The 51490-nt window shown below is 51.9% G+C and overlaps 1 protein-coding gene across 1 annotated transcript; it reads right to left on the bottom strand.

The window, feature by feature from the left end:
• Positions 1–7667: 7667 nt before the first annotated feature.
• EPHA2 (EPH receptor A2) lies at positions 7668–36413 on the bottom strand. The gene is made up of 17 exons (XM_006883614.1): positions 36179–36413; positions 31543–31610; positions 29107–29776; positions 20371–20526; positions 19944–20276; positions 18452–18567; positions 17780–17933; positions 16361–16460; positions 15825–15880; positions 15441–15566; positions 15140–15325; positions 14690–14751; positions 14378–14587; positions 14043–14192; positions 13049–13242; positions 12350–12505; positions 7668–7773 (listed from the first exon to the last, which is right to left on the bottom strand). The coding sequence occupies exons 1-17, from the start codon at positions 36267–36269 to the stop codon at positions 7668–7670; spliced, it is 2934 nt and encodes a 977-aa protein (XP_006883676.1). The 5' UTR covers positions 36270–36413.
• Positions 36414–51490: the final 15077 nt, after the last annotated feature.

The following is a 51490-nucleotide window of genomic DNA, read 5'->3' as shown; positions in this document are numbered from 1 at the left end:
AACAATTGTAGAGCAGGGCTCAGGGGCACAGAGCTGGGTTCAAAAACTGCCACGTTCTCTTGCTAGCTGTAGGGCCTTGGGCAAGACCTCCACTCCTCTGTGTCTCTTGGTTGAATGGCCGAACAAATTACTGTCCAAACAGGGACTGAGAGGGAAAAATGGTGTTATTACACCAGGACAAACAAGCCTAAACCAGCCCTGTCCTGGGCAAATGGGGATCCACAACTCTCCACCCTTGGGGTAAAAACAGTGCCAATTCCCAGAGTTATTGGAGCATTAAGTGACCGAATCCATGGGAAGCACTTTGATCAATGCCAGGCACGTGCTCAGTGCTCAATAATTGTTAGCTATTATCATTTTATGACACACACACAGAAAGAAACAAGTGGGGCTACTCAGAGTAGAGGGCCTGGGACAGACAGACTGGCCCCGGAGCCTCCTTTGCTCTGTGCAGGATCCTCTGGTTGGAATGAGGGGTGGGGAGGTGGGTGTCTTGAAGGATGAGATTTGGGTTGGGCCTGGAAGGGTAGTACAGTACCCTGAGGCAGGAGTAAGAGGGGCAGAGAGCTAGGGGTCTGAGTGGCACACAGAATAAAATGGGTGGGTGGAGAATTTGAGGAAGTCATAGCTGACATAGCAGACATGCGTTTGGGGGAGTTACTTGGGGTACACCTCTCTGGCCTGTTCTGTCTGGTCCCTGGAGGGAAGTCCCCTCCTCCCAGCAGGGTACCTGGTCACGCAGCTGCCAGGCTTTGCCAGACCAGTGTGGAAATGGCATCCGTCGATTCGGGCTGCTGAGGCCACTGGGAATGTGATGAGGCTGCTGAAATAGGGCCCGGGCCTGGCGGGAGAGAGGGGCCTCCACCCCAACAGGGGCGGGATGTGGCTGCTGTTTCCCAGAAACCTGGGTCTGGTTCTACTGACAGAAACCGACTGCCAGGGGTTGGATTGGAAAGCCAGACTCAGAGGGGCTGGAGAAGGGCCTGGGCCTGGACTGCCTGGGGTGAGGGCGCCAGGAGCCAGGAGTGGGCAAGTCTGTGGTGGGAGGTGGGCAGAGACCACTCATCCCAGCCAACATGCACTTCCCTGAACCCTCCACACTGGACAAAGCAGACCCAGAGGCGCTAAGACGGCCAAACAGGAGATGCTCAACGGAAGTCCTGTGTTCGTTGTCAAAGGTTCTTCTGTTTGTCCTTTCCTTAAAGGCTCCAGAGCCCCCAGATTTCACTTGGTGCCAGGGAGTAGAATGAGATGACCTTCCTTTCCCAGTCTGCTCTGTTACCTCCTGGCTGTGGGATCTTAGTTTGATTACTGTAACCTCAGGAGCCTCAGTGGACCCATCTCTAAAATGGGGATGAATCCATGCCTTGCATGTACATTTGATCCTTCAGTTAAACAGTGTGGGTCTCAAATTCGGCATGGTGACTGGCACATAGTTGTTGTTGTTGTTGTTGTTATGTGCTCTCAAGTCGCCTGAGATCCATAATGACCCTACGTACAGCAGCTCTGAACCCTGCCCTGTCCTGAGCCAGTCTCTAATTCCAACACACTAACCCCCATCACCCCAGTTACTGTATCAATCCATCTCATCCAAGGTCTTCCTCTCCTGTGCTGCCCTCCACCCTTCTGAGTATGATGCCCTTCTCCAAGGATCAGTCTCTCCTGGCCACGTGTCCAAAGTGAGACAGAGCTTCAAAATCCTAGCCTCCAATGAGAAACTTAGTTTCACCCTCTCCAAGACAGACCTATTTGTTTTCTTGGTGGCCCATGATATATTCAAGACTCTTCTCCAGCACCACAATGCAAAGGAATAGATTCTTCTTCTGTCATTCTTGGTTATTGTACAGCTCTCTGATGTATAACAAGTAATTACAAAGACCATGGCCTGCATTAGGTGCACCTTAGTCTCTAGACTGACATCGTTGCTGCTGTTGTTATGTGCTGTCGAGTCACATGCAACTCCTAGTGACCCTATGTACAACAGCCCTAAACTTTGCCCTATCCTGTACCAATCTCACCATCTCTGACACAACTACTCTCATTACCCCAGTCACTGAATCAATCCGTCTCATCTAGGGTCTTCCTCTCCTGCTCTGTCCCTGCACCCTCCCAAGCATTACATCCTTCTCCAAGGACTGGTCCCTCCTTGCAGCATGTCCAAAGTATGTCAGACGAAGCTTCAGAATCCTTGCCTCCAAGGAACAGCCCGTCTTTACCCTCTCCAGGACAAATCTCGTTACTAGGTGTTTAGAAATACTTGATCCCTGCTCCTTCACTGTTTATATGGTCCCTGCTTGCCAACAGGGAGTTGGAACAATTGATGTGACACTTACTCCACACACAAGGTCCCTGGGTGGCACAAACTGTCTGTGCTCCACTATTTAATGGGAGGTCGGTGCTCCAGACACAACCTGCAAAAAGGTCTGGCAATCCACTGCGGTCAAACTTACAGCCAAGAAAACCTTACAAAGCAGCTCTACTCTGCAACACTCGGGTTGACCATGAGTCGGAATTAATGCAATGGCAATGGATCTTTTACCCCAGCACAGCCAGGTCTGGAGACAGGGTATATCCATCTGGCTCCTGGGGAGAGATCTGTGTGACTCCTCTGGACCCTTTGGGTCTTAAAAATTCAAGCAAATCTCTTCCTTTCATTCATTTGGGTATTGAACAAATATTTACTGGGGGCCAACTAGGTACCCCCCACTGATCTGGGTGGAGGGTGGTCTTGCATAGGGCACAGCCTGGGCAAGGTGCGGAGGATGGAGCTGAGGCCTCACCAGCATCCTGTTGGAGCTCATTAACCTCTCTTCTAGCAGAGCAGACCTTACTGCCCTAGACCCTGGGCAACAGCGGGAGCTGAGAGGGTGTGGACAGGAGCAGGCTGAGGGCTTGCCCGTTCCTTCAGGATTTGCTAATTAATTAGACAACCTGAGGCAGGAACCTGACGACAGTTTTAATTTGCCGCCCAGACTGGGAGCCGTGGAGAGGACCAAGACTCCCCCACTTGCACCCTGTAATTACTGCCTTTGCATCCTGCAAGGCTTTGTTGAGAGTATCAAAGGCTGACAAGGATCCTGTGGCTGGGAGCCCACTTCCCAGATGAAATGACTGAGGTGGGATGATTCTGAGGGGCTGGGGGGTCAGGAGTGTGAGCAGCAGCTGGGCCCTGGGGCTGCAGGTGTCAATACAGCCATGAAGGGGGTGCGCAATGAAGGCAGAATGGGGCCCAGGGACTGGTGAGAGGACTCAGAACCCCCTACCACAGAGGCCTGGAGCATAGTGGGAGAGAGTATCGGCAGAGGCAGGTACTTCTGAGCACGGCCACTTGTCCTTTGCCCCCTCCAGGAAGTCTGCCTGGATCTTCAATCTGAGCTGGGCTCCCTTTCTGGATTCCATGACATCCAGCTCCTCTCCTTCTTGTTGGAGATCCCATTCTAGCACCTTTGGGAGCTGCCAAACCAAAGGCAGTCCGTTCGAATCTACCAACTGCTCCTGGGAAGAAAGGTGGGCACTCTTCCCACACAACTACTCACAGTTTCTAAAAGCCCGCGGAAAAGTCAGCTACGAGTTGGTTCCGACTCAACAGCACATAACAACTAGTATCCTTACCTCCCTTACCTGATTCGAATCCCTTTGAGGGCAGGGCAGACCTGACCCACCTCTGTGACCACAGGGCCCAGTGCTGACCTGGCACAGCACTGGACATGTCCATGGGGAGAGGGAATAAAATAGAAAACCCCGCTCTTCTTCCCGCTTGGGTGCCGGGCATAGGGCATTGTGGTGTGCTAGGACCTTGGACAGCTTATGGGACCTCAATTTCCCTAGAACCAGTGCCTCTCAGACCTTGTCTGAGGAAGTTTTCATTATACAGCAGAGAGGAAAATGTTCTTTCTTGGAAGCTGAGGGCAACGGGAAAACAATCCTTGTATCAGGTACCCCATGGCATAACAGGGCAGGAGGCTAAGGACACAGATGGCTGGACTTGCCTCCTGTCCCAGCCATTCATGAGTTAACTGGCCTTGCCAATTACCCTGTGCCTCACTGCTCAAATCTATAAAATGGGGATAATGATAGTACCCACCTCACAGGTTGCAGGGATTAAACAAGCAAACACATGCAAAAACATTCAGCCCAGCAAGTGACACAGTAAACCTTGCATAAGTCGATGATACCTGATCTTAAATGCAAGCAAAAAATGTCCTTCTGTTCGGGCTTGGTGTGTTTGTTTCACACCAGTGATGTTAACTTTGATCACTTGGTTATGGTAGTGCTTGCCAGGTTTCTCCACTGTCAAGTTCCTTTTTGTTAACCCTTTCCATACTTCCAGGCTCCTTTGTATTCTTCCAGGACACCTTGGAAGTTAAATCTCTTTGGCCTTAAATCTGGTCTACACTCAAGGCTGCAGGGGAATTAAGCCCCTCCTATTGGAGAAGGAAGCAGCTACATGAATCATCTGAAATTCTGCAAGAACGATTTGTTTAGTTTCCCCTGTGTATTTATTTGCTCAATCCTTTCATTTTATCAGCACGAACTCGTGCGTTGTTGATGTTGTACTGTGGGCTGTCATGTAATACTATGTTATTTTTGTTGCTCCACTTGTCCCTCTTTCCGGGTGGCGCCCCGGTTTGTCTGGCGTGCCCCCATCTGCTTGCGTCCTGAGCGCTTCCTTGTGTCCCAGCACTTGGGCTTGCCCGGAGCTCACCTTGCCATTTCTCTGCGTGCTGGAGAGTGGCTTGTAGTATCCAAGAGCAGGGCACTTAGTGTGCTCACCGGTGCTGGGATGTCGCTGTCCTCAGACCCTCTCAGTGGACAGATCCAAGCTGGCTTTAATTTGAACTTTCCCTTCCTTCCAATTGTCTCTCTGGCCTGTGTATCCATCCTATGTACCCTTAAACCAAACGCCCTCAGCCTGGGAGTCGGTTCCACCTCACAGTAACCCTCTATCGGGTTTCCAAAGATGGAATTTTTTATGCAGAGAGACTGCTCATCCTTCTCCTGCAGAGCAGCTGGTGGACTTGAACTGTCAGAGGGTCCTGGCCTTTGGGTTAGAAGAAACCCCCCGCCTCCATGGACTATTCCACCAGAGCTTTTGCTCATATACTCTTGTTATTTTGTGCTGTGGAATCGGAACCAACTCATAGCTGATCCTCCAGCAGGTTTTTGGAGACTGTCAGTCTCACAGGAGATGGTTTATCTTTCTCCCGTGATGCAGTTGGTGGATTCAAAGCACCTATCTTTAGGTTGGCAGGACAAATCCTTACTCACTAGGTCACCAAAGCTCCCTTACATACTCTCAGGAGGGCCTATGTGTCCATCAGGACTCCCAGGGACAGAGCATACACCAGGTCCACTTCCTGTATCCAGTCATCTCTGGTCCAGTGGGGCTCCAGGTGGCTGAGGCTCAGGACTGGCCTCCACTTGTGCTAACAACTACTTTCCAGTGAGTTTTGAAAGCTGCAGGTTCGCTCTCTTCTGGACTGACAGTAACTTCACTTCTGTTAGTGAAGGTAGCGGTGGCTGGGGGCTCAGCGCTAATAAGACCAAGTCTCAGGAACTGTGCCTCTGCTCCCTTCCTGGCCCCAACAGTCCCACCTGACACCATGGGGGCCTTGGACCTTCTGGAGGCAGGTCTCAAGCAGAACCAGGGAGCCAGGGCAGAGCAGGCCAGTCCCAGGACCCTTGGGCTGGCCAAGCATTGTCACAGCTATCTCCCCACAGCTCAAGGCTAGGAGTCAGGAGCTGGAATGCTGGGCCTGTCTCTACCAGTGACTTCTATTTGGAGCACAGTCATCACACCACACCCTGCTTAAAACCTTCTGTGGCTCCCCATTTCCCACTCCTGGACTTTCCTTACAAGGTACAAGGCCCCAGAGACCTCTCCAGCACCTATCACACCCTAATCACATCAAATTGCTTGTGGTTTCCTTGCACAACCATGGCTTCATGCCTCTGAACCTTACTCTGCCTGCATCATTTATTCTTATGCCTGGGTCTCAGCTCTAGGGTCACCTCCTCCAGGAAGCCTTCCACCTTTGTGCCAGATCACCTCTGTTCACTTGATCATGTTCCCGGTGCCTATGCACCTTGTTAAACCCCACTGCAAACAATCTCTTGCATTCCAAGCAGCAGCCTGGTATAGCACAGAATGCTTGGGGTTTGAATTTAGCAATCTGGTGCCCTCAAGGCCTCAGCTACTTCCTGCTGTGTGACTTTGCACAAATCACTGCACACCTCTGTGCCTTCAGACCCTTCATGTGTAAGTCAAGGTCTAATAGGGCTTCCTGGCTCTGCTTTCAATTCTGCCATCCAACCCTTACTTATTGTCTAAATTTGGACAAGTCCAATGGTTGGGCCTAACCTCAGTTTTCCTCTTCTGTAAAATGGGGCTGCCCACAAAACCCATAACAGAGAGCGGAGGCGCCAACAAGCCAAAACCCGTGTGTACCTTCTGTAAACCTCAGAGCCCCACACAAATGGTCAAGGAATCTATTTAAACAGTTCCATGGAGATGTGTAGGAGGGAGGCCGGCAGCTGCTCTCACCACTCTCCTGCCCCCAACTTCTCCAGAAGCTTCCAGATCAAAGGTGATGTTTCCTGCTGGCACACTGGCTGGGCTCGGTGGGGCCTGCTCTACGGGCACCCTGCCCACCCCCGCCTCCAGGGTTACCTGAAATGTCTGTCTACATTACGCAAGACACTGTTCAAACACTCGAGGTGGGAGTGGGCCCTTCACCCCCTCAAGTCTGGGTGCGGAAGGAGGCACCTCAGACCCTACTGCTGCTCCGAAGACACAAAGCCAAGACCAGTTTGAATCATCTGCAATTTTATTCCAGAGCAGAAATAAGTCATTTTCTAACAATAAATATAAAAAAAAATAATAAATTAAGGTTCAGAAAAAAAATACCCAACAAAACCATTAACACTGACAGATAGTGAATGTTGTCTAAAGGGGTGAGAGGTTGGTGGGGTGGGGAACGGGCAGGAGCCCCTGCCGGCACCAGCCCCCCAGCCCTGGGAATGTCTGACGCAGGACCTCCTTTGCCCTCAGCCCTGGTGGGGCCCTCTGCCACACACACATTCTCGCCACAAAGTACAAAATATATATTTTTAAAAACCTCCACACTGCCAAACATCCTGTGAGGGCCCCGGAAAGCATGTATGGCCCTTTGGGGCTGAGGATGGGGCCTCGGGGTCTGAGGAAGGCACTGAGGGGGCAGGAGAACCTTTTGGGGTCTTCGCGCCCAGTAGAGCTTGCCATCTGTCCTCTTATAAAGAATGATGAGGTGCCCTGTTCACACGTTAAGGGCTAACACTCCATCTCCCAGAACCATCTCCTGGGAGTAGACAAAGAGGTCATTTGGGAAATGGCCTATGTTTTGCCCAAAAGTCTTAGGGGGCGCCTGCTCCAGGGGTTCCAGAAACACGGCGGCCATGCCTACTAAGTGCTTGGCTTCCTCCGAGAAGAAGAGGTCCCAGCAGGGGATCCCTGGGCGACTCTTCAGTTCAGCCGGGTCATTGTCCAAGACCCTCCCTGCCCCCAGCAAAGGCCTCGAGGAGCAAGTGGAAATAAATAAGATCTCTGGGGCCCAGCGGGAACCAGCAGGAAGGCCACGCTGTTTCTTCAAGTATTCTTGGCCAAGTGGGGCAAGTGGCCCTGTTGGGGTTTAGATGGGAATCCCCACTGTGTTCACCTGGTCCTTGAGGCTCAGCAGGCTATAGGCTATGCGCTTCTGGTGGCCAGGGAGCCGCACCCCAATCCTCTTGATGTCGCTGTGGGCAGGGAGGGAGAGAGGGAGAATTAGGGCCAGAGTCAGGAAAAGGCTGGGCTGCTGCAGGGGTAGTGGGCAGCTGTGGGAGGGAAGCAGAGGTGGGGAGAGGCGGGGGACAGGTAAGAGGCCGTGGAGACTTAAGAACAAGAAAGAGTCAATAAGGTTGAGGTCTCAAGAGGACCCACTGCCCAGTAATTTGCAAAGAAGTCTTCCATCCAAGTTAGAAAAACAATGTTTTCCATCAAATCTTAGCAGCAACCTTGTAAGTTAAGTGATTTTCATTCCCATTTTGCAGATTTGAAAACTGAGGCTCAGAGAAGTGAACTGACTCATCCAAATTCACTCAGCAAGAAGACAGAACTCAGACCAGTTGTGAGATAACATCTCCACCCCTTTAGGAAGGTCTACACCAGTACTCCCACCAAGACCTCCTTCCCAGAAGCTCTTACGCCACCACCAGGTGCCTGGAAGCCAAGGACTCCCAAAGGTCTTTGCTTAAGGTCTCCATTGGCTACCTGCTTACCTCACCCAAATCAAGTCCCAAGAACTAAGGAAGGACTCCTGAAACACTTGCTGAAGAATCATCAGTTCTGGCCTCTACAGGGAGGGGCTTACAGTCACCGGATATGGTGACTGGATCACCTGAGGCAGGCTTCTGGCTTTAAGATAAACTCAATTTTCTCACCTGCAAAACGGGATCTTGGTGCACTAAAGCATGGGCACCTCCAGAAGTTAGGAGTAGAGGGGGAGGGCAGCAGTGGGACCAGCTGGAAAGATGTGTCTGCATCCTAGACCCCACAGCCTTTCCTTCCCCACCTCCCACGAGGAGCAAACTCCCCTGGGCCCCCCTTCCTGTGCCCCTCATCTCCTCGTAAAACTACTTATGCTCCCAGGAGGCCGGGAGCAGGACATTTATTGCTCACTTTGGGAGTTTTCTCCTCCACCGTCCTCACCCACCAGCTCAAACCCATGAAAACACCCCAGTTTTTATAGGCCTTCTTTTGGCTGTAAATGGGGCTAATTATATGGTGCAAGCTCCTATTTGTAATTCCGGAGACATGACTTTCCCACAGGCTTGGGGAGTCTCTGGAGAAGTGCTGAGCAGGGAAGGGCTGATCCAGGTGCGTGGGGAGGGTGAGTTTTGGGACCTCTAGTAGAGCCAGCTTCCTGCTGCAGGAAGACTAGAGGTCAGACCTTCGCAGGGACTTCCTAACCTACCACCTGAATTTGGAGGTGATGAAAAAGGGGTGTTTTCTCCACACCTGTAGGTCACAAGGTGAGGCTCCCAGACCACTATCCCGACCACCAGGGAAAGGACAAGATCCTGGGCCCAACTGAAGACAGTTTGAACTTCAGAAGATGGAGCAAAGCTTGCATTTTCATGTGGCCCCAGAAGGTTCTGGTGTGTTGTTTAAGAGCCCATGGGCCACGTGAGCTTCATCAGGACAAGAGCTCTCCATGGATCCACCCTCCACCCCGACCTCACAGGGGCCAATACGGGTCTGGTTCATGGCAGATAAAAAGGGAGGAGATGAATGATTGTTTTAGCAGGATTGAGCGCCCCTGACTAGTGTTGCTAATCTGGCACCGTTGAAGCTGAGGTTGTTGCTGAGGCCCATTTGGAAAGCCAGAGTCCTAGCTGGCCATCAGGAAGGGAATTCTAGTCCTAGCTCTGCCCTGGACTGACATCAATGCTTCGGGCAGGTCTAGTCTGTCTTAGGAGGCTTGGTGGTATGATGGTTACACTGTCAGGTGCTCACTGACATGCCTACAGTTCAAACCCACCTCTACAGGAGAGACAAACCAAACCTGACAGTATCCTGTAACACGTCTCACAGCCTAGAAGCCAATGGAGCGGCTATGCTCCTCACACACGGTGTCTGTTGAGTCGAAACTGAACTCAACAGCTTATGACCACCCTGTCTTTGGGCCTCAGTTTCTTCATATGTAAAATGAGGGGCTTCAATGACAGGCTCTCGAGTGCCTTCCTCAGCCCCCTCCTCTTTCAATGCAAAAACTCTTCCTTCCTTTCTCTACTTCACTTCCTACCCACGATCAGAGACAGACCAGAATGTGGTTCACAAACAGGCCAAACGCCTGTGGGCTATCGAAGACCATCTCAAATGTGTTCCCGCCCCAGCCTTGGTTTTCCCTGAGGGACTCATGGTGGTCATCTCCGTCAACTTCCCTCAGTAAAATGTGGTCTTTAACCTGAGTTCACACAATAACAGCTCTGACCCTGGACACTGAAAGACTGTGCACACAGTAGACACCTTCTGTGTACCAGCCCTGGGTACAAGAAGAAAAGAGCAAGCTACAACTCCCAGAGACTCAGACTTCTGCTCATTCCCTCAGCCAGCAAACGCTCCCTCAACGAGCAGGCTGTGCTGAGGACACGTAGAGACCATAAAATCTGCTGGCCTGTGCTCTCAACACACAGAGAATGCTGTTTAGATCTTATTGCTGGGTGGGGCATTCTTCTGGGGCGTGCAATAGGTACCATTGTGACTGGCTTCTTAAAAAATGGTTACAACCACCCAACTGACTCCCAACTGCGTGGAACATTCAAACTAACAACAAGATGGCGGTCGTAAGACCACAGAGAAGCAGGCAGCCAGCCCCACGGGGGCGGAAGGACAAGGAGAGAGAGGGTGGGCTATGTGAGCCTCAAGCATTGCTCAATGAAGGCACTCTGGGAAAGGCGCTGAATTATCCTGAGACCATCTCATCAGGATCCAAGGCATGTGTGGACACAGCCTTCTGCGGTCAAAAGTGCTTGGAGATCCCCACTTATTTGAAAAGCGTTGGAGGTGAAGGAAGAGGCCAGGGTGGCTGTGAGTCACGCAGGCCCCAGCTCCGAGCACTGTCAGGCCAGTGGGAGGAGGAGGGAGCGATGAATGACTTCCTGCGTTTATCCAGGCCTTTTCAAAACAAAACACACACGCGCACACATACAGCCTCCATCAATCCAAGATAGCCCCATTCCTGCTCGTGGGAAAGGAATCAGCCATGGACTACCCTGGGCTATTTCAAGAAGCTTCTAAGAATATGTGTTTCCTGTAGGCACTGCTCCTTGTCCTCTGCTTCGGTCACCCCAAAGAGAAGAGCGTTGTCCTTGTGAGAGTCCCTAGAGCGGTGAAGGGCACGGTTCCAGATTCCCAGGAAAAAGGAGGGGGCCGGGGACCCTAGCATCTGCCCATTGGTGGTGGACAAAAAGAATGTGGAAGAAGGCAGTGGGGTGGATCATGCCTGACCATAGCAGGTGTACTGTTTGCACCGCGGCCAGGTAAAAAGCCCGGACTCAAAGAGGGAGCCTACTTTGATCAAGATCATCAGCTAGGAGTCTCAGACATAAGAACCCAAGTATGAACGCAACTGGGTGGCACCAAGAGAGGCTGGGGCCTGTCCCCTTGCTCAGTGCACATCCGACCCCACCTCCACCTCCCTCTGTCTCTGTCTCCTGCCTGATTCTCATCCTCGGCCATTCCCTAGGGCGGGCCAGGGCCTGGTCCCTGAAGCCACGGCCAGAAAGTCTAAGGCTTGGACTGCTTCCAGAGTCCCTAGAGAATATTCATGTACCGGCCCAAATCCCTGAACTTCTGTGACTCAAAACCGAGGGGTCGCCGGGCCACCCCCTTTATGTGGTTCCCAAAACCTCCTGGCCCCAGGGCTCATTCCTGCCATGACCTCAGACCCTGCACAAGCTGAGCTATTGTGACCTACCACTATTTTTAGAGGCATAAGGACTGAGCAGATAATGTCTTCTCCCTCCTGGGGCAGGAGGAGGTGTCTGCGCCAAGGCTGTGCGGGAAGGGTCCTGATGGCGGACTGGAGGCCAGCAGCACGCTCCCATGGGGCAGCCCGACCAAGGCCAAAACCAGGGCCTGCTTGGCACTGTTTTCAGGCAAGGCTGAGGGCCGACACGTAGGGAGCGGGACGGAGTGGGGAGGGTGTAGTTTGGCCCAGGGCTCTCTCTCCTGGGTGGCAGCCAGGAAGTCCCAGGACTCTGCCTATTCTCCTTAGCATCCTGGAGAAGAATTCTGGTCCCTACTGGCTGGGTGGCCTCAGATAAGCTATGCAACCTCCCTCTGCTTCAGTTTCCCCATTTGTTAAATGAAGCGATAACAATCACACCTGTTCACATGGCTAACAGGGGACTCAAGCAGATGATGATTCCCTTTAACTACCATCTGCGTTACCCAGGGTCGGTCACATGACCTCTCTGAGCCTCAGTTTCTCCACTAATGATCTCTAAAGTGCCAGAGCTCTGGTTCCTCCTATCCAGGGCTGGATTCTTCCGTCTGCCTTTGTGGCTGCATGGCCCTGGACACGTAACCACACCTCTCTGTGTCACTTAAACGTGTGGACAGCAACAGAAGTCACCTGGTTCATGAGGCTGATTCACAGGGAAAACAGCAAGCCAGCACAGTCAGGCCTCAACCAGGGGCAGAAAAAGCCTCGCTCCAAGACAGAAAGAGAAATAGGAAGGGGGCAATGTTGGGAGGACGGAGAAGAGCTGGCGGACAGCCGGAGGCAGGGGGCGCGGGGCGAGCGGGCACAGGGTCAGGCTGACTCACTCGTTGGTCATCTGCACCACCTTCTCGATGGCAGTGTAGCCAGCTGCCATGAAGTGCTCCGTGTACTGCTGCATCTTGATGGACTCGAGCCACTCGGCCACTGTGCGGAAGGGCACGCCCTCAGAGCCACTGGTGCTGGGCAGCCGGATGGACACTCTGTAACAAAAGCCAGCCACCCATGAATGAGGGACTGCAGTGACCAGTGACCTGGGCCCCGGGCCTCAGTTTCCTCATCTGAGCATTTGGGAAGTCAAGGTGGGGAGAGTTTAGTGAGACAACCTGACATACTCAGAGTGGTCATGGGACTTTATACTATTACTGCCACCTCTGCACCCACTAATACTACTACCACTATGAAGTACAAAACAGCAAATTAGTAAGAACAAGTCTCAGGTCTTGCAGGTACACAATCCAGCTGCATGAAATACTTATTCATCCTATGCCTCAGTTTCCTTGTCTACAAGATGGGACTCATTTATAAGACATCTCAGAGCTGTCTAAATGAGTTAGATCATGCTCAGGGCGGAGCACAGTGTAGGGATATTCACACAGGTACCGTTGGTTCTATTAGTGTGACATTGGCACGGCAGTCTAGTCAAAGTCAAGTCCATGTGTAACTTCTGGGTCTCCCTAACTGGCTGCCATCCTGACCTGACTCATGAGCTTGTGGGGGAGTGAAGTTAGGGGCTTGGAACTCACCGAGGGTCAAAATCAGCCAGCGTCTTGAGGGACTCGGGCGCTCGGATGAGCTTGTCGAGGATACTGACGATGTCTGCGAACTTAGGGCGCCGGGCACGCTCCTGCTGCCAGCACTGCATCATGAGCTGGTAGATGGCCGAGGGACAGTCCATGGGCGTGGGGAGCCGGAAGCCCTCATTGATGGCTTTCATCACCTGGAGGGGTGGGATGCTCAGTGGGGCCACAGCAGGTAGTCACAAAACTATGGGGCAGCCTCGCAGTCCCTAAACCCATACAGGACCCTTAGGGCCCCAGCGCACAGAGGTGGGCAGGCGACGGAAGCTCAGAAACAGATAGAAAGGGCTTTGTCTTGAGACCAACACACAAGCTTCAGAGGTTTACAAGGGCAGTGCTAGAGGGCAATTTCTAGAGTTCCAAGAAAAAAGGGGACTTTGGACCCTACTTCCTCACAAAACACACAAATGACGCTGTCTAACATACAGACAGGCCTCCCCACAGATTAGATTTCACCATACAGCACATTTTTCCTTTCCTCCCTTCACCTGGCTGCTCGAGCTCTGGTCTCAGCGGAGATGGAATCTTCTCTACAGTGTTGCAGGCATCTCAAAACACACACACACACCCCCCCATGAATAAATACACGTAAATGAACACATGTAGACACAGGCACACGTACACACACACACTCATTCATGCACCTGAACGGACACACACATGAGCACAAGCCCAGGCATACAGACGCACTCACATGCACCCCACTAGTTGTTTCCATTTGATTTCACCTTCTGTACTATAAGCAAGGACTAAGGTCCTGGAACCCAGCACAAGGCTGGCACATAACAGGCCCTCAGTAAACAGTGACTCAGTGAAGGAATGTATGGACTCTAGCAGATGAGGACAAGCCCCCGTCCCTCTTCTCTGCCCAGCTTGGGGTTCAGTAATGAGTAAAGGGTTTCTTTGACGTCTAGGGCTGCCTAGCAGGCAGGGGTCCTACCTCGTGGTTCGACAGCTCCCAGTAGGGCCGCTCGCCATACGTCATCACCTCCCACATGACAATGCCGTAGCTCCACACGTCGCTGGCCGAGGTGAACTTGCGGTAGGAAATGGCCTCTGGGGCTGTCCAGCGGATCGGGATCTTGCCACCCTGCAGGGAACCCAGGCTCGGTCACCACTATCTCCTTGGGGCAGCCCCAGAGCCTCAGGGCCTCTCCTCTGTGTTTCCAGAGGTGTCCTTGCCTCTGAGGTCCAGACCCCTGGTGTGTAGTGGGGAGGAGCCTGGAGCAGGTCCCTCACAGCTGCCACTCCCCAGCACGTCAGTGCTCCACTCACACTGGTGGTGTAGGTAGCCTCGGGATCGTCCTCCAGCACTCGGGACAGGCCGAAGTCGGACACCTTGCAGACCAAGTTGCTGTTGACGAGGATGTTGCGGGCGGCCAGGTCGCGGTGCACGTAGTTCATGTTGGCCAGGTACTTCATGCCTGCTGCAATGCCCCGCAGCATGCCCACCAGCTGGAGCACGCAGAACTCCCCATCCTTCTCCTGTTAGAGCACAGCCCTCTCGTCAGTCCCAGCTGGCAACAGGCCTGCCTGGCGCCCCTGCACGCCGGCCCCCTCTCCCTGCCCACTCAGCTAAGCACTTACCCGGAGGAACTTGTCCAGGGCCCCGTTCTCCATGTACTCAGTGATGATCATCATGGGCTTGTCTGTAAGGAGGACAGAGGTGTGAGGGGACGGCGAGAGTAGTGGGAACGTGGATACAACTTCCAGGGAAAATGAGGACAGGAGCTGGGGGTACAGGGACACAGGCATGTGGGAAGAGGTATGGAAGAAGTAGACATGGGCATAAGGAAAGGTGGGCACAGGTGGACACAGGTGTGGGAAAATATGGGTACAAATGTAAGGGGAGGTGGACACAGGAATGGGGGAAACGGGCACAGGTGTGCAAATACGGAATAAAGTGGACACAAGTATGGGGGAAGTTAGCACAGGTGTGGGTGTGGTCACAGCTATCAGTAGCCCTCTGCACCCCGCCTCTGGTGAGACCCTGGGGCTCTCCCCTCACCCTCATAGCTCCCCTCCTGCCAGGCTCACATTTGGAGATGACACCCTCCAGGCGAATGATGTTGTGGTGACTGAACTGGCCCATGATGCTGGCCTCACTGAGGAAGTCCACGCGCTGCTTCTCCGTGTAGCCAGCTTTCAGCGTCTTGATGGCCACAGGTACCTCCTTCTTCCCTGATGCCTTCAGTGTCCCCTTGTACACCTCCCCAAACTCTCCTGCGGGCAGGCAGAGGGGCGGGGAGCCCCAGTCAGCCCTGTGTCAGGGGCCCTTCCAGCCGGCACTGCCCACTACCCGCCTCCTCGGGCCCACAGTAACGCAAGCCAGCCTCACCTGCTCCAATCACCTTCTGCCGAGTGACGCAGGAGGGATGGATCTCAGTGGTGAACTTGAGCACAGCCTGGTTGGGATCCTCATATGTGTGGGGGTCCACGTATGTCTTCAAGGGCTTCAGTTGTTCTGGAAGGGGAGAGAAGGGGCGTGGTCACAAGTAGCCTGGGAAGGAGTGTAGGGTATGAGCCAGGGAAGGAGATGCCAACATCATGGAAACCTTCAGAGACTTAATCAGGCTGTGAAGTATAGAGCTTCCAGCTCAGCTCCTCACAGCTGCCCAAAGTCTCTGGGCCCAGCCCCAGGACCCCTGGACTGCCCTGCTGGCCCATCTCTGCCCCAGAGCTGGACACACAGTGAGGGGTGTGGATGGGCGCCATATCTCACCTGACTTAGAGAAGTACACATCCTCTGAGGACTGGCGGGCTCGCAAATTCCTCCTCCTAGAAAGACATCACAGGGTGTCAGTGAGGCTCGTGCCAGCCGGGGAACCGCCTGTGCCGCCCTCTGTCCTGTCGGGGCCCAGTGGGCTCAGTCATCTGCTCAGAAAGCCGTGGGAGCAGCAAGCAGGGGGCAGAGGCGGGAGGAAATCGCCAGCATGAGGCTCCCTCCTTGGGTTCTCCACCCACAGCGGCCTCTGCAGGGAGCTGTACTGAGGTTTCCCTCATGCACACATCTGAGCACTTCCTGCCTGCCTGTCCAGAGGTGCGGACACGCCATTCAGAATAAGAGCAGAGATAATGACTGTGTGACCTCCGCTGTGCACCAGGCACTGTGCTTGATGGGTCACTGTGTTCTCACGCCACCACAAGGCAGCGAGTAGGTGACTATCAGCCCCATTTTTTCCAGGTGAGCATACTGAGACATCCACCTTTCTGTGGCCCACCTATGCCCATGGGGAGCTGAGGCACGAGCAGACAAACCTGCGGTGGATGAAGAAGCCGATTCCAGCCAGTGACAGAAGCAAGACAATACCGACAGTCACCCCACCTATCACCGCCATGTTGCTAGATTCTTCTAAGGCTGTGGGGGAGGAGGAACAGCTGATGACAAGGGAGCTTTTTTTTTAAAAAAAAATTGTTTTTAAATGTTATTGTGTGTGTGTGTGTGTGTGTACACCGTCAAATCAGATCTGACTGGTACAGGAGGAGATTACCCCTCCTTCTCCAGCACAGCATCCGGTGGATTCGAACCACATACTTCTGGGATTGCAGTGCAGCTTCTTGCCACTAGGCCACCAGAGTCTCCCTAAGGAGCTTTTACAGCCCAAATCATGGTACCACCACTGCTGCAGCCTATTCTAGGCACCAAGATACCTGGGCATCTACAATACACTAGTTGTCTTTACTAGGCAGGTGAAAAACCCCGGCCACTGAGATGATTCCAACTTGGAGCAATCTTTTAAGACAGAGCAGAGCTGTCCACAGGGTTTCTATGATTGCCAACTTTTACAGAAGTAAATTGCTTCTTCTTTCTCCCAAAGAACAGGTGGTAGGCTCAAGCTGCCAACCTTTAATTTATCCGCCAAATATCCTAAGCACAGTGCCACCAGAGCCTCTGGATCCCAGGTCACTCAAACTCACAGCCATTGAGTCGGAACCACCTCATAGTCGACCCTCCAATGGTGTCGAGGCTATAAATTGTGCAGGCGGAGATTGCCTATCTTTTTCCCAGGGAGCCACTGATAGATTTAAACTACCAGAGAGGAATCACATTTGGGTTAGCAGTGAAGCCCCCCTCCCACCCCCGGACTGGGCCAGGAGACAGATGCCCTCATCACCATGCTACCAGAGATCCTAACTCCCATATGGAAAGAATGATCATTCCAATTTTACAGATAAAGAAATCCAAGGCTCAAAAGAGTGGCTTTCTTGTGGTTCCATGACACACATTCCCAGGCGTGTAGGACTAAGTCTGGGCCCTTCGTGATGCTGAGACTTGAACTTTAGTTGGTTGATGTTGGTGGGTACCTACTTCCTTCTGGCCATATTACCCTGAACTCACACCCTTGGCTTACTAACCCCTAGATCCCAATTTTGTCCCTGTCCAGACTTCAATTCACAGAGACCTATCCCAGGACCTGGGTGACCAAAATGGCAATTTCTTTAAAACTTGAGTCAAAATGTATACATTTTAGGGGTACCATTTGAGCAGTTTTGACAAGTATATAAACTCATGTACTCAAATTGCTAACAGGATGGAATACTGTCATCACCCCAGAAAGTTATTATCACACGGAGACGGGGGGAGGCATTTCCAAGTACTCTGATCCAACAGCCCCTCCCCATATATCCCCACTGCTCTACGTTAGGGACCCAGCCCCTGCTCAGGCCCCTACTCACACAGCGTCTGGAACTCGTGCATCTTGCTCCCAGCTCCCTGGCCTTCCTGGGTCAGGGCCTGCACCTGGACCAAGTAGGTGGTGTCTGGAGTCAGGTCATCCAGGATCACCGAGAAACCCTCGGTGCGGCGTACGTTGTAGCTGTTGGAGTCGCCCTGTGAATGCAAAGCGGGAGGCAAGGCATCAGCTCAGCGTGCCTTCCCCGTGAGCCTGCTGGATGCTCTTCTTGGAGGACACTGAGGCTCAGAGACTTAAGACCTGGCTCTTTCCCTTCCCCACCCCCACTGTCCCTTCCCGAGATTTCAGAACACTGAGTTCTTGTCTAGAAATCTCTGTGTGCTGACCAGCGTCTTGGTCTTGGTGGCACTGTGGTTAAGGCATGCAGCTGCTGAGCAGACAGTCAGCAATTAGAAGCCCCCAGCAGCACTGGGGGAGAAAGGTGCTACAGTCTGTTTGCACAAAGATTACAGCTTCAGAAACCCTAACAGGCCCCCCTGCTGTCTTACAGGGTCACTATGATACGGAATCAACTTGATGACAGTAGGTTAGACCTCACCTGCACAGCCCTTCCCCACCTGCACAGCAAAGCTTCCCCAGATGGCTATGAGGTACAGCAAGCATCTGTGTGACCAGCCTGTCCCCATTACCAGCCCCAACCCTCAGCGAGTCCTACCTTCTTGCGGTAGGTGACCTCGTACTTCCACACACGGCTTTGCTGGCGCACCGGGATACTCCAGGACACGCTCAGGGAGGTGGTGCTGCGGGCCTCCAGCCTCACCTTGGGGGGCTCTGGGGAGAAGAGCAGATGAGGGAGGGGTATGAAGTGGGAGCAAGGGGGCATGGCCCAGCCTCACTCACTGCCCAGTGGGCCAGGCCCACCACAGGGTTTATGAGTAGGTACATAATTAATAAAAATATAAAAAGCTGGCACTTGCTGAATTCATTCAACATATCAGACACTGATCTAAAAAACCTTACATATTATAATTTATCAAATCCTTCCAATAAACCTGCTATTATTTTTAAGGTTTGCTGTTGCAAATATAAAATACATACCAGTGCCAAAGACATTTCAGATACACTGAATTCTCTGAGTTGTACACACTTAATCACTCAGCTTTTCTGAGTTGTTTCTCCTTCATTAACATAATCTCACTGCCCTCTAAGGCTTTATCTAATCTTTTGAATGACTTGTTAACTTGATCCCATAAGGATAGTTCTTAAAAGTGCTAACTGCTCAAGTCAAACATCATTCTTCTAGTTAAGCTAAACTATTGTTAGGCTTTAAGACGACTTCAGGGGGTATTTTAAGTTTTAAAGACTATTTCAGGATAAGGGTTCATTCAGCCCCCCCTTGGCTCCAGAAAAGTCTCAAGTGCACACAAATTTGAAATTCTGTTCTGCATTTCCTCCCTTTTGATCAGGGTTCATTTATGGAATCTTTGAAGAAAATGCTCAGGAACGGTAGCCAGGCACTGTCTAGTTCTTCTGGTCTCATGGCAAAGAAGATATTTGTTCATGGAAGCAATTCACCACACTCTCCATATCCTCATTCTAAGCGTAGTCAGAGTGTTCCTTAGAAGCAAGGACAGCGGGACTTTGTCTCACACTTCATGGCATGTTATCAGGAAATGCTAATCCCTGGAGAAGGACATCATGCTCAGAAAAGTAGAGGGTCAGGGAAAGAAAGTTCTGTAAGAAGGGGCTTAAGCCCAGCACAGACTGTGAGGATGGACAGGACTGAGCAGGGTTTTGTTCCATGATACGTCGGATTTCACTGAGATGGCATGGTCTGCATAGCACCTAAAAACAACAGCACTCTCGACATCCTTCTTCCTCTGTTGCTTTGGGCAAATAAAGACCAATTGTTGTGCCTTCGGTAGTAGTTTGCAAGCTCATAAGATCCTGTGCACTACACAAGAACTAGGAGGACAACAACCCTATTATTATTATCATCTCCATCTCCAGATGAGGAAACAGAGGACCAGAGAGGTTAAGTAACCAACCCACAGTCACACAGCAAGGTCAGCATGTATACCTGTCTCCAGAATCTGTGCCATTAACTGCTTGTTCTCCTGCCACTCTCTGAACACAGGTGAACTGCAGCTCTCACTGTCCACTCGGGCAGGCCCCACAGGACACAATCACTGTTCCCTGGTCCTCACCTGTTTGGTTGATACTGACGCTGGCGGTGCGGAAGCTGCGACTGGCCACCAGGTCCGAGACACCATTTCGGGCCTCGACGGCGAAGGTGTAGTTCATGTGGGGCTCCAGGTCACTGACCATCAGGCTGGTGCGGGTCAGCATGTGCGGGGGCTCTGAGTAACGCACGCTGTCCTCACAGGGCCCACACTCTCCCGACTCGGGCCAGCACTGCTCGCAGGTGACACTGTAGACGACATCCTCACGGCCCCCGTTGTCCTGGGGCGGCGTCCAGCGCAGCTCCACTTTAGCACCCATGCCCACGGCCGTGAGGTAGTGTGGGGCGGAAGGTGGGCCTGCAGAGGGCACAGGTCAGGGTGAGGTCAGTGTCCACCTGCACCTAAGGTGTCAACCCTGCGCCAAGCCCTCCCCAGCCCTCTCAAGACTCACGTGTGCAGGGAGTGGCCAGTGGGTCCTGGGGAGCCCGGAAGTAGCCCTCCTCACACTCGCAGGAGGTGGCGCCTTCGAGGGAGGGCAGCGTGTGTTCAGGGCACTCCATGCAGGAGCTCTCGGACGCCTCCGATTTGAAGAATCCGGGAGCACAAGCTGGTGGGCACAAGGACAGAGGGGACACAGGACCATCACTCTAATCTATTCTCACCCCAAGTGATCTTTCCACTTATGCACCCTAAGCAAAGTGCTAAACTCCCAAAGGTTTGTTTGCTCATTGGGAAATGTCTGGTTTGATGAAAAAATGCACAAGCACCCAGCATACACCAGGCACCAAGAAGTGCCTCACCCAGGAGCTCCAAACCCTCTCATCACTCCCACTAGCTCTTGACAGAAGTGCCACGCCGCTGAGCCTGGCACTGGAAGCCACATCTCCCTTTCAGTTCCTTAGAACTGCTCCGTGAGCCTGATGCGGCCCATTCTGTTCTCCATCTGCCTCTTCTCCTTGTCCATGGGACCCCATCTGGGCTGTGAGTGCCCCGGGCAGTGACTTCATCCTTGTCATTGTTTGTGTTTGTTGACTGACTGACTAGCAGCACCTCCAGACAAACCAGCCAGTTCACCAGCTCAGGACATGACCCTGCAGGTGCTCTGTCAGTTCATCCCCCTCCACTCACCCCTCCACCCAAGATCTGATGGCCTTTCGGTTCCGGGGCTGGTTGACCAGGAAACAGGAAAGGCCAACCTCCCAACATTTTCTCTGGATCTGCTTCCAGGGACGGGCTATTTCCGCCCTTCGTAAGGACGCCAGGAAGAAGCCCTTCCTGTCCTGGTAGCAGGTTCTGTCCTAGCCTGGCCAGCTGGGAGCTCAGGCACCTGATTCCAGAGGCTCCTTCCTCACATCGCCCTATCCTGCCCCTGCCCCAAGCCCCTTCCTGCACCATAGGCAGGAAGTGGTGCAGACATGTGGTCCCCGAGCAGGACTGTCCAGGGCAGCCCAGAGCGTGGGCTGCTACTAAGTGGCCAGTTAGGGTGATCATCACCAGCTTATTCCCATGAGGTTGGGAGGGGGGTCCTCGGGTGCTCTGACCTCATCCCTGAGCCTCTCTGTCCTCAGCTCCAGGCTGGACCTGTGCTCTAGGATGAGAATGACAAAGCCAAGCCCTGACCATAGGAAGTGGGAGATTAAGTAGCAACTGGCCACATCTAAAAGAGAGGGGCTGCTCAAAGAAGTAGCAGGCCAGGGGCCCAAGGAGTCAAAGCTGGAGTTTAGAGGCTAGTAAGTTCAGCAAAGCACAGTTATTAAGAGAGGGTGTTAGCACGGCTAACACAGCGTGGCTAACACAGAAACTATGAGCAGCTTTGTGGATACAAATGACAGAGGAAAAGGCAACAGGGCTGAAAGTCGCCAGTTACCAGATGAAGAAAGGCCTCGAATGCCAGGAGGCCAAGGAGGCAATGGAGAGCCTGGGATAGCTTAAAACAGGGAGTAATGGCACATCAGATGTGTACTTACTGCCAAGCCCCGCATACCCAGTCTGATGTATGAGCAAAGGTAGGAAGACGACTTGGGATACAGGGGACAGGACTCTGAGGACTTTAAGCTCCATAAGGTACTGGATTTCAACTCCCTATTAATGGCTCTGCTCAGTCAGACTACATCCTTGCCCTCTGCTACCCCTCAGACAGCCCAGCCCCTTCCCCACATTGGTCCAGGGGCCACATGAGCAACCTCTCCCAGGGTCGCCTCTGTCGTGCCCTGTCAGAACCACAGCAAAGGGAGGGGGCTGGCCTTGGGCTACCCAGCAGGACAGCGGTATGCTCAGTCTCAAGTTCAAATCATCCACAGTGACCATGGGTCCAGAGGCTACTGGCTTCTGGGTGAGGTATTTTAAACCCATTAGTCCCCACGGCAAACCTGTTGGACACGGGGTCTGTTATCAGTAGTAATTCCATTGTGACGTAGCAGACCCTGCATGTTACAGAGAACTGCTCCAGAGGGTTTCGGCTGCAACCTTTACAGAGGCAAGATCTCCAGACTTTTCTTCTATGGAGCCTCTTAGGGAGGGTCAAACAGGCACCCTTCTTGGTCTCCAGTCACATATAAGCCACTTGTGTCATCCAGAAACCTTCAATTCCCCACTGGAGGGGAAGAAACTGGCACTCAGACATGGAGAACCGCTTGGCCAAGGCCTCCAGGCTACACTGATATAAAATCCCAACTTAAACCGGAGCCTTAACGATGCTCTCAACTGAGCTCCTTTCCTTAGTCACTTCTGCCCCCAGGAGCGCCTCAATTTGGAGCAAAGAGAAATGGACACTCTGAAACAAGTCTGGAGAGAGGGGCAGTCCCAGCTCTATTCAACAGCCAGAAAAATCCCAAGACTAATTTCCAAGAATCTGTGTATGTGTGTGCACGCGTGCGCGTGTGGTGTGGGGGCACCACGCACACAGGTCTTCTCAAATAGGGAACATCTGTGTCCTCTGGGGAGCACACGAAAGAAAACCCAGGAAGGCTGAGGCAGACAGAGCCGTCTCCCTCAAACCTTAAATGTCTTCCAAGCCTCCTATTGTATCTAAGAAACCCATGTGTCTTTTGCATTCCTTTACATATCTGTTACTGTACAAAAATAGCTCTCTCCTCCCCCAAATCTTCCAGCAAAAATGAGCTTGTAGAAAGCCGGGCTGTGTTTATCCTGGGAGTGTAGTTCTCTCTAATGTCCTAACTTGTTCACCGGGGCCTATCCAAGCCCTGCTGTCTGCAGGTGGTCCAGACTTTGCAGAGTTGGGGTGCTCGGGGGTAGCAGGTCCCAGGCCCGTGGAGCCACGCACACTTTTGCAGCCCGGGCTCCTGCAACCCCCCACGATGCCACCTCCCACTCCGCACTGCATGGTCGCTCTCAAACCCCCCCTACCCTGTGCCAGGAGAAGGAAGTGGGGAAAGAGACAGGTTCCATTCTTTGGCCTCAGAGCCTGGGGGTGGCACGCCTGCTGCCGCAGGAAAGAGGGAATTGGGAGAGATTTCCGCTGCGGATGTGCCAGATAATACAGTGGCAAGGCAGCATCAACAGGGCATGTGCTTGCCTGACGAGAAAATGCAGCCCCCTCCTCCGACTATGGAACAACACAGGGCTGTTCCCTGGGGCCCGAAGGGGAGTGCATTGGCCCAGGGGTCCCTGAGACACTGCACAGAACACCAGCAATCCCCCATGTCCTCCCGACTTGGCCTAGTCTGACTTCCATACTACAACACATGCTTCCACCAAATACCCACTTGCCCTCTCAGCCACCCAGAAAACTCCTATGCAGTTTAAGCTCCTCTACAAGGCCTTCCCAGAATGTCAATTCCTGGCCCCCTTGTGTCTCTTAGGGCACCTATTACTCAATCTTATGTTTACCAAATAGAAATTGAGCACTTCCTACATGCCTGGCACAATTCTGAGCACTAGGGATCCGATGGGGAAGCAGATAAACACGGACTGTGCTCCAACGACTCTCAGGTAGGTTTCTCTGTTCCATTTGGAAAGATGTCTAAACCCATTAGGCGTCTCTATGGGACTGCTGGGGAGCAAGAATGGAATCCAGATTCCTGAGTCCCAGGCCCCAGCACAAAAGTATATAGTCTTTCTCTCATTACTATCAAGTTGGAACCAACTCATAACTGATCCTTCACTGGGTTTTTGAGACTGTAAATTGCATGGGAGGAGGTTGCCTATCTTTCTCCCTTGGGGCTGCGGATAGATTTGAACCACTAGAGAGGTGTGACCTTTGGGTTAGCAACTCAGCTCCTGATAGGCTAGGCCACCAGAGCTTCCTGAAGTATACAGCAGGTGCCAGAATTGCTGAACAAATGAATGTAAGGAAAAACCTACCATGGATGCCCACCTGCTGGCACAAAAGCCTGGCTTTGGGATAGCTGAGAAGGCTTCTCTGGCCCGAGTTGCCTGGCAGGCCCAGGCCACACCAAGTGAGGGAACTGGGGCACTGTGACTGCACCCAGGGCTGCACCCCGGTTTTTCCAGTTCCCAGTGCCCGCCCCCAAGGTGGCAGTGTAGGGTGACTCAGGGACAGACGCCCTCTGCTATGATGCAATATCAGCCCCCAGCCCAGCCCCTCCTCTCAGGCCCAGCCACCTCCCCAGCTGGTGGTAGCAAGGTTGTGGGTTCAAGAGGTCATGGTAGCAATTCACCTGAGGCCAGTCACCTCCCCAAACTGAGCCCAACTGGCAGCGGTGGCTTGCCACCCTGGCCTGAGGACGCGGAGGCTGGACTTTGTCTCCATAGGCCCCACGTGACAGGCTGCCAGCAGGGGCCTGCAAGTTATTGACCCCGAAAATGAGGGGAGCTGATAACCTTAACCTAGGCCCTAGTGGCTTCTCAGAATGGGGGCCATAGGGGCAGCACTCTGCCCCTTTCACATACACCCTGAGGAACAAGATGCCGGCACATTCCTCACCAAGCCGAGATAAGCTCTGCTCCCCCAGCCTCCTCTCCCACTCTCCCCACCACCCGCCTTTTTATCTCCCGTTTGCTTTCCCTGCCTCCTTCCTTCCGCTCCAGGGACCCACTTACCTCCGGAGTGGGAGGGAGGGGCCAGGTGTCCGCTGCCAGGACCTGGCTTAGCCCACGGTGAGAGCAGAGGCTGGGCAGGCACAACATAGAGGTCAAAGCCACCTCGTGGGTACTGGCCACCACAGCCTCCACACCTCTGTCAGACCACAGGAAACCCACAGAAATAAGATAAGCCAGAACTCCTGTCCACAGGAAGCCTCAACGGCACACAACAACAACAACAACAATGAAGCCCGGTTCGTTAGGGAGCTCTGGTGGCCTCATGGTAAGGAACTACATTGTTATCCCAAAGGCATGTGCTTCAAACCCACCAGCTGCTCTGTGGAAGATGGGCAGTCTCCTGCGTGATTTACTGCCTCTGAAAACCCACTGAAAGGTCAGCTACGAGTTGGTTCCAACTAGATGGTATTCAACAATGAAGCCAGGTTCCTACCAACAGCCCTGCGTGGACAGAGGCCACCTTGCCTAAGGGCCACCCTGATGAGTCACTCCCTGCCCAAACGAAACCTCCCTGCTAGACATTCGAGACACCAGCACTGGACCCCTACCTCACTGCACAGGGTGAGCCTACAGCAGAGTAGCCAGCCAGCGTAGCTCAGTTTTCAGTCTGAGTCACTTTAGAAAGTCAGTCACATACACTGGGTCAGCACAGTCCCAAAAAGTCACAGGTCCAAACTGCTCATTTTACAGATGGGAGAGTAAAGCCCTGAGAGGGATAGTTTGTGGTGGCAGGATGCATGCTAGGGGTAACTGGTGACAGTGCACTGTCCAGTCACTGTTTTCTCTATTTAAGCTTCAGTTTCCTCATCTGTACAATGGGGATGAATAAGTACTCAGTCTCTGAGCTGTCAGTGAACACAGATGGAAACCTTGCTTGTGAAATACTTAGCAGGTTGCCTGGAAGAGGGTATAGGGGCAGTGAAACTACAGTGGGAAGAAGGCATCCCCAAGAGGCCCATGGAAGGAGCAGGAATCTTCAAGGAGGGAATTCCCAACCCCACAGTACCACCTCCAGCTCTGGTCTCCCAGCTGCTGGGCTGAGTGTCTGGCCAGGACCGCCGGCCACCTGCTCACCTGGCCGGCGGTTCCTGGGGTGAGGCGCCAGGCGGGTCCCACCAGCTTCACTGCTGATGCCAGCACTGGAAGCAGAGACACACAGGGAGACAAAGCTGCCCCGGGGAGCCGGTCAGCCAGAGTGCCTCCACGCCACTGTCCCCAGGGCAGGGCCGGGAGCAGGGCCCTGGAGGGAAGCTGGCTCATTCCTGACATAGCTCCCAGAGCTCTCCCGGGCAGCATGCCCACCTGTCCACACACAGCACCTGGGAGGTACCTCCCTTCCGCTGTCCACTTAACTCTTTCCTGAACTCCAGGCTTCCAGGGGAAAAACCCTGAAAAGAAAAAGGCTTTGGGAATAGGCTCTGGCAGACCCCCCACATCCCTCCATCTCTCCATGAACATGTTCAGCAATGGCTTCCCAACTCTCTCACTTCTGAACAAGCTCCTGCCACCCTGCACCAGGACCCGACATCCTGGGGCTGCCCAGAGAGCCCATCCTGGGGTCAGGCATCCCCGGGCCAGGCGCTGAGTCAGGGATTCCAAAGGAACTGGTCATTTCCCGCCTGTTTCCTGACCCATCCTCTGGCCGAGGCGCCCCTGCACAGCCTGGACTCAGATCCTGATTCAGCCACATTTTACATGGGATCCCTACTCCAATGAGTCCCTATCTCTCTGAGCCTCAGTTTCCCCATCTGCTAAATGGGATTAGTAACAGACTCTGGCTCGTGGGAAGGTGGTAAACTTTCAACAAGAATATCCAGAGAGAATCCCTGCTTTGCCAAGTGCCTGTCATTTGGAAACCACTGGGTATGGTTATCCCCTCCAAACGCATGATCCAGGGCTGTGAGGAAAGTCTGGGAGCAAAGTATAGCCAGGCTGAGAGCTCCCAGGACCTCACTCAAGAGGGCCGAGCGGCATAGAAGTTCCATAAACCATATGGACAGGACTTTTGGTGGCCCTGGGAGTTGGAGTCCCAAGAAGGAAAAGCCAGAGCAACAGGTGGCTGGGAGTCAAGAGTGTCCCACAGCAAAGGTAAAGATTCTGCTCTTGGAAAGCAGTCCCTCCGCTGGGCTGTATCCTCCCAACCCAGGGCCTGCTCTGCTCTGTACAAACAAAGCCTGTCAGATCCTTGACCCCCCCCACCTCCGGAGGAGGGAAGGCTGCCCCCCTTCCTAGAGAACCCCCCCAATCCCAACCGTCCACTTATCTCAGCAGGGCCTGAATCACCAGCCTGTGGAAAGTTTTCAGCTGCCCCTCACCCCCACCCCCGCATTCTTTTGCGAGGATGTCATGTGGGAGGGGCCTGCTCACCCCACTGGGCTGCCTCACGCCCCCCCACCCACCCTGCAGTCATTGTCGGAGACTCAGAGTGTGCATTTGAGGTCACCCAAGGTGGGGGCCCCCAGGGAGTAGGGATCCTGCTCAGAAGAGGAGCTATAGGACAAGGTGGTAATAGAAAGAGCTAGAGCAGAAGTTACCCCACAGAATTATGGTCAGAAAGTCTCTTACAGCAAAACCACTGCACTGACTGGATTCTGACTCATGGAGCCTCTTCACTTGGTTTCTGAGGCTGTAAATCTTTAGAGAAAGCCTTCTCTGTCTCCTGTAGAGCAGCGGGTAAGTTCAAACTGCCAACTTTTTGATTAGCGGCCCAACACATTAAGCATTAAGCCACCAACACTCCTTAGAAACGCTCTCAGGGAACTCTGTCCAGCGGCTTACTGACTGTGGTCATGGTTCTGAGGATGTGCTGTCTTGGGCAAGCAGGCCCATCACAAGGGGCGTGGGGCTCCTTCTACACGTCAATCCCTTCAGTGAAGGATCTGTGCAGTTGAAAACAAGCAGAAAGTCTGCTGATGCCATTAGGGTGTTCTCGTTCTCCAGACAGGAAACCTGGGATCAGAGATGATGATCTACCCCAAGTCACCCAGCAGGTGTGCGTAAATACAGGGACAAAACTTCTAAGCTCTCAACATCTCGCTAACCTAGGCAAAGCTGCTCCCAGAGCAGGGACAGCCTGGCCTTCTAAAAGCCTGCACTTCACAAATGCCTGCCCCACAGCCGTTCCCAAAAGAATCACTCATTGAAAAGCCCCGTTGTTATAGGGATTTCCGCTGTCACAGGCCCCGGCCAGACGTGCCAAGCTGCCATCTCCCTGACCTGTCCAGAGGACAAAGTGGGGGCCTCATCCTGATTTAATTGTCCTCGTCAGAGCCCCTAGGTGATTCAAATGTGTAAATCTCAGGTCTAAATTAATCACCTCGTACACAAAACAGGAGCTTGAGGCTCAGAGAGGTTAAGTGGCATGCCTAAGATCACACAGTGAGTGGACAACAGTGATGGGCCTCGTTCCTGGGATTATACCAGATGGCCACCATGCTGGCATATGGCAGGTGTTCAAGATATAGTTATGAGATGAATCAAAAATAACAGCCACATTTATAAAGCATTTATGTGTCAGGCACTGACCTAAGCACTTTGCAAGTATTAAGTCATTTGATTATCAAAACAACACTATGAGGTAGGCACTGGGATCATCTGTTTCACAATGAGAGAATGCAGGAACAGAAAGGTTAAGGAATTGACCTAAAGTCACACAGCTAAATGGAGAGCAGGGGTATGAATCCAGGCACTTGTGTCCTAAGGAATCTCTGGGTGGTGCAAATGATTAAGTGTTTGACCACAAGCCAAAATGTTGGTGGTTCAAACCCACCTGGAGACACTAGGAAGACAGGCCTGCCGATCTGCTTCTGAAAGGCCACTGCCTTGAAAACCCTAAGGAGTAATTCTACTCTGCACAGATGGGGTCACCATAAGTCAGAGACAACAAACACTGCCACCATATCCATGCTCATAGCCACCATACTATACTGTTACTGTTACTGTTACTGTTACTTGGGTCATTCATCCTTATTAAATAAAGGGATCCAGTTGGAACGAAGGGAAGTGAATGTCCAGGAAGTCCCTGTGGCTTTCACTAGAAGTACCACTGGATGTCAGATCAGAGGCAAACTTCCCAAGATGCCACAGCAGAGCTGGGGTGAGAACCTGGAAATGCAGTCGCCCAGCCCAGCAGGCCCCTTCCCCACCACCCAGGCACTGTACTCACCCTGGCAGGCATCCTCCACTTTCTCGTAGCCCTCCTGGCACAGACACTGCCCAATAGGTACCAGCCATTCACCATCCACTGCACAGTGCATGCGGGGCTCCTCACCCCCAGGGGGTACCACGGCATGGTCCACACAGGTGCCAGCCACTGTGGCCAGGGAGGGTGCATCGGAGCCGGCTATGGTCTCAGGGAAGCGGGCCAGGCCCTGTAGCAGCTCGGGGCACTTCTTGTAGTAAACGCGGACGGAGAGCAGGGCCACACAGGCACCAATGTCCTGGAAGGCCAGGTAGAAGCCCTTGCGGCTGAGCGGCCCCACAGAGCGCTCCTCCACGTTCAGCTTCACGTGGCGCGCCTGGAAGTCGCTGCTGACCGTGATCTCATCCGGGGCGATAGTGTCAATCTTGGTGAACTGGCGCTTCTGGAAGTTGGTGCCATAGTCCACATCAGACTCAGCATAGTAGAGGTTGAAGGTCTCCTTGCAGGAGCTGGCACCACCAGGAAAGCTGTTGCAGTCACGGACCGTGAACTTGAGCTCAATGAAGATGCGCTCGGCCTCGCCACGGTACACCCAGTTGGTGCGGAGCCAGTTGTCCTGGTCACCGGACACCACGTTGCACACGGAGTACATGTAGATAGGCACATCATCCATGATGTTCTGCATCAGGTCCCACTGCACAGGGGTTCACAGGTTAGTGTGGGCAGGGCCCAAGGAAACTGAGGCACAGGTGGCAGAGCTAAGCATCAGGTAGAGGCTTTACAGCTCTCAGTATCCCTATTTTACAGAAAAGGACGCTGAAGCCCAGAGGAGTACTTCAAGTCTATCCACACAAAACAAGCAGCCAGGCTAGGGTTTGGCCCCAATCTCTGGGGGAATCTCTACACTGAATTGTGAGTCTGGGGTAAAGTCTAAGTGGTTCCACCTTACGCTGTGACTGGGGACAAATCATTAGATCATTTAAGCTCTGAGCCACAACATTCCCACCTCTACAATGGGAGCAAGAAAATGACGATTATTATTTCTCACTCTGTGTCTTTATAACTGTGTATAAATGGCAGGAGAAGGTGAGTCAAAATGATGTATGACCCTCCACCATTTAGATTTTGACTCTGTAACAGCTTAACACATGTTCTTTCCCCCTTATAACACAGCTCAGCCTCCTCCAGGAAACCGCTGGTGAGGCTACATAACATCCTCTGGTTCCCATGATCTCGGTGTCCCCTTTATCACAGCACTTGGCATCTGCATGATGATGCCTTGTCTGGTTCCCACACTAGACTCTGAGCCCTGAGGGGCAGAAACTTTGTCTACCTCATTTCTACTCCCACCTGGCTGTAGAGTATGTCCTCAGGGAAATATTTGTTGAATGAATGAATGATGGTAGAGTGGCCAAGGAAGGAAGCCTGGGTTGTGCTATGTAACTCTGGCCAGTCCTGCATGCTTTTAGATATATCAGTTCCCCACTCTATAGAACTGGGTAGATAGGTGATCTGTGTTCCTCCCTATCTGGACCTTGCAGGACCCTGGATATCTGCTCCAGGTTTTAACCCAGGCCTCCTCGTATCCATGCCTTAACCTCTCAGAGCTGGAAAGGCCAAGGGACAGGCACAAGAATCAAAAGGATCTGGCCAGCAGTGGGGAGTGTTTTAAGTAGCCCCCTAGAGAACCCCCCTCCCTGACTTAAGGCTCCAGGATAAACTAGGCAAGGATCCATTGTACAGATGGGGAAATGAAAGCCCACAGAGTAGCAGTGTCTTCTCCAAGCTCACACAGCAGTTATACACAAAGCCAGGAAAAGATCCCAACCTCTCATCTACCAGGCCTGGTCACAGACTGCCCTCAAGAGCACAGGACAAGGCAAGGGGGAGGAAACTTTGGTGGGAATGTGGCAAAACAAACTTGGTTCCGAGCAGGAAGGGGAAGTAACAGCTGGGTAGGGAGAGGGGTGTGTGTGAAAGGAGAGGGGCTGTCAGGAAGGAACCTGATCCGGTTCCTGGGGCTGAGGGGTGCTGAGAGCCACTGTTCCCTGTCTCTCCATCACCTCTCACCTCCGGGGCTGGGACCAAAATGACAGGAGGACCCTTTAACTCCTTCCCCCTCCCAAAAAGTACAAAAAAGAAGTCAGAGGGGTGGAGTCTGGGGGAAGGGAGGGAGCAGCCCTCTTGCCATTAACTCTTCTTTGTGGCATCCAAAGGTCTTTGCTGTGCCAGGACCATGAGCCATTTCCTAATCTCCTTCTCTACCTTCCAAACCCTAAGCAGCTCTGGCCCCAGAGGGCTAACTCAGAGGTTGATCTGAGAAGCAGGACCCTGAATTTGAACTCCAGATGAGCTGTTTGATCTGAGCTAGGGCCCATCCTCTCCCTGGGCCTCAGTCTTCCCACCTCTACAGGGGAATATCAGCCCCATTCCCACACCCCATACCCCTTCAAGGCTTACCCCTTTGCCATATGGCTGTGTGAGCCAGCCCAGCTCGCCTTTGGCTTCAGCAAAGTCCAACAGAACCACTGGAAAAGAGATGGGAGAAGAGCCTGGGTGAGCTTGGGAGTTTTGTCATGGGCCAGACCATGGTAGAAAATGCAAGAGTTCCCTCAAGAATCCCTGGAGATCCTGATAGCCGCCCTGGCCTTCAGACTGCATAGCATCATCCCATCCCAGAAACCAAATCGGGAAACGGCAGGCCAGAGAAGGGACAGAATATAACTGAATCCAGGTAGAGGGCTGCAGTGAGGACCTGACCCACCAGATCTCAGGTTAGGGCTCTAGTCACAGAGCTCCTCCACCCCCACTCCCGCCAGCCTCCAGCTGGGAAGAGCAGAACAGGGAGCTCGGGGCCCAGCAGGAGGACAGCAGCTGGGCAGAGAGCTGGGGTGAGTAGGAGTATTAAGTGACACCAGGCTGCCCCTGTCTGCTTCCGTCCATGAGGTCTCAGCAGCCCTTCACAAACATGTATGTCAGCGGCCCGGGACATTCTTGCCTGTTCCCATCGCATCCCTCCACCCTCCAGCATGAATGCTGCATCCTCAAGTCCACCTAGTCCTGAGCACGAAGATATATGCACATGTATATGCACACGTGGCCCATAGCATTCCAAGAACGAAAGAGCAGTTAACAGGTGGGAACAGCTCAGGAAGGGGTGGGGGCACGGGCTGAGGGAGTGCATCTGGAACCCAATCTGCTCACTGCAAAAGCCGCAGAGTAGGCGGGCTTAAACTTAAACCTCCGGGAGCCTCTAGGAGGGGCCTGAAGATACATATAGCTGGCCAGGCGCCCCCTTGGGAGAGTCACTGTCACTGTCACTGCTCCCTCGAGTCCTGGCCCCTCTTCACTCAGGAAAGGGGCAGGCATAGAAATCTCTGTGGGGTGTTTTCCAGGCCCAGAGAAGTCAGGTGCCAGGTCCATGCTATCTCCCTGGAGGGGTACTTGGAGCCTGAGGAAGGGAAATCCTGGGGAGGAGCAATGAGAGTGCCAGGGGCTTCCCCACACCTAGACCACACCCTGGGCACCTCCCATCACCCACCTTGGCCCCAAATCACACTGGGTAGCTGCAGCCTGGACCCAAGACTGAGGTCTGCTTTTCCTCCATTTCTAACACAGTCCAGGTGGCTGCTGACATGCACCATCCTCCCAGCATGGCAAGGAAAGTGGGGAAACTGAGGCCTGGAACCTTTGCAAGACCTCCCCACATTCAGAAAGCAAAGTTCTAAGGCTGGGGGAGGGCGGGTAATGACTTCTTTTGGACATGGAGCCTGAGGCCTCCAGAAGCAGCATTCCTCAGGCCCAGGACCTGGAAGAATGACTGGAATGGTGGCACCTCAGGCAGGCTGGGCACAGAGTAGGCCTGATTCCGAGAGATGGGAGTGGGTGGAGGGGCTGGAGGCTATCAAGAAGAGCCTTAAAAACTCCTCCCATGATTGGACTACTCTCTTAGTTCCCTGGGCTGAAGGCCCCCAGGCCTGGTATGAGGTGCTGCAATCCCAACCAACTATTGCATGGGCCAGGTCTCTCTAGGAAGGGACTGGGCAGCCCAGACAGGGGAGAGGAAATCCGATGTGGCACTGGCCCCAGGCTGAGGCTGCTGGGTAAGGGAAGTTAAGTGGGACTAGGGGGGGAAGGGTAGGGATTTGTTCAGGCATGCCCAAGGCTCAAATTGAAAAACTCGCTAACCCCACTATCAAATGGAATGTTCCGGCTGCATAGGAAGGGATCTGAGGGTTCCTGACTCCAGCAGACAGGGTAGGTGGAAGGTGAGCCTCTCAGATATGCATCCTCCCCAGCCAGGGGAGAGAGAAGAGAGAAGTTACAGTCTCTGCTTCAGAGGGAGGGACTCCTCACTCTCAACTCTGAAGGGTTAACTTCGCACTGAGGGCCCCCCCTCCCCACTCTCCAGCCTCCAGGAATCCCCTCCCCCACCAGTCCTGGGCCTGGGTCTAGAAGTATCACAGGGCTCATCAGAGAAGAAAAGAGGCCTCACACAGCATGGAGCCTCCCCCAAGGGGCTTGCAGCCATAGCCCCCTCCCCAGGAAATTCCCCTGAACCAACCACCAGTAACCGGCGCCCAGCCCTGGGTCCCTCCACCCAGATGCGGGTGCGGCTCTTCCCCTGAGCTCTCCCAGGGCAGGATCCTGCTTCCCTGAGGGAAGGGGCCTAGGGCCCCTTCCGTTGTCCCAGAAATCTTCCTTGAGCAGCTATAGGCAAGTGACTCTGGAGGGTGGGAGATAATCCTCTCTGCCTTAAGTTTCAACATTAATGCCATCCTTACGGGTTTATTTTGCTTTACAGCTTCTTATTCAAATGTAGTTAGTACCACCCACTCCTCTGTTGTCCTCTTCCTGTTCCCCCCACCCCTCAATCAAGACTAGCTAATGCCTAAACAAGGAGATGGATAGGGGACCCTAGCAAAAAGACGAACAAAAAGAGAATAGGGCCAAATGGGCCTTTGCAGAGTCAAGAAGCCCAGAAGTTTCCAGGCCTCTTCTCCAGCCGTATTCCCACCAGCCGCCTCAGGTCAGAACCCCTGGAACGTGCCCAGACCCCCACCTGGACCCCAGCCCGGCTAGTCTCCCCTCCTAAGAAAATCCACCATGAAACCACAATGCGAGGGGCCCTTGCTCTGGCAGCCCAAGAAGCCAGATGCTCGGCTCTGACCCTCTGAGCAAAGGGTCTGAGCTGGCAGGGCTTGGCCCTTCCTCCAACCGCTGCAATGAACAGGCATCCCTCAGTTTCCCCCATGTCTAAAAGTTGGGCAGATTCTGCGGTCACTGAGGAGCCAGCAAGGCTCCAAACCCGTCCCACCTCCTCTACCCAATGGGGGTGGAGGCAGGAAAGGAGAAGTCAGCACCGCTTTGATTCAAGGCAGGAAGGCTTGTGTCTCCTGTTTGCCCCTCAACCCACTTCCAGATGGAGATGCTACCTCCAGCCTAAATCCCAAAGAGCGGAACAAACCAGCAGCTGCCAGCTGGGCCATCAACTCCCCCTATTCCCCATGCACACGTCCCTAGGGGGTCCGTTCACAGTGACTCTTGGGGCCTAAGCAAAAATGTTCCCTTAACCTTGTACTGGGCATTTTGTACCACTTTGCTACCCTATCCCTTCGGGGGACTGGGCTAATCACACAGTAACACAGGGACTCAAGGACAAGTGGCTCTCAGGCCAGTGGAGGGGCGACCAGCAGCAAAGGCACTGCTGAGCTGATTCGCTTCAGTCCTGCCTAATCCGCCACCCCTCAGGGGCAGCCTGCAAGAAAGGCCTGTAGTTTTACCAGCTGTCTCTCTTCCCAACTACAGGCCCCCAGAGAGGGGAGGCGGGACAGAAATGGGAGTTGATATTGGGGTGGCAGGCCTTTCCACCACCCATCCTTGTGCAAGTAGATTTCCCAGTCAGCAGGAGCTGCCTTGTCAGCTCCAGGTACAGGTATGGGAGTGTCCTGCCACTCCCAATGACACTCCACACACGGTGGGCTCCAGCTCTAGCCTCTCTTCCAGTCAAAGATTCTCAATCCCAGTTTAAGAGATGTAAAAGGGACCTAAGGCTCAGGGAAACCTTCACCTGCCTGGGTTTCTTCCACACTTTCCCCAGCTGGAGCGGCAGAAGGCCAGGTGGCGGAGGAAACTCGTCCCCACTGTTGGAAACTAGCTGTATCGCCTGGTGGACAGGAAGGTCTCTGGCCAAGAGCAGTAGCCCCACAACCTTTCTACGACCCCAGCTGAAGGACTAAGTAAGCTCTCATACCCACGCCTGCCCCGCCCAGGGCAAAGTCGGCTGCCCCTCATTCAGATTCAGCGCGGCACTGGTAGCGCTGGGGCGGGGGCGGGTGATTCAGCACCCCACCCCCGGGTGCCCAGGCTCCTTGGTGGCCCTAGGGTGACGGCTCCACACCTCAGGAGCCGCGCCCCCACCTGCCGCATTTCCTTGTTGTGACTCACCCCCTTACTCAAAATGCTTGGCTTTGGGACTTCCTGTCCGCACGTCCCGCCGCGAACTTGCCTCTGAACCTGGGAGTTCAGGCTGGGAAGCTCGGAAGGGTGCGCGTGGACAGGGATTCTCTCCGGTCTCGTCCCGTGCCCTGCTGCTGGCACTAGCGGCAAAAAGAAGCGCATGGAAAAACTTAAGGTGCAGGACCTTCCGCAGAGAGGGCGCTCCCTGCGGCCCAGGGGCTCCCTGCGGCCCAAGTGCCCCCTCCCCAAAAAGAAGCGCCGCCACAAAAATGCCTTTCCTGCAAAAAAGAGAAACTGTACTAGTAAATTCGAGCCTGCAAGAGTTGAGCCCATAAAGAAACCCTCCAGCTGGGATGTGTTCTTGAAGCTGCCGCCCAGGCTGTAACCGCGTGGTCAGCCCCTTGTCCCCTTCCCCGCGGCCTCTGAGCTCCGCGCATTCCGGCACAATCGGAGTCGGTGGAGTCTCTTCAAGCCCGCATGGAGCTCCCAGACTCGGTCGGATAGCACCTTCCGACCCCAGCGCGCCAGGACTGGGCGGGGCCAGGTCGCTTTTCAAAGTTGCGAGCGTCGGGGACCCCTGGCAGGCAGGCGCGGGGTCGCGGGTCCTGGCAGGTCCCGCCGCGGCGCGCGCACTCACCTTCCTTGCCCTGAGCCGCCTCCGCCGCCACCGCGGTCAGCGCGCAGCCCCACAGCAGGGCGAGGCAGGCGCAGGCCGCCCAGCGCTCCATGCCGCGCTCCCCGCTGTCCGCCGCCGCTCCGCACCTGGCTCCCGCACGCGCGCCGCCGGCTTCGGTCACCGGCTCCCTCCCGCCTGCCGCGCACAACTTCTACCCCTCCTGCCCCAAGTGCTTAATGGAAGTTGGGTGAGAACCGGCTCCTGTTCATTCATGCCCCGCACTGACGTCACCGAAACCACGCCCTCAGGAATGTCTTTAAAGGGGCCGGGCTGGCCCCGCGAGGGGAGGGAAAATAAGTCCCGAGGGGGTTGGGAGGCCTGGTGGCTCTCGATACTTGCCTGCGCCCCCTAGGCCGTCACTTGTCTTGGTGTTTGTTCTTTGGTGCCACCGAGTCGACTTAGGCTCATAGCGACCGCATCAACAGACAGAAACCTTGTCAGAGCCCTCGGGGCCCAGACGTGGGAAAGGTTTGAGTCGAGTCCCCCCATCCCGCCTCCTCTCTTGTCTGGAGATTGGGCTCAACATCCTGGAAGCTTGGGCTGAAACGGGAAGGGAACCCAAGAAGTGGACTGCAACAGGTCTGGGAGGAGAAGGTGCGAAGTAGACCCTCTCCCCCAAAGCGCCACTCTGGAAACAGGAGGCTGCCCCGAACTGCCACTGTTGGAAATTAAGAAGGGCAACTAGTTAAGAACTTTCGGGGGCGGGGGGGGGGCTGGGAGGTTGTAAACAGGCTATCTAAATTTCTGAATTTTCCTTCAATTAAATGCACTAAATCATTTCGTTCTCCTCTGTAAGGCAGGTATCATACTCCCATTTTACAGAAGAGTAAACTGAGGCACTAAGAGCTTAAGTAACATACCCAAAGGCCTCTTAGGACTTGAATTCAGGGCACTTCGCTGGCGACCAGCCAGCAAGGGCTGCTTTGCAGAGCACCCTATACCCCGAAGTGGCTTCTTGTGCCATGTTGGAGGACATCTGTCTGTTCAAGAGATGTCAGTCCAAAACTTCCTCGGGCATAATCGCATCACCCTTTCTGAGGGAAGTTGCTAGTGTTAGTGAAACAAACTGTCCTCTGGCCTTCCGGTCCTGGTCACCCAGAGCTGCCTGTTGCCCAATTGCCATTTGGCCAATCCAGGAGGAGCAGCTGCAGCAGGCACCTCCCTCTGCTCACCTCCTCTTCTCTCACCCTGTCCTCCACCTTGCTTCCTCCTCCTCTGGGTCTGCCTTCCTAGCAGCCATACTGAGACACGTGAGTCCTCCCTGCCAGAGGTGGACACCTTGGCCTCCAAGCTTCAACCTCTGCCCTTGGGAAGCGGGTCCAGACACCTCCCCGTGCAGTGGTGGGAAGGGGGGAAGCTTAATTATAGGTGTTAGGAAAATGTGATTAAAGACTTTGATGATGTGAGGGAGCCTTCGTTTTCTGCAAGGGGTGTGTGTGTGTGTGTGTGTGTGTGAGAGAGAGAGAGAGAGAGCATGGAAGTATGTACAATTGTGTGTGAATGTGAATGTGTGTGCACGTGAGAATGTTGATATATGTGAATATGTGTATTTAGGCATAACAGTATATGCATGTGTGTGTGTGGTTTGAATGCTTAAGTATATGTGAGTAGACGATTGTGTTTGAATGTGAATATGTGTGCACAGGAGAGTGTTGATGTATATGTGTACATAAGAGTCATCTATGCATCCATGTGTGCTTGTGAATGAATCTCAGTGGTGGGATGTGTGAATATGAGTCTGAGGGTGGCAGTGTGGATGTAAAGGGTTTGTATATGATTGTGAGTGAGTGTAGGTCTGTGTGTTGATCGATGTGTGTGTGTGTGTGTGTGTGTGTGTGTGTGTGTGTGTGTGTGTGTGTTTTGTACTTGACAATGGTTGAGAACTTGGGCTTTGGAGTCGGACTGCCAATGAAGTTTTAGACAAGTCACTTCATTTCTCTGAGCCTCAGTTTGCTCATCTGGAAAATGTAAAGACTTGTTTAGGAGGATTATTGTGAAGATCAAATAAGGTCATGATGGAAATCACATAGGCCCACACTATGGAAAGCGCTTGTTAAATCTAAGCTGTTATTATGGTTCCATGCGGTTCAGTGAGAGGAAGCAGCTTCTGTGGCGTGGAGCATGTGGCATGCATGGTCCGTGGACGAGTACACGGGTGTGTACATGAGCAGTGTTAGACCCTCCTGGTTATGGACGCTGTGGTGTGTGAGATATTATGCACCTTGTAAGTGACACCTTGCTTGTGTGTGTGTGTGTGTCTCGTGCCACTTGTGGGAGGACAGGGATGTTCCTCTATTTTCTACTGTGTCCTCAGTGCCTGTCATAGAGCAGGCACTCAACAAATCATTGCCAGATGAATAAACCAATGAGTGAATGAGGTGTTGGCACCTCCTGTGTTGCAAGAAAGTCTTAGTATGTTGTACGGGTTGGCCCTTTGTGGGGCACATGTGGGACTCCATATGTGGCTCTGCCAGACTGAATCCTCGTGCCAGGAGTGTGGGCAGACCCTGCCGGCTCTGGGTTGTGTGCCTGCACCCACAGCATGTGCCTGCACTGAGGGCTGAGAGCAGAAAGTTGGCAATCACATCTCTTCAACATGCGATATGAGCAAAGGCTTATGGGAGAGCATGGAGGATGGCGGCAGGGCCTGGAGTAGGGGCAGCTCCCTGGTCTTTACTCATCCACCTAGTGCCACACTCTTCCCTCTCTTCCAAGCCTTAACCAGAGTCCTTCCTGATCCTGGAGCCTGCATACTGAAGAAAGTTCCTAGGTGAGTCTTACAAAGCGGCCCCCCTGGAAGGTGGTATTTACTGTGACATAATAAACCCTAATGGTGATGGAATTACTCCATAAAGGTCCCAAAGAGCCCTTGGGGCTTAAGTGGCACTGCAAGTCAGGCTTGTGGTTCAGGCAGGTGAAACTTTGGTGTGTGTTTGTGCGGGGCTGCACTCGTCTCACCTGCAGGTCCCCACCTCCAGCCCACCAGCTCACTCTGGTGTGTCTAGAAGGCTGAAGAATGAATGCTTAGCCAGGACTCTACCATCTAATCTTTGATCAGCACCTACCTTTAGGCCAAGACTCAGCTCTCAAATTCACAGCCTTTGAGTCAGTTCCGACTCAGCCATCCTCCATCGGGTTTCTGAGACTGTAAATCCTGACAGGAGGCTATCACTCGTCATTCTCTCGCTGAGATCTGATAGATTTGAACCAGGCCTCTCGATTAGTAGTGCAACTTGCTACAGACTATGCCGCCTATGCAGCCAGAACTTTCCTTTAGCTCAAGTTACTGCTGTTGTCAGGTGCCATCAAGTCAAGTATACTTCATAGTAACCCTGTGAACAACAGATCTGAACACTGTCCCATCCTGTTGCAGCCTTCTCATCTCTGACACATTTGAGCCCATTGTTGAAGTCACTGTGTCAATCAATCTCATTGAGGGTCTTCCCATTTTTCACTGACCTTCCACCTTTCCAAGCATGATATCCTGCTCCAAGTAATAGCCTCACCTAGCAACATGCCCAAAGTATATGAGGTGCACTTGATTTAACCCACGGTCTTTTCAATCACTTGCTATGCACCTGAAAGCTGGGCGACAGGTAAGGATTACAAAAGATGAAGAATCTAGCCCAAACCCACTGGAAAAATCACTTTAGCCAGTCCTTACTGTATGCCAGGCTTAGTTTGAGTAATTGCTCCCCCTTCAGTTCTTATTAAGACTAAGGTGCTCCTGATCCAGGTCATGGTCTTCACAATTACTTGCTATACATCAGAGAGCTGGATAATGACTAAGCATGATAGAAGAAGAATTGATACCTTGAGTTGTGGTGCTAGAGAAGAGTACTGAGTGTATCATGGATTCACCAAGAAAATAAAGAAGTCTGTCTTGGAGAGGGTGAAATCAAGTTTCTCCTTGGAGGCAAGGATTTTGAAGCTCCCACTCACATACTTTGGGAAGGTGGCCAGGAAAGACCCTTCCTTGAAGGAGGACATCATGCTTGGCAGGGTGGAGAGATAGCACAAGAGAGGAAGACCCGGGATGAGATGACTTCACACAATAACTGAAATAATGGAGGTAGATGTGTTGGAGTCAGTGAGACTGGCTCAAGAGAGGGCAGGGTTCAGAGCTATTGTACACAGGGGTGCTATAAGTCACAGGTAACTTAATGACACATAGCAACAACAACAGTTCCTAGTACACCCCCTTCTTATGTGGCTGGGCACAACGTTGTACCATTTTGCAGAGGTGCTTCTAAAAGTTGGAGCTAGGATGTTGGCAGACACAGCCTGACAGGTTATTTTGCCCATGTGTCCTGCACATCAGACTCACTCAATAGATGTCCACATTTGATGGTGACACTCTAAATCAGTCCTTTCCATTCGTCTCAATTCACTTATTGAATGTTCCAGGCCACTTTGACGTTTGTGAACTCATTGAGTCTTCCTGATAGCATTGGGAGGAAAAGCTTATTTTGTTGCACTTTGCTTTATTGTACTTCACAAACATTGCATTTGTTTTTTCCCAAATTGAAAGTCTGTGACAACCCTCCTTAGTAGTCTGTCAGCTCTTTTTCCAACCACACGTGCTCACTTTGTGACAGTATCACATTGTTCTAGTTATCTCAATATTCCAATCTTTTCATAATAGTACACCTAACTATAAATATAAGTTTTATACGCACTGGGAGACCAAAAAGAGTCATTTAAGTGGTTTGTTATGGTTTTCATTTTATTGCGGTGATCTGGAACCAAACCTGAAATATCTCTGAAGTTTTGTAAGTGAAAAAGCAGAGACTCAAAGAGGTAAGTGGACTTGCCTGACGTTTCACAGCCAAAGGGTGGCAGTGGGATGGAAAGTTAAGTGCTTCTCTCTCCAGTCATGTGCTTTCCTGCCTTTATCTGAGCTCTTTGCTCCCTGGATATCTTTTTCACTCCAGCAACTCTCATGCATTCTTTTTTTTTTCTTTCTTGTTGTGTACTGTCAAGTTGGATCTGACTGGCATAGGAGGAGATTGCCCCTTCTTCTGCAGCAGAGCATCTAGCAGATTCGAACCATGTGCCTTCAGGATTACAGCACAGCTTCTTGCCACGAGGCCACCAGAGTTCCCTTTCTCACCCATTCTTGAAGACCTTTCTGGGGGCAACACTGGAAAGGGAACATTGGAATCCCAGTAGTGTGTGTCTAAGTCAGATGTGTGAATGAATGAATGAATGGTGGCTTCAGCAGACCTGCATTCTGCAATCTAACCAATCACCATCTTTACCTTCACAAACAAAAGCTCATTGTCCCCTAGTCAAGAGTCAATTCATAGCTTAAATGGGTTTCCAAGGCTATAAATCATACAGGAGGAGATTGTCCAACTTTGTCCTGTGGAATCACTGCAAAGAAAGCACAATCTTTGAATTTGCATCACAACTCTATGGACGAAGTCACCAGTGCTCACAGTCAGAAGCCCCTTGCCTCTGAAAACTGCCAGGTCTTCCCCAGACCAAATAACATTTCACCTGTAACTCACCTCAGCTCCCACACTAGAATAACTGCCTCCTTATGTGCTCTGCTGGCATAGTCTGTAGGGAGTGTCACTGCTAACCCAAAGACCAAATCTCTATGGCAATTCAAATCCACCAGCTGTTCTGAGGGAGAAAGATGGGGCAATCTCCTCTACTACAATGTACTGGGAGGCAGGGGGTGGGCAGCTGTAAGTTAGTTTTGACTTGACAGAAATGAGATGAGCATCTTTTCCTTCCCCATAGACAGGGAGTTGTAAGGGGCAAAGTCTCCGGTTTTAATCCATCTTATGAAGCACACTATTGATTCTTGATCATATGCTATTTCCTGAAGTAGTTAAATGTTGACCAATCCTTTTTTGGTATAATCACTGTGTGTATTTCTTCCATCTTCTTTTGATGCTTGCTGCATCATTCAAGATTTTGCCCATAGAACCCTTCAGTATTGCAGCTTTAGGCTGGGATATGGTCTTCAGTTCTTTCAACTTGAGAAATGCTGTGCTCTTCATTTTCAGTTTTCTAATTCCAGCTTTTTGCATGTTCTGTTAGAATATTTTTGCTTTGTCTTTCCAAGCTGCCCTTTCAAATATGTTCAGGTCTCTTATTTCAGCATGTCTTTCCCTTGTTTTGACTTCTTTTAGTTCCAGTGCAAGTTTTAAAGTCTCTTCTTTTTTTTTTAAATTTTATTATTTTTGTGTGCGTGTACCGTCAAATCAGATCTGACTGGTACGGGAGGAGATTGTCCCTCCTTCCCCGGCAGAGCATCTGGTGGATTCGAACCGTGCACCTCTGTGATTGTAGTTGCAGCTTCTTGCCACTAGGCCACCAGAGCTCCCCTGTAAAGTCTCTTCTGATTACCGTTTTGGTCTTTTCTTTCTTCCCTGTCTTTGTAGTGAACTATTTCAGGAAGTAGCACATGTTCCAGAACCAATAGTACTGAAGGAAGAAGTCCAAGCTTCATTGATGTTGTTGGCAAAAAATAAGGACCTAGAAATTGATGGAATACCAACTGACATGTTTCAACAAACAGATGCACCCCTTGATAGACTCACTAGTCTATGCCCAGAAATTTGGAAGATGGCTAGTGGCCTGGCCTGGAAGAGATAATTTTTTTTTTTCGTTAAAAAGAGAAGACGATGATCCAATAGAATATAGATATTATCAAATAACATAATGAATATTATATACATTTAAAATCTTGCTGAAGATTATTTTTAAATGACTAGAACAATATGTTGATAGAGAACTTCCAAAACTTCAAGCTGTTATCTGAAGAGGCCTGGAATGAGGGATATCATTGCTGATGTCAGATGGTCTTAGCTGATAGCAGAGAATACCAGGAAAAAAAACAACAAAACATTTACTTGTGTTTTATTGATTATGTACAGACATTTGACTGTGTGGATCATAAAAAACTATGGATAATATTGAGAAAAACAGAAATTTCAGAATACAAATTGTGCTGATGTAAAATCTTTCCATAGATCAAGAAGCAATTGTCCAAACAGAATAAAGGAACACTGCTTGGTTTAAAATCAGAAAAGGTGTGTGCCATGGTAGTATCCTTTCTCCAATCTTTCAATCTGTACATTGAACAAATCATTGAAGAAGCTGGACTATATGATGAAGAATGTGGCATCAAAACTAGAGGAAGACTCATCAACAACCTGCATTATACACATGATACAACCTTGCTTACAGAAAGTGAAGAAGACTTGAAGTACTTACTACAGAAGATCAAAGACCACAGCCTTCAATATGGATTACATCTCACATCAGGAGAATAAAAATCTTCACCATGGGACGACCAGCAACATCAGAATAAACGGAGAAAAGATTGAAGTTGTCAAGGATTTCATTTTGCTTGGTTCTGCAATCAACACTTATAGTAGCAGCAGCCAAAAAATTAAAAGGCATGTTGTGTTGGGGAAAGTAGCTGTCAAAGACCTCTCAAAAGTGTGAAAGAGAAAAAAATATCAGTTTAAAGACTTCCCCTGTTTAAAAAAAAAATGACTACGTTGTCTTAATCCAAGCCATGATATTTCCAATTGCTTCCTATACTTCTGAAAGTTAGATGATTAATTACGAAGACAGAAGAAGAATTGATACCTTTGAAATGGGATGTTGGCAAAGAATAATGAATATCCATAAACTGCAAAAAGAACAAATAAATCTGTCTCGAAGGAAATGCAACTAGAATGCTTCGTAAAGGTTTGTGGAGTCTTGTGTCATACTTTGGGCCTGTTAGTCAGGATGTGCATTGTTATGTGACATCAGAAATGGCACATAGCTGATCCTTCAGAGGGTTTCCAGGGGCTGTAAATCGCTCAGGAAGTGACTGCTTGGGAACCGCCGGTGGCTTTGAACTGCTTGCCCCTTGAGTTGGCAGCGCAACTCTTCACCTTTGCAAAAAGACATCACGCTGGGAAAAGCAGAGCGCAAGTGAAAGAGAGCATGACCCTCAAGAGATGGACGGATTGACAAAGTGACTTTGACAATGGGCTACAGAATGAAGACGTCAGGGATGATCTGTTGTTTTGAGCGTTGCTACGAGTTGTGGTCCACTCGAGGGCACCTAACAACAAGCAATGGCACACACAGTAGGCGCTCGGTAAATGCTTTGAGTTTGCACACACGTGTAACTAGTGACCCTATCTTTTACAAAAGGACACATTTCCCAATTGCAGTCAAAATGTGAGATTCAGTGTTCAGCTTTGCAAGTGAGGTTTTCCGGATGAACTTGCCTGAGCAGAAAAGTTTTGCTGAGCTTCTCTCCAAGTCAAACAGTTCTGGGGGGGAAACAACACTTAAAAGCCAGCTTCCGGATTTCGAGGGGGAGGCAAGGGAGGAAGCCCCCATTATAATTGCGGGGCTTCCCCCACCCCCAGAGCTGGGTTAGAGGCTGCACCGCTTCCTTTGGTGCTCTCTCGAGCTTCCTGGGATCCTTTGAAGTGGGATTCTTGACAAATCCTACCCCGGGGGCCAGGCAGGGGGCGGGGCCTGAGGGTGGGGCGGGGCCTCCGCGTCGGCCCACGTGGGAGGCGTGGCCGCCAGGGTCGCTTGGGCTTGTGCCCACCTTCAACCAGGACTCGGGGCGCACAGGCTCCCACTTCTAGCCCTCTCCATATCCCCCAGCCCAACACCCCGCGTCTGCCTCTGCTCCAACCCTGGCGCCCCCCATTATGTGCGACTTTCCTCCCGCATCTGCCTAATTCTTCCTCATCTCCAAATTCAGCAAGGGACCCTAACTTACAGGAAGTCTTTCCTGACCGACCAGTTTATAGACCTTTTTTCTCGCTCCTTTTTAAACTATGTATTTAAAAACAAAACAAAACAAAACAATAAAAGCCGTGTCCACTGGTTGTACTCCAGCTACGAAGCTTTCTAGCATCGCCTCAAGTCACTCTGAATAGAGATTCTAAGTTCATTTTACAGATGTGAACTCCGAGGTTCAGAAAAGTTGGATTTGTTTGCTCACAAGATGCCAGGAGCCAGATGCTGCCCAACTGTCTTCAAGGCTCTTGGCCTGAACCCCAAAGTGCCACCTCACCCCTAGTTTGCATGAAGCAAGGTTCTCATCGAGTGATGCTTGCGAGAGCTGAAAGTTTACAGAACTGCCTCGTTTTTTCAGGTCTCCAAGTTTCTGCCTCTGACGGGGTCCCTCCCATCTTACCATCATCGCTCTTTTCAGCAACCCCTACCAGGTTTCTGAGCCTACAGATCTTTAAAGCATCTTTCTCCACCAGACCTGCTAGTGAATTCAAACCACCCTAGAGAGATGTGTGACCTCTTAGCATCACAGGATGTGACAGATACTAGAGTTCTTTATACTCTTATTAGTGAAAATATCTGTGTTTTTCTTCTCTGACAGATTTCTACCTCACATAGATTCCAGTTTCTCAGCAGGCTGTGGTTCCTAGGATGCAAGGTTAGGCCACACACCTACATACTCCACACAGCTGGAGGCTGAGGCCCTGAAATGGGAAGGGATTCTCTGGAGGTCACAGGGACAGCATGAAGACTAGAACCCTGGCCTCCTGCTCTCACCTCTTCGGTTTGTGCTTCTCTGCCCCCCACTGCTCCCTCATTCTAACACCTAAGACTGTCAGCTGCAGGGAAGGTGCTTGCTTAGTCACAACCTTTGGAAAAAGCAACCACGTAGGAACACAAAAATAGGGCAGTTGTGCCTCAAAGCTTTTGCACTTACTCTTCTCTCTACTTGTCACCAGCCCCTCCCACGCACAGAGAGATGCTCAGGCTCCCCACCTCCTTCAGACCCCTCAGTGAAGGCATCTCACCTGTGACACTTCCTGATCCCCCTTCCTTAAAACAGCAGCCTGCCTTTCCCACCCTGTCCCCACTTCCTACCCTGTTTTTCCTCTATCACACCTATTACCAACTGCCACACTCTACTTTTCATTGGGTTTGGGGTTGGTTTGGGTTTTTTTTTCTATTGTCTGTCTCTCCCCACCCCCATTAGTGGGTAAGCTCCAGCAAGCAGGGAGTCCTCACTGCCCCAGCTCCCCAGACAGTCTGGCATGCCCAGTTTACTGTGCATGTGAGCCAAGGTGCTGCCTGCCCACAAAGTGATCAGGAGCTCACCCTGTGCGATCTAGACGCATTATGTCTGTTTCTTTCCATGACTTCCCTATCAGTCAGGTGTAACAATAGCTCGTTCTCCTAGAGAGCTGTGAGGATGGCGTAGGTTAATATATGCCAATACAAAGCTTGGTGCCACCTCCCGACCAGATTCTGGAGAGAGTGACTAATGAGGGATTCCTGTTACCGCAGAAAGGGCCCTTGCTGGTACCCAGAAGCTCACAGGATGATGCTCTGGGGCCCACCAGGTGTTTTTCATTCATTGGCTTCTTTGATCTTCACAACAGCCCCTGTGAATAGCATACTTCTCATCAAAGGTACACAATAACAACATTCCACAGAGAAGGAAACAGACTTAAGCGAGGTGATGTGGCTTGCTCAAAGTCAAATAAGCAAGTGGCAAAGTCAGGATTTGAATCCAAGTCTATTTATTACAGTGTTTATTGGTGAACCCATTTAAACTTTGGGGAGGCCTAAGAAGCTCACTCTGATCTCTCCTCCACACTGGTGTCCTCCTTGATTGCCTCTGACAACCAGCATCCCCCAGTGCAGACAAGGGGAGGAGGATAAAGTCTTGGTTAGAGGGGCGGTGAGCATATGTGTGGTATCCCACTCCACCCACTCCCTTCATCTTTTTGAGCTTCTGTTTTCTCCCTGGACAACTATGGATAAAAATACTACAACACTCACCTTGCAGGAGGTGGGGGGCCCACAAAGGCGTGACAAACCTTGGCACAATGCCTGGCATAAGGCAAGTAGTTAATAAATGTCAGCTGTGGTTATTTTTATCATCGACACCATATTTGGGGGGCCCAGGTTGGCAGAATACCTGCCAGGTGCCACCCCTCCCCCCCCACCCCCGAATCCTAAAGGTTGCCAGCAAGGGCGGAGGCAGGAGAAGGAAGGGAGGAAGAGGCAGGGGAAGTGGTTCTGTTTGCTTTCTGCCTCTGAAAGCCTCCAAGTCAGACCCAGGACCTTCCCCTCCTCACAGCACTGACAGACACACAAGGCCCTGTTCACCAGGAAATCTGCCCTGGGAGGATCACTGTTTGCCAAGCTTACTGGATAAACCCACCAGGGACTCATTTAGCTCCTGAGGCAGAAAGAGGGACCCCTCCAACTTTGGGCCTCTAGTCCATGCCTGTCACCAAGTCTATGCTCACTTAAGTTTATATACACGCACATATACATGCATAGCCATTGTCAATCACTTGTACCTGTCGGCATGCATGCCCACACACTCCACACGTGTGTAAATATGTGTGTATGTAAATATTCACTGTCCTGATGGCCAAGCCTTGGGGTTTCCACGGTGATTGTTCAGAGACAGAATAGGGAATCTCCATCTCTCCCACCTCACCCTTGCTCCTTTGTTCTGTCTCCCTCATCTATCTGTTTATCCATTATCATCAACCAGTCCCAGCAAGGCCTTGGTCGCCCCTCCCTTCTCCCATCCATCCATCCATCCATCCCATGAGTCCATCTGCCTGTCTGTAGTCAGCCCAGCGGTGAGCCATCCATCCTCACCCATCCTCTCGAGCTAGCTCTGCCTCACCCACCCTTACAAACCCTGTCCCTTCTCAGCAGGGTCTCTCATCACTTGTCCATCCCCAGACCCATCCATCCCCACAATCTCATTTGTCTTCCTCATCTGTCAGTGTGTCTGTCTATCCATCCTTCCTTCCTTCCTCCCCCAGTTTCTCATCAGGCAGGCCTCTTTCAGCCCTCTCTGGGACCCATCCATCACTTCTCTGATGACCCTGCCCAACCAGGTAGTCACCTCCTGGCAGTTCGTCCATCCACCAGTCCATCCATCCATCTGTCTGCCAGCCCATCCATCAAGTGTGAGGCCCATCCATACCTGTCACCATTCACATGATCCCTGGGAGGATCCCGAGGTGCCCTCCAAGGTAGTACAGGATAGGCGTTGTGTCTAAGAGACACAATGTGTGGAAACTGGGAACTTTGGTGAGGTGACCATTTTCCTATGTATTTTTCCTAGGTCCTGATTGCATTTTTCAGCATAAACACTAGTTACTTATTAAAAAGTAAACAAGTTAGGGGAGGGGGAGGAAGTTCCATTTTCCACTTTTATCTTCTGATTAACTTCAGAGGACTCTGGGGGGGGGGGGGGCTAGGGCAGTCCAGACCCCTCCCTTACTGCAATCCCTTCAGCTCTGCCTGATGCCCAGAGGCCAGAGACAAGCAGAGCGAGAGGAAGAGACGTGAAGAAAATGCTTGAGTCCAGAAAAAGACCTGGAAGAAGGTTGGGCCTCGTGGAGAGGAGAGAGGGAACGCCTGAACCGGACAATAGTCACTCAGAGCCGATCCAGGTTTGCACCAGAGCCACAGAGGGGCAGAGGAGGCCGGTGGCGGACCCTGGACCATCCCACTCCCCCGGCATGGCAGGAGGCGCCCCACCTGCCACGGAGGATCCTGATGTACAGGGGGAACAGCAGAAGTTAGGAAGAGTCGGGAAGGAAGGGAAGGCAGAGATGTAGGGGGAGGAGACCCCTGCCTCCCGCCGGGAGCAGACCCCCGGTCCTCGCTCCCCGCCCCCGTCTCGCACCCCGCCCCACCCGCCTTCCGGCCCCGCAGGTGCCGCCTTTGAGGGTCGCCGCGTGCGGTTTACAGCCTTGTTGAGCCCCTTTCCCGCTGAGAGGAGCCGCCTCTGCGCCTCCCCAAAGGGTTAGGGGCCGCGGAAGGGGCGGCCTCCGTTGCCGTGGAAACAGGGACAGCCCGGCGGGGGCGGCCGGGGAGGCCGGGGAGGGGTGGGCGAGGCGCGCCGCGGTGCACTTTGCCTGCCGTTTGCAGGTGATTGACTCCCAGTCCAGTCGCCGCCCCTGGCTTTGAAACTCACTTCCTCCGAATTGTGCAAGTGGAAATTGCTGAATGAATTGTTGAATTGCTGTGCATATTTACACCACGCACATTAAAAAGTCACCTCTTCCTGAAAGCCCTCAGCCATTATCACTGGGGGCCCGTTAGCACTTGGTGGGAATAATGACTGGATAATAGTAACAGCCATCTCCGGTGTTGGCTGAGCTGTGCCTCTCAGCAGTTCCACACCTATCCTCTACTAACCTCCTGCCAGCCCTGCATCGGCGGGTGTCTTAACTCGGTTAACAACTGGGGAAAGCAAGGAGTCTTGCCAGTGAGTTCACAGCTGAAAAATCGCCTCTTCATACTGGTCTCAGCTTCCCTGTTTATAAAAAGGAGGGTTTGTTTAGGGCTGAGAATTTACCCACAAACTTGTTCCAGGTTGGTGGACTTTAAAGCCTTGGTATGTTTGGGCTTGATAAGCATTGGTAGATGGGACATACCCATTCAAACACATCTTTCCTTAATCGCACTCCTGTCACAATAAATCGATCTCTTTCGGCCAGCTCCTGGTGACTCAAGGGACAATCTCTAAAGGAGCGTCCTCTATCTGACATTCTAGTCTCAGGTCATTGTGGAAGTATCGTAATGGGCTTCCTCTTCTCCCCATTCTCTGGATGCCCCTGGGGAGGGCTTGTGCCTCCCCCATCAGAGTAGGTGCTCCTGAGGGTCAGTCCATCTCTGCTGCTCCTTCAGGCTTGTGGCCACCAGAAGTGCCCAGACCCAGCCTAGAAGTGATTTACCACATCTGCCCACAGATGAGGCTATCTCTGCAGCCTATCCCAGCCTTCACCTATGGCATCCAGGAGGCTGGGTTCCTGATTATAGTGGAAATAGCCAGCCTCACTTCAGCCCCTCAAACCCTTCCCCCAACATGGGTGTAAGCTCAAGAGGGGAAGACAGGATCAGGAACCAGCTGACCTGTCTGTGCTTGTCTCTTGATTGTGGACAAGAGCCCAGGAAAGTGGTTGTTTTCATTCCTATATTAGGAATGAGGAAACTGAGTCTCAGAGAGGGAAAGTTATTTGACTAGTATCACATGAGGTAAGTGGCAGCCCCTTTCTTCCACATCCCTCTTGCTGTCTCCCTGTAGACTAACTGGTCTCTGGCTATTTATACACCAGTTCCCAGTACCAGGCAAGCCCTAAAAGGAAGAGAGGAACAGAGTTTTTTTTCTGTGTTGTGTTGTGTTGTGTTGTGTTGTTTTAAATCTGAGAGCCCAGCACGCAAATGCAGTCTGGAACGTAACAGGTTTGGTGAATTCTCCTGATATTATCTCTTTACTTCCATACAGGAATTCCTATCTCCCCACATCAATCCAACCAGCCTTCACTGAGCATCTGCTGTTCTGGGAATTTTATGCACATCACACTTGATATATATCACATAAGGACTCTTCCACAATGACTACTTGTGTTCCCATTTTACAGATGAAGAAGCTGAGTCCCAGGGAGCTGAAGGGACTTGTTGAATATAATACACTGGCACAGAGCAGAGTTGGCCTTTGAAGCCAGATGTGTGTGATTCTCACACCCACGTTCTCCCCCTGCCAGCCTGGCATTTCCCTGGGAGGGGGGTAAGGTCCACTGAGCCTATAGACGCTGCCATAGGTGTGGCTGACTGGGTGGTCTACCTCAAGACAGACTGCTACTGGTAAGGGTGGTGAGGATTCCCCTCAGGGTCCTGGGGACCCTGGCACAACCTGTGAATATACATGTGAGAGCATGCACTTGTGAGAAGATGCATACTTATACAAAATCATGTGAGCACATGAATGCATGTGAATGAGTGAGGGTGTCTGAGCAGAGTTACATGGACATATGTGAGTGACAATCAAATATTTAGGGACAAAAAAATATTTAGGGACACATATGTGTTCATGTCTGAGTGTCTACATGTGCTAGAGTAAGTGAGTGTCTACATGTGCTAGAGTAAGTATGGGGGGGCTAGTGTGTGCACATACCTAGGTATGTCTATTTTGAGGCCGACCCCAGAGTATAGTGGATTCTGTTTCAGACCACTGCAATAAAATATGTATCGCAGTAAACTAAGTCACTCACATTTTTTTGTGTAATTTCTCAGTGCATATAAAAACTATGTTTACTTTGTTAGTTAAATTTGTATCTTCTAGGCTGCAACACTTCCACGATACATCTTCAAGGATATGAACATGTACGGCTAAGCACAATTGATAACAGTGAATCTAAATTCCAAAATCAATCTCCAAAATAGTCTATGTGTTTACTACTGCCAAAGGGGCCCTTTAGAGTAGTGAGAGAAACCTACAGC

Source organism: Elephantulus edwardii, unplaced genomic scaffold, assembly GCF_000299155.1.
Source record: "Elephantulus edwardii isolate Elephantulus edwardi_28Jun2011 unplaced genomic scaffold, EleEdw1.0 scaffold00028, whole genome shotgun sequence".
Classification (NCBI taxonomy): Eukaryota; Metazoa; Chordata; class Mammalia; order Macroscelidea; family Macroscelididae; genus Elephantulus; species Elephantulus edwardii.
This window is presented reverse-complemented; position numbering and strand designations above follow the sequence as displayed.

Bases quoted from the DNA above. Each gene is read 5' to 3' on its own strand.
- EPHA2 (XM_006883614.1), bottom strand. From the start codon at position 36,269: ATGGAGCGCTGGGCGGCCTGCGCCTGCCTCGCCCTGCTGTGGGGCTGC. The intron at 20,277-20,370 runs GTGAGTCTTGAG...TGCCCTCTGCAG, and splicing joins ACTGGCCACTCCCTGCACAC to GCCCACCTTCCGCCCCACAC. The intron at 13,243-14,042 runs GTAGGACCCCTG...CCACCCCTCCAG, and splicing joins GGGAGCTGTCGAACCACGAG to GTGATGAAAGCCATCAATGA.